Raw genomic sequence first — 72,089 nt, 5'->3', positions numbered from 1 at the left:
TGCTAATGGGTTTGAGTCCAAGATTCACCCTCATAGTCCTGTGTCAGTGAGCTATTCACTTGTCGGTTTTGTACAACCACTGTCACTTTAAGCTTTTCTCCCACCTCATGTCATGATACACTGAAATACTGTCCCAGTAACAGATGTTTCCTTGTGTCTTAAATTTGTTGGAAGTACGGTTGAAAAGCACAGCGGCATAGCTTAAAGTCATTGAACAGATACATCGGCACCCATTGAGCCAACCTTACCGGCGACGATGTCTACAGTCACTACATTCTATGAATTGTTACATGTTTGTTTGTTTGTTTTGATGACAAATATGCAACATTCAAGGACGGACTAGTATCATATTGTTCTAACTATTCCAGTTACATTTCAGGACGAGTAACCAGATGATCCCTATGTTAATGTATGTTATTTCCTCTACATAGCAGTTGTCAGCTTCTTCATAACCTAGCTGTTTATTCTAAGTCATGTAGGTTTTCATATCAGGCTGTTCACACCCTTGGTAATAATCGTTGCTCAGTGGTTTCAAAACTGATTTCTAGCAAGACTCCAAGTTGTCAAATTTGAAAATGTATGCTGTAGTATAAATATTTCCAGTCAGTCAAGATTTCGTTAAGGTTACTATAACCTGTGAACCATACTAAGCTGTTCCCCTAATATCTTGTAGTGCCCTTGAACCAAGACTAATATGTCTTCCCCTAATATCTTGTAGTGCCCTTGAACCAAAACTAATGTCTTCCCGTAATATGCTGTAGTGTCTTTGAACTGAGAATAATGTCTTCCCCGATATGTTGTAGTTTCCTTGAACCAAGAATAGTATCTTCCCCAATATGTTATAGTGTCCTTGAGCCAAGATTGATGTCTTCCCCTAATATATTGTAGTGTCCTTGACTGAAGACTAATGTCTTCCCCTAATATGTTGTAATTTCCTTGAACCAAGACTAATATGTCTTCCCGTAATGTGTTGTAGTGTCCTTGAACCAAGAATATCGTCCTCCCCAATATGTTGTTGTGTCCTTGAATCAAGACTAATGTGTTCTCCTAATATGCTGTAGAGTCCTTGAACCAAGAACAGTTTCTTTTCCTACTATGTTGAAGTTTCCTTGAGTGTCTTCCCCTAATATGTTGTAATGTCCATGAACCAAGACTAATGTCTTCCCCTTATATGTTGTGGTATCCTTGAACCAAGAATAGTGTCTTCCCTAATCTGTTTTAGTTTCCTTGGGCCATTAAAGCCTAATGTCATCCCCTAAAGTGCTGGGGTGTCTTTGACCCAAGACTTATGTCTTCCCCTGATATGTTGTAGTTTCCTTGAACCAAGACTAATGTCTTCCCCTAATATGTTGTAGTGCATCTCCGCCATATAACTTGAATATTGCTGAGTGCTTTGGAAAACTAACTGCGCTTGTAGTGCATCTGAACCAAGACAAAGCTGTTCCCTGGTGTCCAGTGGTGCCTTTGAGCCAAGGCTTAGCTGTTGCCCCTGTCTGTTGCAGTTCCTCTAAACCAAACTAACTCAGCTCAACTCAGCTATTTTTTTTAATATGTTATAGCATCCAAAACCCTCAGCTGTTCTAATTTCCTCTGAGCCAAGACTAAGCTGTTCCCCAAATATCCAGGGCCTTGATTTTGAAGCTAAAATAGTTGTACTGTAGTTTCCTGTTAACCAAGACTTAGCTGTTCCTCAATATACTGTAGTTCCCGCTGAACCAAGACTTAGCTGTTCCTCAATATACTGTAGTTTCCTCTGAACCAAGACTTAGCTGTTCATCAATATACTGTAGTGTCCTCTGAACCAAGACTTAGCTGTTTCCAATATACTGTAGTTTCCTCTGAAGTAAGGCTAAGCTGTTCCCCAGTATACTGTAGTTCCCCAATATACTGTAGTTTCCTCTGAACCAAGACTATGCTGTTCCCAATATACTGTAGTTTCCTCTGAAGCATGGCTGTGCTGTTCCCCAGTGTACTGTAGTTCCTGTTAACCAAGACTATGCTGTTCCCAATATACTGTAGTTTCCTCTGAAGAATGGCTGTGCTGTTCCCCAGTGTACTGTAGTTTCCTGTTAACCAAGACTTAGCTGTTCCCAATATACAGTAGTTCCCTTTGAACCAAGACTTAGCTGTTCCCAATATACTGTAAAGCCTTCGAAACAAGACCAACATGTTTCCAGATGTGATTAGCCAAATATGCTGTTTCATCTGACATTTTCTTACTGCAAGGGTTTTTATCATACCAAAAACTCATGTGTCCAGTTCGTCGTTAACACTGAGTAACTTAAATAGCTTGGTGGACTCTGTTACATATGTCAGTTGAGTAGGGTAATACAGTGAGAGTAGTAGTAGTTTCACATTCTGTTTCGTCACCGATATATTAAACAATTTTCTCCAAGATTCTGTTTAACAAGTAATGCTGTATTTGTGTACTGTATTGCTGAGCTGCGCTGCTTAACAATTCCCTTAGGGTTTATTTCATGTATAAATGACTTCCATGACTGGAACGACCAAATGGTGGAATGATTGATGGCTAATTTAAAACTTGAATCATTTACATTATTTTATTTTACTTTCATTAATTCAAGTTCTAACACAGTCATCATTGTTTTATAGTAACATCTGACCATGCATCTTATTTCTTGCATGTGCATGTAATCTTTTAACAATAACAGCTTTCAATATGTATTTATGCTTTTCATTGGTTCTGTGTTTAGTTTTACACCTTGGAAATGTCTCACAGGATCTACAAAATAATTTGTTTGTGGTCAGTTATGGATTTTATGCCTACAAAAGTGTACTTAAATACTGGTGTGAATCCTTTCAGTGTAGTATTCTAAAATAAAATATAGCTTAGTATAGATATATCCTATGATATATGGTATTTCAACATGTGTCATTGTGTGAAATTGTTTGATTATGTTTAGCATTGCAGTTTAAGAATTGTTGATCTGTGTGAAATTGCTTTAGAGTTGGAAATAGAATGTAATACAATAAGTATATATTTATTTCTGCTTCAGATATGTGATATCTATTAACAGTTAATCACCCAAATGGCTGGGTTGTAGTCTTAAAAAGAGTACTAGTCTTTATCAGGTATTTTAGAAAACCTGTTATGTAGATCGAAACTTTTAAAACTGTAAGCCATGATAAAAACAAGCGAAACTGTCATCCTGTTTTCAGAAAAGTTGTTTTTCACTTGTTCACAAATATTTGCCCCCAAATCTGCAGGTCTGTCTGTCCTACCAATATGGCTTGTAATCACCTAATCACTTTGCCCCAAACAGATATTTTTAATCACAGTCTTAGGATGTTGCTTTAGTAATACTTTAAGGCAAACTGACAAGATGGAAGGATCCAGAAGGTCCTCTGTATATCATGCGATTCATTGGACATTTGTAAATGATTGTATGTCACAGTTTACTAGATTTATTTTGTTTCTAACTTCTGTATTGAAATAACAGTTTTACAATGTATCTTTACAATGTGAAATTCAAGCAATTCATTACAATAAAAGAGAAAATATAGTGACTCTCTTTGTTGGGGTTGTTTTTGAGAAACATAAAGGTTAGAGTGTATACTTAGAAGCAAATAGATCAGTGATGAACATGATAAAAAGCCTTGAGTACACATTTATTTGGCAGTTATCAGTTTTTATTCCCCATTTAAAAAACACACCCGAAAACAAATAAACTTAATGTGAATATAGCTTATAATGAATGACCAACATTCTTTTAAAACTTAATTTCACTTCTATCAAAGATTTCTACAGGCTGTTTTTTTATAATGAGGAAATAAATTGAACTTATGAAAACAAATTTCTAGGAACATTTGGCAACATTGCTATAAATATACACTCAACCTATCCTGAATGTTATTCAACATTTATTCATTCTCATGTACATGACTGTACGCAATCTCATGTGTATTTTACTTGTATCACCCACACTATATGAATAAATATATTTTGTCATCAGGCAGTTTTGCTTGTATATGCGCATTATAAGTGAATGGTATAGTGATTCACTTTTCATTTCATGTCCAATCTAGTTTTAGAAATCTGCATAATTTTCCTGATGTTTTCCCATGTACTGTTTCCCTGCACCTTCCGAGTGTTGCGTGACTAGACATGCGCATGCATGCTGCTTGAATGCACTAACACACACAACTAACTCTGATTGAACTACCTATGTGTTGCTGGTGTCTGTGCGCGCACTTGCTTTTTGCTTATGTGGTGTTCTTAGTCCAGCTGTCATATTTATATAAATGTTCTACATACATATACAGTTTCAGGATTGGCTCAAATAGTCAAAGACTAGTTGAGTTAGTGTAACGGCAGTAGTCACTGACTGCAGTCTTTACATCCTTCTGTTTACACTGACCCCATGTTAATGCAATAAAGACATCTGGATTCAGAATTAAAATAGATTTTTTATTTCATATGTACATGTTACCAATGATAATCGTTAAAACTTGGGGATGACTAAAAGGTCCAGATTAAGCAGGTTTAACTGTAGCATTTTGTCTATGGTTTCGAGCCAGTAAAGATCTGGTTAGAACTGGTCTTCAGCAACCCATGCTTGTCATAAGAGGCATCTAACTGGATGGGGTGGTCACGCTTGCTGACTTGGTTGACACATCATAGCATCCCAGTTGTGTAGATTGATGCTCATGCTGTTGATCACTGGATTGTTTGAATATTTACGATCACCATCGTAGAGCTGAAATATTGCTGGTGTGGTGTTGAACAACAAACAGTCCAACCAACCATGGTTTCAACATCTGATATGAAACCACTTTCACAAAGACATTGAAGTAGAGACATACATCATTTTATGTCACACGTTTGCACAAATTCTTCAGTCCACAATTCAGTATAGAGACATACTGAAATCCTGTTTGGTCTTTCTTGCAAAAAGCTGAGAACAGTTTACCGTGAAGATCTGAAAATATATCTTGCTAGTAATTTTTTTTAATTAAACCTTCAAATATTTGAAGAAAATAACTCCCCAAATCTAGTGATATCTAATAGGTGACCTGTCTGCGACAGAAGCTGTATTCATGGACGCTTTGGTGTGTTGTGATTTTGCAGTGGGATGTTAACATTAATTCATTTTGCTTATGATTTTTTAACAGTTTAAATTTTAAAGTGACTTCACCTCTTAAATCTTTTGATAGCACATAACCATGGATGGCACTTCTGGAGAAAAGCCACAGAGACAAAAACATCTGATGAACTGATGTCTGATGGCGATATTTAGTTATTGTAGATGACCTAGATGACCAAGATATTGATATGGATTAAGTATCTCGATTCTTTTCGTGGAAGGAACAAAGAAGCCTAATCCATAAACTATCTTGATCATCTATTGAACTGTTGAACTGTTACCTAGTTTAGTATCGGGAGCATTCACTGCTAACAAAGTTAGACCTGTGTCAGATATCTCATTGCCCACAGCTGTGTGGCTGTTACTGGCGCAAACAATGCAACAATAAACTGAAATGAATCCATCAAAAACAGGGAGGAAAATTGAAACAAATAATTCCTTTTAAATCGAAAAGGAGCTCCAGGCAGAACATGGGACATTAAGAACATGAGTAACTACAGACTTGCTTCATTTAATATTGGCTTTAGTATCCCAGAAAGGGCAGGGTGGAAGGGAATATAATATGTTCCAGGGACTGTGAGACAGTTTATTTAGTAAGAATGAGGACTCCACCTTAAGCATTAGGCATTCTGCCATTTTGGTTCTAGTAGCAATATGCCTGCCATGAATGTAAGCTTGTGCGCTTGGCATTGACCTTATTAGGTGTCAGCTGCTGCTGGTGAACGTTCTGGCAGTCTGTCAGTAATGCTCATTCCAGATTTTGTAATATTGCTATTTTTGAAAGATGATACAGCAAATTTTGAAGATTAAGCTATAATATTTGAAAAGATGATGATAAAGGGAAATGAAAGTACAATGAAGCATGTTTACATCAGTATGTGCATCCAGGAATCTGATTTTTTTTTTATGAAGATAGATATTTTACTGGAGATTTTGACCTAAGATTTCAGGACAAATTCAACAATGTCCGCTATACATACCTTAATCACACTATACATGCACTGACAGCCAATAGATTAACCTACAAAATTAGACCTAGATATCAAACTTGTGGAAGCTACAAACAGTCCTGCGTTATGTGATCTTGGACATTGTATATAGTGCTCCACCCCATCAGTGACAGTATATATACATCAATCACAGTTTTTTTGGCATTTCAAGCCTCAGTGGTTTGAATTGTGCTGGTTATGTTGTTCTGAATTTGTGTTCTCTTTATTTCCTATTTGGGGACATAACCTTAACACTTGATGAATTTCCGGTTAATGAACTTGAATTTTTGCTAAATTCTATATAAAAATGAAAACAAAGTAATCTTTTTAGATAATGGCATGTAATTAAGCCTTGTCCTGGGGAAAGTGTTATTGAATAAATGGTTCCATACATTGGTGTCAGGATCACTTTTAACATTCCAAACTCTGAAAAGTAAATGTTAATTCAATATTCACTACAAAAGTAGCCTTGATAGTGGTAATAATGATTTTAACGAAGGCTGCACTAATTGGTCTTAGATTTGTTCAAACAGTCTGTATTGTCATTGTACCATACTATTACACAACTTTAATTAAGATGGCTGTTGGAAACAGTTTTAGTATCAGTACTTGAATGGAGTATGGACTGAAATGATTAGACATCATAGTACTGACTGCATTGAAAATTCACTGTCATGATTAATTATACTGATCAGATGACCCATGAAGATGAGGTGTAGAATAGGTCTTCCGCAACCCATGCTATCCATAAAAGGCGGCTATGCATGGTGTAAGAGGCAACTAATGGGTTCTGGTGGTCAGGCTTGTTGACTAGGCTGACACATGTCATCAGTTCCCATTTACGCACATCGATGCTCATGCTGTTGATCACTGGATTGTCTTGTCCAGACTTGATTATTTACAGACCGACGTCATATAGCTGGAATATTGATGAGCACGACGTAAACCTAAACTCACTCACTCACTCACTGATCAGATATGTGCTTTTTTGATTTTCATGAACATAAAGAATCAGAACTATAGGTGTCTGTACATGCTTGACCAAAGTTTTTCCATTTGCTCATCCTCCCCTCCCTGCTGATATATATGCTTTATTTGCTGTGAAAAATGTGTAAATATAGCCATTGCGTGCAGTGGTGTTCCAATGATAAAAAATAACGGAAAATTGATCGAAAGAAGGAGAATGAATAATTATTGATTGTAAAACAAGTTTTTGATTCATCAGAATTTTATTGTTTTAGTATAACACACTTGAATTATGACAAACATACTCTCAAAGCTATGTGCATTGTACAATTTTGGTTCATGAATCCAATTATGACTACTCCCATTTTCACTACCCATCCAAAGTCCAATACACAGCCTGTTCCAGTCGATTGGCTCTTAATTACTAGCTCTCCCCTCTCTACCAGGTAGACTGTTCCACCAACATTTATAAACAGTTATAGTTGTACCAGGTTCATACAATATCTATTCAGCTAATTATATAGGTCATTGTTGTGGAAAGTTCAAGCATACAAATATACTGAGTTATATAATATATCATATACACTACATGGTAAGTGAATTAAGGAGTTACTGTGCTATAGAATGTTTTGAACTATGGGCAGTACAAGTGACACAGACTTTGTAAACACTGTGATTGGAATACATTGACAGCTTAATGAAACTTTGATATGGGTTTTCTGATATTACCAACCCCTTGAGAGGTCGTCTCAAGAAATGAATAACCCCCAGATATTGACCTGATAATCAACCCTCATGGTGTATAGTTAGAAATGAACAGGTGTAATGAGATGAGAATGTCACTATTTGTTGAGTTATTCAGTGCGCTGTTACAGCAAAAAGCAGTTTTAACATAGTATCCTTGAATATGAAAATACATACCTCCTCTTAAATGTTGATAGTTCTGACATGTAGAAAGGTAGTGAATAACGTCTTCATTAAAATGACCATGTGAACTTCTAGATGTTTCCTATATATGTTGATTATGTCTGTTTGTGTTCAGATCACTATAGCTGAGCTTGGAGCGACAGTGGATGATTTGACAAAATTCAGTCCCAAAATTTAAATCAAAGTAACTGTGAGTTTCTACTAGGTTTATCGTCGTTTTAAATTGATTCAGGGAAATGGTAGTAACAGCACCATAGGGCAATAAAGTCCACAACATAATCTTGCTCGGTAAAAATATGTTTGCATTCTACAGTTAATAGTTTGAATGGAAGTTGGAGGGATTATGTCCAGTTTTCAAAACAAACAACCTGTACTATAAGTTTATACAAGTTTTACTCCAAATATCAAACCAAACAATGACTGATCACTACAAGATCCCCGATTCACTTGGCTTCTAATCATAATGCTCTAGGTAGGCACTGGTTTATAGGTTTATTTCAAAGTAGGCAAACTGAGAGTCATCAGCTGTACAGGTACGGTACATTATTAAGTTTACAGGTACTCAATTATATGTTTATGTTCATGAGTAGGAAGATACCAAAATTTTAACCACTTTTATTCTTTATTTACAATTCCAGTGCATTTCATTGCATGACCAGTATCAGAATAAACATTAATTAGAAAAAAGATAGGGGAAAACCCATGAAATTGGTGATTACATTAAAAATGTTTGTTTATTATTATTTTTCACCACAAGTCCTCTAGTCATCGATAGCCAAACACTGATTTGCATGTGTCTAGTTTTTTATACATTCAACATAAACTCTTTAAAGTTGTGATTCAGTGTATCTACAGTCCGTTTGAGTCACAAATGGATTGATGAATTGCAAGTTGTGTCTTTGTACAAAAGGGCCACATGAATACAAATAGTACACATGTTTATCATTTACTTATACCCAACAGCTTTCTTATGCTTGAACATATCCTGAAATCCACCAGCAAAGTTGTTTAAGGAACTATCATCACTGAAAACACAAAAGTTGTTAGCAGTTGCGGCGGGGTGAAACCGCAGAAATGGAACAGCCACTGTCTTGTCATGCACAGGATACACACGCCTGATGAAAAACAAAGTTGGGCATTAGTAAATGTTAAACATGTGTACTATTTATATTTATGTGGTAGTTTTGTAAAATGAATAAATTTGCAATTCATTAGTCTCTTTTTGACTCAAATGGACTGTAGATGTGTTAGTTTAGTTTAGTATTATTTAGTAATTCAGTACTTATTATGTGAAATATTAAATTCACCATTCTTACAAAATACATTCCTGGAGAATTATATCCTTTGATCCCCGAGAATAACAATAACTGTAAATTTGAGTTTCCAGAAAATGTTTTGATTTTCGAATGTTAGTCATGTTCTTCACAGATTCCAAACATTGATTTGATTGTATTCTATATCTTAGTCTTTGTTCATTTGATCATGGGCTGTCTGACAAAGACTGGTTTTTCTCAATTTTCTTGAAATAGATTTCTATTTGAAAGAAAGCTACATGTCACAAGTTGGTATATGTGGTAAAAGCATTTTAAGTGGTATTAGGTCCTTATAAACTACTATCAGACAATTTCCCAACTGTGTCTTGTAAGAACAATGTCATATGAAGCCTTTTCATAATGATTGATTGATTGTTGTTTAACTGTGGACCCAGCAATTCCAGCTGTGTGGCAGTGGTCTGTGAATGATGAAGTGTGGAACAGACAATCTAGTGATCAGCAACATGTCAAAGGTCATGCTGGGTACTGACATGCTCAGCATGCTGACCCAGAATGAAAGCGGTGGCAAGGTGGCAGCAGTGGGATGTTTCAGTCACACATATAATGAAACATTTCATTTAATGAAAATTAAATTAAATGTGATTTTCTGCCATATGCATATTTGCAATTAGCAGAAGCCTCAACAACATTGTTCCAGTTTCTGTTACTAATTAAAGCAGTTAGATCTTTTCTAAAAAGTCTTGAAACCCCAAGAGTACATTGTTCAAGGCTCTAGTAAGTTGTTTGAGCCCTTCAAACCCTCCTTACACAAATAAATCCCTTAGAATGCTTCGGTAAGGGTTTCTTCTCAAGTACTAATAGACTAGAATTGCCCCAGAAAAATCCATTTCTTAGGGAACACTCCTTAGTACATGCTTTCCACAGACAGTTCTATTGCCAGGAATACTTTTGACAAGGCTAAAGATCCCTCTTCAGTAATTGCTTTACTTAAAAAGTAAGGCTTTTTTAAACTCTTCTTTACTGGCAAGGCATAATTTCCTCAGGCAAATCAGTGGCAAGAGAATACTTTGGTCAAAGCTGTAGTTCAAAAGAAGGTCATAGTTCAAACCTATCCTTCAGGTCATACACGGACAAACACATGTAGGTAAAATGCTCACTAAACCATGAATGATGAAGAGCTTCTGTTCCAGTGACTGATGACAACTATCTAAGCATTATCAAACAAACCAACTGGGCTTGAACAATATTTTCACCGCCTTCAAATGGTAAAAAGACTTCACAATGGACGATCCTTTCACATGTACGATTCAATTTCACTACTTATCTAATCACATACAACTGAGAAAAATGTTTCACCTCAAATGCTAGTCATATATGAACAGATTTTGCCATGGTGTACTATTATTTCTGCTAAAACTGTGACAAAAGTTCTCTTGCTGTGTGCATGTGTTCCTCTTCCTCACTGATATAATCTTTTAAAAGTGAATGGTATAATTCCAATCAGGTTTTGTTCAGCGAAACTGAGTAGTATTTTTCTCAGGGCTGGTCAGTTGAAGAATATTGTGAAAGTTTGTGTTTGGGGGAAAGACCAGAACAAATGTTAAGTCACCTCTTTAGTAATATGTTGATATTGTTCAGTTCTTTCTGTCACCAGTGTAGGTAATCATAAAATCATATACAAATGCTTCTACTTTAAAATTTAAATGTACTTTAAACGAAAAAATAAACAAGCTTCAGATTGACAGATTATAGAGTTCAGTGATGGTTTTGATGATTTTACACCCAAGTTTTGTCTGATTTTGTCATTATTATATTCACCTACAAATCCCTGCACAACTGGCAAATATCAACCAGTCATTCTATCTTTACTAGTGACAGGTTTCAGAAGCATATTCAGTTTATAAATGGTAGTGATAGTTTCATACTCTGAACACCTGTAAATTGTATCACTGACTCAGTGCTGCTAGTGCAACTGACTGTTTGATTGCCTCCCCCACAGAAATCTCGCAAATATTTGTTTTTCCTTATTTGATTTTCTTTTGTGTGTGTTTTGTAAACCTAATGATAAGAACTAGAAGTCCAGAACTCAAATGCTAAACAGACATGAAAGCATAGTCACATTAGTAAAAAGTGAATTTGAAATTCTTACTGTTGTGAAATCATGAAAATGAGTTAGTTAATCATAGGATACCCTAAAATGAACATGGTACCTGCCCAGAATTCCAAGACTGTCCTTTGCTTTCTAATCCTGTAAAGGTCGTAAGAAGCGACTAACGGGATTAGATGGTTATGCTCACCGACCAGGATGACATGTCATCAGTTCCCAGTTGCGGAGATTGATGCTCATGCTGTTGATAACTTGATTGTCTGGTCCAGACTTGATTATTTACAGACCACCACCATATAAATGGAATGTTGCAGGAGTGCATCATAAAACTAAACTCGCTCACTCAAGTAAGATTTGAGCAGTCAGTGGCAATGATGTAGATCATTGAATGTGACTGTACACATAAAGCATGAATGGTTGCTTGCAGTATCAATCAGTGGATCTTCTGGTCCAGATTTGATTATTCACAGGTCTCCGATAGTATTGCTGAGTCCTGTTGTAAACATCTAACAAAGGAGCTAATGACATAGCTGTGGTCCTCTCAGATATTTAGAAAGACAACATTCTAAGAAAATCAACAAATATACTAAAAGATTGTCACTTCACAGATCATAATTTTATGTGAGCTCTTTGCCTTGGTGGTAACTGAAGTGACATCTGTGAAAATCTGCTCTATAATACAAGATTATTCAAGTAAACCAGGAACATATATGTATATGACCAGCTGGTGCATGGCTCGTTGTGCTGTGTGCTCAGCTATTTGTCGCTTGTCTCGCATATAGCTTGCATGTCATTACAGTGTTATCATCACTCCATTGGGTATATGTTCTGATAATGCTTCCACGAAGCAAGTCAGTTAGACCACTATTATAACTGTGAATAATTTGGCCAATTTGTTTCATTACCAGGACTACAGTAATATGAATGGCTATGATGATGATGATGACAGGATTTCCTCTCCCCAAAGAAATGGCAGCCCTCCGAGATACGGCACCCCTCGCCACACTCCCGCCTCACGGAAACGCTCCCAGGATCGCTTCTCCCTGGTACAGTCCCCGGTCCAGTCCCCCATTGCTGGTAATCAGGAAGAGGAAGAGGCAGCTCTGAAGATACAATCACATTTCCGCGGACACCAGGTTCGGAAACAAATGAACAAGGATGAAGATTACAAGGACCCAGGTACTCATGAGGATTGGGACACTCACAAGAAATTGGAATCTCGTGGCGACGACGATATTCTTTTACAGCGTGAGAGAGAGGAAGCAGCGACAATGATCCAGGCCCATTACCGTGGTTACCAAACCCGTAAGAATCAAATGGAGAAGAGAGTTGATAGTGTTATGTCAGCAGGAAGGAAGTCAGTCGCAAGCCAGTTGTCCCAGAGACAGGATTCTGACCTTGGGCGAAAGGAGGCTGCAGCCACTACCATACAGGCAAGATACCGGGGATACAGAGACAGGAAGATGTTGAAGGAAACCCGATAATATTGTTGAGTTAACAGAGGTAGCTTCAGACTTTGATTGCCATTTCTGTATTGTACAATTGATAATGGATTGTTGTTGTGGAATGTTTGAGATTCAGACGTGTACATGAGATTGCCTTGTGTTTGTTATTCAATATGCTCGTCATATGGACCATTTAGTTATGGACCTTTTGTTATCTGGACCAATTAGATGACCTTTGTCCTGTTACCCATTTAGGAGTTGGCTTGTGTATCTTGAGTGTTGAGTGTTGTTACCTCGGACAACATCAGTAGGCATCTTTTAATGGAAAGATTCTATTAATTACTAGCTGAATTGTTTAGTTCTGTTTTCACATCTGTGCTGTATTAAGCAGATTACTTTTGTTCCATGTTGTATTAGTTTGTGGAGGTGTAGTAGTGTGTCACACAGTAGTAGGTACTTGCATGAACACCTCATTACCTTGTCATGTCATCTGTATGTTAGACTTACTCAGGAAGGATTCTGATAGAGAGCTTTCAGGCTACTTTAAGGTAAGACATGTCTGTGACACATTGTCTTCAGTTGTATTCTTTTGTACATGTTTCAGGGACAGAAATAGATACATTTGGATGACAGTGCATGCTCAGCAGTCGGAACCAGAGGAAGCTCTGCGCTCCCAGCCATCAAGTCCCACAGATTATGCTTTGAACAATATGTCAAGTTTGTGCAAATCTGTAATTATTCATTGTACATCCAAGTTTTGCCTCACTTTTAAAGAAATGAATATTTTGTTATTAAGCAGCGTTTAAGATGATTTACCTGTATTTAACCAGATGTTATAGCTTTTGTTCTGTATTAAGTTAAATATTGAACATTTTCTTAAATCAAATGGAAAAGGCATTACTGTAATTAGCATCATGTTTCTTGATTGACACATTGATTTTAGACTTCGTTGTTCTGGGCTTATATTTTTCTGTTTTGTTGACCAAAACATTAAATGGGAGGTAAAGCCATTTTGTTTCTCAATTTGTTGGTTTTATTTGATTTAAAAATAAGAACTTATGGGTTAGAGTAAGTTTAACACATTTATCATTCAGTCAGAGGTGTATAAAAGTTATCATATATTTGTCCATTGTACTTGACCAACTGTGATACCAATAGTTACAAAATGTTACTCGTACATAGCTGTGAAAATCTGCACTGTGATTGTTTTAAACTATTTTTTTCTGTAAATTTCAATTTTTGTGCAGTGAGTGACATAACCCTGTCGTGCTCTATATCCATGAAATGCTCACTACACACAGGCCTTATGTATTATGTACTTACATCATTGGACAGATGTACCACTACTATGTGATTTTATATGCAGATATGGTCAAGTATTTTCAATTGCGAAAAGAAACATATCCAATTTATTGAAATTTGTAAGGAGGATAAAATGCATGAAGGCTGTATGTGTTGGACACCTCATATGACCTTGTGGCAACGATAGCTGTTTTTAAGGAAAATGAACTTTTTTCATGTTTTATTTTTGCTTTTCTCAGGAAATCGCTTCAGATACATGTATCTTTAATGTTTCAGTTATGTAAAAATGTCTGAACTGGAAAGTTTCCCACCATAAAGAGGAGTATTTGAATAAAAAGACTAATAACACATGGCCCATCCAAGTTCTTGTTTGTAGTGATTACTGAATGTGATGATCTAATGGTTGTTTTGTTGTTAAGTTCAGTTGTCAAGTAGTACAAAGTGTATATATATGGCTTAGTGTTAATTTCACTTGTGGCTGTTTTCCTATTTCCAGAAGAAGTTGAAGTCATTGTGTGTCATAAACGATAAACCATGTACTTTTTTAAAAACTGGAATGGTTTAAAAAAACCAAAACAACCAAAGTACATAGATTTACCAACTGAATGGTTTATAAGATTTGTCAGTATTTATGTTGTGGAAATCAACCCTCCAAGGCCTCTCCGTACATTCCAAAAGAGCAGCCACAAGTACATGTACACCTAATTTGCAAAACATGCTCCTTCAGCATTTTGTATATATGGCCTATACATACTTGTGGTCAGCTGGATTATGCTGTGTTTATTGTCTGTGATACTTTTACCTATATTTCAGTATTTATTTGTGGTTGTGCAAGTATCTATATATTTGTTTTGTTTCTGTTCATACCAATTATCAAATCAAAAGTATTACTCTATCATATCCGTCCATTTCCCAGCTTTCCGTCCAAATCCAGATTTTTCCTGCCAAATATATATTCATATGCAATCTGTAAACCAATCATTAACAATCCTTATGGAGCTAATCAAAATTACTCTGATGCACCATTAACTGTTTTACTTTTTGTTAACCGATTGATTCGAAGCCAAAACAGTCTTGTCTCTTCAGTCATAATACCTTGTTTTATGACAGCAAAACACTGTTCTTATCTCAACATGGTTTTCAATTACTTTCGAGCATTTTTTGAGAAAGACATTGGTGTAATGAGCTGCTATGAGTTTTGGCAAGGTCGTCTGTCTTATCAACATTTCATGTGGCCTAAAATATAATCTAAATTCTGTCTGGCCTGCTCTTGAGTTGATATATGTTTTACTCTGTCTTTGTGTTTATTAACTTACCTGGTGTACGGGACATACTAATGTGACCAAGTAGAGACATTGACTATATAGTATACAGTGTTATTGCTCTGTCTAACATGTCATGTATTTCCACTAACATCTACAGAGTGTAGGTCACTGGTAAACACTTGTGTTGCACAACTCAGTAATATAGGGACCGTCTGTGTAAAACTTGGGTCCTTGTGCTACACATTTTGATAGTCAATAAACTGTCTTCACAAAGCCGTGTTTTGTTTTAGTTATTCAAGATGTAAGATCATCAAAGAGAGGAAATGTTCAGATGGAATGGTCTATCATGCAGGCTACCATATTGCGTATCATTAGGTGTGGAATATTTACAGACAGGCTATATTCTGTCTCATTCAAGTGCAAGGTGATAGTAGTGAAACTGCATAGTGTGGTATGTATTACCTTCGGTTCTGTATATGAGATATGATCATCATGCAAAAACCTGACGAGCTAAAGTTTTCATTGTATAATAACAGGAAAAATATAACCATAATCTTTATTATTTTCAATGAACAAAACTGTCATTTTATGACTAGACAGAAATGATGGTATGAAAACTGAAATGCACATTTTTGGATTGCATTGTAGTATACTGAACAGAAGTCAAATACCATGGTTCTACTAATATTGTGGTATACCGTTTCACTCCTAAACATGTTACAGATGTTTGCTAAGAGGAGCAGCCTAACACAAAGGATGTCAAGAGCATCCATGGCACAAATATATGACCTGGCAACAGCGTTATACAAGCATCGCAGTGGCTTGTCATTCTGTTGCTGAAAGTGGACATTTGCTACCATACTGTCAGAAAGTACCTCCAACTACTAAAAGAGGTGGACACAGTTCAAGAAGAGAAGAGAAATGCTTGATGATGATTCAGTATCTGCTACTGACCACAAATCACTTAGCCAGTACAGGAGGCCTGATTTAGGAGAGAGTTCTCAGGAATCAGTGCTTCTGATAACCTGCGCACAAACACACAATTTCTCAATCACCAAAGAGAATTTATTATTTTCATGAAGCCTCAGCGGGTTTTCTTTGAAATATTAACCATGAATGTGTCTTGTGTTCACCATTACCAGTCCTAGACTAAACAACATGAAAAGCAGGAAAAGGTGGAATCTGTTCAAATGGCAAGGTTTCAGTTTTCTGTCATTTCAAAGAAATCCTGATGAGAGCTGGGTCAGACAATGGCCATGAGAATATTAAGGCCAAACACTGTTGAAAACTGGAGCATGTCATACCAGGACAAGCCATACATGCCAAACATCTGTTGTCACCACCATTTCTGCATTACATGACAGCTCTTGATGCTATTAATCTGTATCTGATCCGACACCATCAGAATCTGATACCTATGTATCTAGAACTGAGACATGAGTAGCAAACATCAAGCAAATGATGATTTCATGGTGGAGGACATTCTACACAACAAGGAGGAAATCTGGAGTAGTGGAATACAGGCACTCCAGGATCATTGGCACCCTCACCCTGGGCTAATTGTTGACAAGAATACCTCTGACATGAATCATCTCCTACATCACATGGATACCTTGTACAACATGGAATGCCTCATACAATATCAAGATACAACATGGGATACCCTCATACAACATGAGATGCCTCACTCCAGTTGGGATACTTCATACAACATGGGGTACCTCATATAACGTGAGATACCTCATTCAGCCTGAGATACTTCATACAACATCAGGTACCTCATACAACATGGGCCACCTAATACCTCGTACAACATGGGATACCTGTTACCTCATACAGCATGGGATACCTGATACCTCGTACAGCATGGGATACCTCACACAACATGGGATACCTCACACAACATGGGCTGTCTAATAAATAGTACAACATGGGATACCTGATACCTCGTACAGCATGGGATACCTCACACAACATGGGATACCTCACACAACATGGGCTGTCTAATAAATAGTACAACATGGGATACCTAATACCTCATACAACATGGGATACCTGATACCTCGTACAGCATTGGATACCTCACACAACATGGGATACCTCACACAACATGGGCTGTCTAATAAATAGTACAACATGGGATAACTCGTATGGCATGAAAAAAGTAATACAACATGGGATACCTCCGAACAGAATCTGTACACCTAATACAACATGGGAAACCTCAAACAAAATTAGAATACTAGTACCGAATACAAAGTTGAATATGTCATAGAACATGTGATATCACGTCTGGAATTGAATACTTGCTCTTAGGTATGTAGTTCCTCATTATACAAACAAACACACACATTGACTTCCCTAACACGTTCAAACGACCAACATTCCACTGACCTGGCAAATGCTGTAACATGTCTTATAGAGGGGAGACACTCATTCCAGGGTTTGATTGTAAAGAAAAACTTTGAGGTAACTCTGGGGTTACAAGGACTTATATACTGAACAGCAAAAGAAACGTAAGTCTCACTTTTGCTGAGGCTAATTAAATATATAAACCCCAACCCCAAAAAATAACAACAAAAATAAATAAATAAAAAATTATGTCTATTCATTTATTATATAGAGAACACTGCCAATTAAACAGCTGAATGTTGCTGTTGACAGTGCTATTGACATCGAATTGCAGTAAGTTCAATTTCATCACAGTCTGTCACAGAGAGATTCCGCTAAATGCGAAACGTGACTCTTTAGCGACGTGAATTGCTCCACTGAACGTGTACACAGCCGTGCAAAGTTGTCTCATTGAGTTCACTTGAGTCTGAGAGAATTCTCAGGCAAGTGGTTCCACTGAAAAACAAATCTCTGTTCCAACTGTGCAAGTGTGAGTGGCTGTCTACCTGCAGCCATACTAGGTCCAGTTTCGTCTCAGAGTATTCAATGGGAGCCACAATGGGAAAGAGACGGCCATGGAAGAAAGTTATTGTTGTTCTGAACCAGATAATCCATCGACACCAGTACTGTGTGAGGGCTGTAAACGTCGCTGGCGGTGTTGACGTGTTAAAACTGGCTCCACATATGGTCATCGCAAGTGGATTCCAGTAGCCTGAAGACGATGTCTAATGATATCACTGGACACGGCTGCCCTTGACCCTTCAACTAAGGCTACTGTGACTGTTGCTGATTGAGTTCGGGTCCTTAGATGGGTCACCCGGATGAACCGGTCTTGTGTATGAGTTGTCATTAGTGGCCGTCCGGTATGGGGACGATCAACAGCTTCCCGGTTTGCAGATAACGTTGAGTAACGGTGGTAAGATGATAGCCCACTGGTCTAACTACAGCGGTTGCAGAGCTACCTCCGTACAACTTTCCAATCCCCATTTCCCTCTGCTCAGTCGGTAGCCTATTCATTGTGTGGCTTATACACTTCCTAGCGTCAATACTGGACTGTTTTTTTTTACACTCATTTACAAAAGGATTCCTCAGAGTGAAACGCATGCTTTCCATTTAGAAACGTCGATGCACATGCTAAATTATGCGTTTCTTTTTCTCTTCAGTACATTTTCAATCAAATGTGGGAAGGTTTCTCTAACATATGTTCCATCGGATGAAAAATCATTCATATTTGATTACCATTAAGTATTAAGATGTGTTCCTACATTCTAAAGAAATGCTCGTGAAATATATATGTTGAACATGCTACCTTGAAACGAATCACGTATTTCACTTATCTTCAGCCAGGTCTGCGGTCTAATGGCTAAAGTGTCTGATTAATGATTGGATAGTTGAGGGTTTGATTCCTGTCATCCCAAACTTTTGTCTTTGATTCTAGTGTGTGGACATAGTTTTACGACGGTTTTAGTACCATATCAGCAATATTATGGTGAAGGAGATCAGAAATGAGTTTCGCACACAATAGTCCACGAACCAAAGCAAATCTGACAACCAAACAGAAGGACAAATAACCAATATGGTTTTCAGCAAGCCTTATCTCTGAACTGTAGGATTTATTGTGATGCAACGACTTTTGTTGCCATTCCCATGATGACCATTCATGTCTGTAAATAATAGACATTTATGAGATGATATGATCTTATTACGTGTCCAGATGTGTAATGTGTACAGTAGTCAAATTCAGTCATTCCCATCTTTTGAATCTCCTGCATCTTGATGTATCTCTTCGTCGTCATCGCCATGAAAGTCCTTGTTAGAATTGGTCTTCCGCAACCCATGCGTATCGTAAGAGGCGTCTAATGGAATCGGTGGTCATTCTTGCTGGCTTGGTTGAAACATGTCATCTTATCCCAATTGCACAGATCGATGCTAATGCTATTGATCTCTGAATTGTCTAGTCCCGACTCAATTTGTTTTCAGATTGCCGTCATATAGATGGAATATTGCTGAGTGTGGCGTGAACCAACCAACCAACCAACCAACCAACCACCCGATCATTCTCACCATCCGTACTGGAGCAGTGTGGCAACTTACAGGCAGAGGTACATTTAAAACCATTTAACATACAACTTCGTGAACATGTGCATGACACGGTGGACCACTCCTGGGGCTGGCGAGTCCACCATCATTTTGATTGCAAGATGCCCTTGTCATTCATTTCCCATTCGCGGCCTGCAGAGGGGTGAGTTAGCCTGGGGGGCGCTCCAAACTGCTGATTGGTTATAAGCGCAAAGGGTGTGCTTGAAGAACCCAAATCAACACCTTAACCAAAACACCCTTGCCCCTCTCTGTCTCGCGTTGCTGCAAAATAGTTGACAGGTAAAGGCAAATCATTACCAAGATCTGAGAAACTTTTCCTGAAATAATAATCTCTCAGAAGCAGCCATAGCTATGAGTTTGCCGTAAATAGCTTACTCCAGTGTTGCTCTGCGAGCTTCTTTCATTTCCTTCCTGCCCTCAAGTCTAAAGCGAACTAACCATGATACGACCGGGTTTCTTTGTATAGAAAGCAAAACACATTACACTTACGTCTGTGTCATCTGTGAATATAGTACATATCTTTATATATAGTATCTGGATCGATTTTAGACAACTGAATGTTTGAAACACAACAATTCCATCTTATGATGAAAACTGACAGCAAGGAAGAGATCCCATTTGAAATACAAGCATTATCCCAGGTTTTACTGTAAAAAGAAGGAATAGCTAGGTTCAGTCACAAGTACCACAATCAGGTATGTAAATGGCCGATAAAAATCTGATGTGATTAAACTCACCAGCACATATTCCATCATTCGGGTGGGCATTTCTCAATGAGAAATGTTGAAAGAAGTAGTGCAAGGTCAATTTGAAAATTATGTAGATGGAATGGAATGTCGATGGTTTGTATGCAAATGGCAATGTTAGGACGATACAGGGGAAAAGGTAGATTACTCTACTCTACTAAATGTCATTGTGTTGAGTCCCAATATTTTCCAAGGTCACTGAGGACAAATGGCAACACCAAATTCAAATGTTCTTAGGTTCCCGACTGCACAGGCTAAAGAAACCACCTAGGTATATAACCGAACATAACCGATCTGGTGTAACCTTAGCTAACTGCAATAACATTCCTACCATTTTCCTCACTGAGAAGTTGGGCAATGTGTTGAGCATCCAGTCTTAATGGAGCGCTTGTTCCGGTATATCAAGCGGATCTCTCTTGCGTATTTGTGACCCCAGCATGCCCAATGGAATTGACATCTGAACTTCTGACGAGTCAAGGTAGAAATGTTACCGCTTCTTGACGTAAGAAATCATCAGTGGCACGTGCACGATGTGGTCTTGCATGGCCGTTCATGAAAACGGACCATGTGTTGAGAAGGTGGTCACTGGAATGTGGTACAACAACAATCTGTCAAGGATGTCAGTGATGTACTGAAGTTCACTGAGATTTTGTCTGATCGCCACAAGGCCAAGGTAGCAGTCATGTGAGATTCACCCCCAACACCTTCAATGACTCCCCGCCAAGCGGCACATTCCCTAAGAAATACCATTGTGTGCAGGGAGTGTTTCTGCGGCACAAAAACATGAGCTTGGCCATCAGTTACGAGCAAAAGCAATCGACTATCGCCTGACCAGTGCACGCTTCCCCAACACGTCAAATTCCAGTGATGGACTGCCAGACATTAATATAGTCGTGCGTGTTCTGTGAGTTAGTTTGGTTTTACGTCGCTTTAAGCAATGTTCCAGCAATATCACGACGAGGGACACCAAAACTGGGGTTCACACATTGTACCTAAGGGGGAATCGAACCTGGGTCTTCGGTCTGATGAGCAAACGCTTTAACCACTGGGCTACCCCTACCGCCCCGTGCTTTGTGAATAACCACGGTGTCTGGTACGTCTTCCAAGCAAAGTCCCTTAGTTTTTAATACGCCACTTGACATAAACGGATGAAGTCTCTTGTGGTCAACCTGAAGGATGACGATATTTACAGTCATTAGTTGACGTTTTCCATTCAATCTGCACAGGTCCTCGTGTCACTGCGAGGGTTAAAGATTTCATAAAAAGTAATGTAAAAATTTTGAGATGATTCCCCGACTTCAAGCGTTTCACAATACAATATATCTAGACCTTGTCTACTTGTAACGCTTCACGATACAATATATCAGGACCTTGTCTAGATATATAGTACTGTGAAGCGTTTCAAATCGGTGGTCATCTCAAAAAATTATATTTAGCAAAAATCTTTAGTCCTTGCAATGACAGGAAGGCCTGTGCCTTCTATTCCGCACACAGTTAACTTGCTATCATTGAGCAGGTGTCAGTTGAAAAAGCCCCATATTTGCTTTTTCAACATCAAAATCTATCGAGATGTAAGAATTCTATCCTGAAACTTGTTGTTTACATGATAGAAAGTGCCTTTGACAGTAACATTTGCATTTCTAAAATCATTATATGCATCATAATGAAATTAAGAACTTGTTATCCATAGGTAGTTTACTTTTCTTATGGTATGAATGGTCAATATAATTAGTATATGAATACAAATAAATAATGTGGGTTAGCAGGATAGCTGTTGCAATACTGTTTTCTGTGTATATATACTGCCATGTCGAATGGGAGCAAGTTGTTTCATGACCTTAATCTTTGAACTCACTGTGCCATGTAAAATTGACAGATGAAAAAGCAGTGTCACTGAGGTGACATAGTCAGCCACCGCATATTACCAAATTAAACTTAAAAAGTAATGAAAATGAGGGTCGTAGTTTAAGATGAAGTTAAATGCCAAGAAAAACATGGCCAGTCAACCTTTCTTGATATCTGGCTGGTGTAGTTGCTTAAACACAAAAAGATCACCACACCTGACTGACACCTGTCTTTTACTATGATGAACTTACATACCAAATATGAAAAGAATCTGGTGAATAGTTCTTAAGATATTCCGATTCATAGGTTTGTACTTATGTACATGCGGATTCTAATACTATGTAAAAATGGAAATACGTTTCTCAAGGAGGACATAGTTGATTTCCATTAGCCCCATCAAACCCATTTGACTGACCAACTGAGTGAGTTTGGTTTTAAGCTGCTCTCAGCAACATTCAATCAAGATCAATGCAGGGTAACACCAGAAATGGTCTTCACACTTCGTACCCATGTGGGGATTTGAACTTGTCTTAAGCACAAGGCTACCCCACCCGCTCCATGTGAAATGTTGTCAGAATTATTGCTGTTATTTTTGTGTGCATGTGTATGCGTGTGTGGGTGAGGACTGGAACGACTTCACTTGCACACACTGTAGTGGTATACAATGACAAATATCAAGCCCTTCACCACGCCTGACACATCACTGAGAGTAAATGTGTGGACTCCCAGCTGGAGGTAAAACTATGCTGGTGTAATGCGTCAACTAAATGGTAGATGGCTGCATAAATCTCACTTTTCTAGTGTTGGGCACATATTTCAAAGTCTGCTCCACACTCAAGAACAAATGTCATGTGACTGGAGGCAAATGAAACATACCGACAGAAAATGCACTTAATCTTCTTTTTCCACAGAAACACCTTGAAGTAACATTCGAAGAGAACACATCAGGCCCTAGTATTTCTAGCTGCTCTGCCAACCCAAAAAAAACAACAGAGGAGGTTTCAGAATTTTATTCACCTCATCAGTAACACACTGACTTTCACCATACATGTCACTCAACTGAAGAAATACAGTCGTGCGCTAGCACTTTAAACACAGCACTTTGTGGTTCACTGGACTTGTAAACGTAACAGTCCAGCATTATAAGTAAAGAAGCTCTCAATAAAAATTATACTATGTTCATTTTGACAAAAGAAATACTTATTTGTGAGATGTTTAAAACAGAATCTTAAGTTACAAGCCCCGGTCGGAATGCCATATATATGTCATCATACTGCAAATAATTTTCAGGTTTTCTAACAAATTCTTGGGTACCTCACAAATGTGATTCCAGCCCTTATGAACAGCATTTTTTTCCCTAATTTGATCACATGGTCAAAGATGTAAAATATAAAATACACAGGACAATTTCTCAGACTCTCATCAAGCATTTGCAGCTGTGTTAAATAACAGTCTCACACTCAGTCATGAAAGTCAATTCATTGCTTGGGGCAGCTGACATCCTCTCAAAATCAGATCCCTGGAATTTTTAAAAATGCTTATGAAAATCTGGAAACGTACATCTTTCAGATGAGTTTGACCAGATCCTGAGAATTTGACAGCTACCTCAATCTTGACTATGAATTGGCCGATTTCTAAATGTACATAATGTCAGAAACCTATAGACTACATTATTCTTCATAAGTTTCACGCAGTTTAGATAGAAGAGCATCACAGGTCTTCTTAGCGTCGCCTAGCAACATGCCTGAGTTTTCCTTGAAGAAGATTGGGTTATCTACGGCAGCATATCCTACACCCAGGGTTCTCTTCATCACGATGACCTGGAAAGAAACATCACGTCATGAGTGGCAAATACATTACTGAAGGCAAACAATAAAGTTCAGCGGAAATATATTCAGAACTGCACTTTCAGAAGGCTGACATGGGGCTAAACATCCCTTGACTGGTTATTTTACTTCTGTTGCAAAATACATGACTGTAAAGCCAACAGAGGCATCATGCAGCAGAACACAGATACCTCATTAGAAAAATCCTTATATATTGGGCAGATGGGGTAACTAGTGCCATCTTTCAACACTAAACAACTTGGGGACTGAACTCCTGACCATCTGTTCGGATACTACGATTTGGATCAGAGAGTACACTTTGTTGTTTAAAGTTGCACAAAGCATTAGTCTGTCTGTAGGATAGTAGCCCATAAAATACACTGGCACCATGATATCAACCAAGGCCTTTTGGATACAACATGCATCGATCAGTTGGTTGTTTCTTTAACATCACACTCATCAATATTCAAGCTGTAAATAATCAAGTCTGGACCAGACAATCTACATAACTGGGATACGACGATAAGTGTCATCTAAGTTAGCAAGTCTGACCACCCTGTCTCATTAGTCACCTCTCATGACAAACATAGCCTACTTAAGAGGGTTTTCTAAGCTGGATCTTCCTGAGTAATGACATGCATCAACTAATTAAGAAAGCATGACCACTTGATCCAGTTAGCGACTTCATCCAACAAACACAACTTGTTAAAGGCAAATTCGGACCTGGAACTTAATGGGAACACGACGATTCCAGTGAGTACTGTTTCAAGCAATAGATATGGACAGATATTATGAATGTCATTACAGTTGGTTAAATAGTGAACTCAAAATGCTTGTGGTTTGTCGCTTATCCGTTCAATGACAGTTTTGTCTGATCAAGTAGTTCCTTTTGCAGTTTGTGATAAATATTTTGCAGAAATGTTCACTTGCTGCTACAGAATTTATCAGAAACACTGAATAATTCTAATATTATTCAAAGGCCATTACTACAGCAGGGTGTGACTTTGAAATGTTTAAAGGCTGGTGTCAAGTAGCTGGAACATGATGTACAATCCAAAAGTAACATATCCATAATAGGCTTGGCACAATAATCCTGCAGCATGTGATGATCAGACTTCTTGGCCAAAATCAATGAGCTAGATCTGACGAATCCACTTATTACTTCCCTAACACAAAAACATGTATGGGGGCCCATTGCATAACTGCATTGGAATAGCCACTGGGTCAAACTGAACAAAAGCTACAAACCTGTTTTGAAAGCCACACCCTCAACACTGGCATGCCTGCAATGATAGAGTTGGGGTCCTCCTCAGCTGCTGAGTTGACAGTGTCGTTTGCACCGATTACCATGACAAGATCGGTGTCTTTGAAGTCTTCGTTGATTTCATCCATCTCCAGAACAATGTCATAGGGCACACCTGCTTCTGCCAGCAGCACGTTCAGCTGACCAGGCATTCGTCCTGAACAGTCAGAAAAATAATTACAGTGAAATCATTCTCTTATCTTAAAACATTTTTTTCTTTCTGAACTTTAGTTCTGCTCTTGGGGTAACTGACTCAAGTGATTTTAATGCTGTGCCACTTTTAGCAATATTCTGGCAATAATACAGCAGGGGACACCAGAACTGGGCTTCGCATATAGTTGCCAATCTAACCAAATTTACACAAGCAAACCATTTGACTACCCCACTGCCCGTAATTGTCACACTGAGCTTAACCATCTGATCGCTAAAATTATTTGTTATTACCTGTAAGGATGAAACAGATTTTAGAATACCATTGTGAAACAGACATTGGCCTCCAGCCAGAAATTTGGAACCAGAACCAATGACAAAGTCCTTCTGGGAGGCACCTCAGCTGCAATATCTGCGGTGAGATGGCCTTCCATGACCTCTCAAAACTTTATCTTTGTCAACAAGGATGTGCAATATCTCACCATGAACGATGTTGTTTACACAAAATTGAGCCCATCTTGGTAACACTAGATGATCGTCTTAACAACGTACCAGCAACAGGATGAATGCCGAAGCGTACATTATGTCCCTTCTTTCTGAGCAATGAGACCATCTCAGCTATGGGGTACTGGGCCTTGGCCACACACAAGCCATAACCAGGTGTGATGATGATGTTCTTGGAGTCTCGGATCATCTCAATGGTCTGGTCAACATTCACCTCTGTGTGAGTTCCAGTGATCTCCATGGGTTTGCCTGTGCCGGTTGAGCTGGTTCCGTAGCCACCCAGGATGACATTGGGCAGTGACCTGTTCATAGCCTGAAACACCACAAATCAACAACATGAGATGGTGAGACATATATCGAGCATCCCTGAGTTACTGAATAATGATAGCACCTAAATGACCTATAACCCTCATGGAGGATTTGCTTATTTCAAACTCTAAATGCATAGTGAGCTTAAGTTTCAAGCAGCTTTTTAGCAAAATTCCAGCAATATCCCGGCAGAGGACACCAGAAATAGGCTTCACACATTGTACACAGCATGGCTGAGAGAGAGACAAAAATAGAAAATGAGCAATACAACAAGTTCCTTTTAATCCTAATGGCTGCAATCCCTCCTACAAAACCACAATCTATGAGTCAGTGAGTTTAGTTTCACATCTTTCTTAGCAATATTCCAGCAATATCACAGCATGGGACTTCAGACATTGTACCCATAAGGTTAACGGTACCCTTGTGATGAATGAGCGCTTTAATCACGAGGCTACCTAAGAGCCCTAACAACCCATGAAGCTACAGACTACAGACAGCTGTTATCCTCAATTTCTGTTGGCTAACAAGCTTCTCACTTAGGGTGAGTCTTGGTTTTTAGGCCTAAGATACATATCACCCTAGTTTCCACACATTTGAAAGAACAAATAATCTGACAGTTACTTAAGTCCAGCTTGATGTTTTTTTGTTTTTTTTTATACTAAGCCTGAATCGTTTCTATGCCATGGAAATGCATAAATTATTTTATTCAGAAGTCCAAAGCTACCAGAAGGCACCAGTATATGTCCATCAGATTGACTTGAAAACTGCTGAAGAAACATGGCAGATAGGTCTGGTGGTGTACTGGTGCCTTTTGGCAGTTTTGGATTTCTAAAGTACTTTTTTTTGATTTCCATGGCAGCGAATTCGACTGAATATGATGGCAGTGTTCTTTACTGGAGCAGAACTGTAAAACCTTACAATACTCTCCTTCCACTCTGCCATTCACACACCAAAACATTTGACATACTGTAATTATACCTAGTAGACAAATTCATGAAGAGTATTTTGCCACTGTGGGGGATACTGATGACTGTCTTGTTTATTTGGGCTCACCTTGCACATGATGTAGGAGAGGATGGCGCCAGATGAACCGATCAAAGCACCAACGATTGTCATGAGATTGTTGTCCATCATGAAGCCCTCGGCACACAATGCCCAGCCAGAGTAGCTGTTCAACACCGTGATCACCACTGGCATGTCAGCTCCTGGTAATAACAAACATTGCACATGTTTCAAAGGAACAGCAACCCAGGAAGTGTTCGTAATCAATTTTGTCATAAACACAGCAGTCCTCTTCTATGCTGGTTATCGACCTAACTCAAGATTTTTGTTTCATATTTACATCCACAGAACAAAAAATGTTTGTGGTACAGAGATGACATGTATGTATTCAGATCTGTTAAGGAGGATGTGGCTTTACTAACAATGAGTGAATGAGTTTAGTTTTATGCTGCACTCAGCAATATACCAACTATATGGCGGTGGTCTGTAAATAACTGAGTCTGGACCAGACAATCAAGTGTGACCAACAACATGATCATCGATATGCGCAACTGGGAACCAATGACATGTCTGCACACCTAACCACCCAATCCCGTTAGTCGCCTCTTACGACAAGCAAAGTTGCCTTTTATGGCTAGGATGGGTTGCTGAAGGCCTATTCTATCGCGGGACCTTCACGGGTCTTACTAACACTATCTGCCTGTAGAGCGAGTTCATTTTATGCCACACAATTCAATATTCCAGTCATATGGCAGTGCTCTGTAAATAATCAAGTCTGGACCAGACAATTCAGTAGTTGACATCATGAGTATTGATCTTCGCAACTGGGACATGAAAAGTATAGGTTACTGAAGATCAATTCTAAATGGGATCTTCATGGGTAAGAAGAGGTATGGCACCAGTCTGTAAGTGGTGGTCTGTAGTATTACCTCCAATGGCAGCAGTGAGAGTGATGCCCATCAAGCTGGAGAGTGCTGTGGTGGCACCCAGCATGCTGAGTCCGACAGTGCTGCTGGGGCTGGCCATGTAATAGGCCATTGCACCGATGTTGCCCACCAGCATACTTGAGTTCAGCACGTTGCGACCCGGCAAGAGCAGGGGATCTGACTTGAGAAGTCCTGTGATGCAAGATAAAAAGTAACATGAAGCATATATATGACATATTGTAGAGCCAAATAATTATTACCACTGTCTATGAAAACAGTCCTTCTGATGATTTTTGGTCAACTGGTACAACGACAAAAAAATGTCAAATGCATAAAAAGTGGTTGCCCCAGTATGGCAATGACCAGCACAACTAAAGAAAAATGAAGCAATTCAAATTGATTGAGGTCTGTGATGCCCAAATGTGGGCCAAGAAATTGGGTGCAACAGTTAACGAGATATCATGTTAACAAGATTCAGGTATGTATGGATGCTGCTGAATACATAGTCCCCGATTGAGTGTTGCAACTGTGGACAATAATAAACGTCAATAATATGGGGCAGTTCAGGGCTTTGCAATGACAAATTACTGGATCCGTGTGATTTAAGAAAGAGTTAACATCTGTGAGATGAGGTCCTGTGGTTCATGCTCACCCTGCAGCTTTCCGAAAGCTATGAGAGACCCGGTGAAGGTCACCCCACCAATGAAGGTCCCCAGAAAGAGGAATGTCTTGATGACATTAGCAGCTGGGTCTGTGGCAAAGTGGGGGTACTCTTGCAGGTACTCTGCGAAGCAGGTGAGGACGGCAGCAGCGCCAACCAGGCTGTGGAACAAAGCCACCATCTGGGGTAGGTCCGTCACCTCGATACGCTTTGCTGCAACAGCACCTATCAAAACACCTGCAAACGCAAAAGAAGAACCATTTCATTAATCCTCCTTAAAATGGAAACAACATGTGGTAAAGACAGCACGGAAAACTGCAAAATCCTAATTAAAACTACAACACATTCAGTCAGTGGGGCATGAATACTGAATCAGATATTTCCATCACAGATTTGTCAGACATTATGTTCATAAAGTCATTAAACATGGCTTATATCAAGATAAAAATGTATCATGTATATTTAATCATTAGAAGTATTCCAGCATATCTGCAGCAAACAAAACTACCTTAATTCAGAAAAAACGGCTAGTCCGTAAGTGAGTGTCGGTCAATATGGTTTTACGCCGCTTTTAGGACCATTCATGTACTATCAAGATACAGGTTTCACCTACTGTACTCATATTCAGAATCGAACTAAGGTCTTCAGCATGACAAGCTAACGCTATTACCACTAAGCAAGCCAGCCAACTTTGACAAGTTGTGTTGTTATCCATGGAGAGGTGTGACTCACCGAGGCCCATACAGCCTCCCATCTGTGCTACAGTTTCTGGGGTAGGCTTCAACATTCCCAGGGTGGCGGCAATGCCCGATGTCACACCAATCATGCCAAGGGCATTACCTGTAGACAGGTAACAATGATAAAACATGAACATACAATTTAGACTACTTCATTTCTTGTTTGTATAACAGTACTGGTGTGATACTGCATTGTCAACATTGAAAGAAATCTAATGCACTTGCATTTTGAATTTGAATGAACGTAAACCTAACTGAAACAAACTTTTGGAAGGTTATTATTAGGCAATGACAAAGAAAATATATCAGTTCTGACGCTAAATGATGTATACCTACTGAAGTTAAATGAAATGATTGAGTTATCCAGTAAAAGTCGACATTTAAAAATAACAGTTTTTGAGTATAAGATATAAATACTACATACTTGTAATTGGCAAACAATCTGTTTTCATCTGCACAATAAACCAGTGTAGTGTCTTGTGCACTAGAAAACTTTTTTTTCATACTGTATTCAGTAATGTTACAACAGTCTAAACTCTTGTGAGGACCACAAAAGCACATTAGCAATAATCAACAAACCACCTTTAAAACAACAAATATGATGAGCAAATATGAATTTATGCCACTTTCAGCAATACTCCAGCACTATCATGGCATTGGACTCCAGAAATGGGCATCACACACTGTACCCATGTTGACAATCGAAGGTGGATATTCGGCGTGATGAGTTGACTCTTTTACCATTATTCTAGCCCTCCGCCCCTGATGACATAGTGATATTACAACACTGACCGATGCGGGCAGTTTTCTGGGAAGCCAGCCCAGTGAGTGCGCCCACACAGCAGAGTCCAGCTGCCAAGTACGCCATCTGGTGGATGTCCGGGTACGCCCCAGCTGAGGCAGTGTAACCATACCCCCCCAGGAAAGCTGCGGCAGGGATCCCATACAGGTAGTTGTATTCTGGGGGATCATCTGAAACAGACCATTATGTGATGACATTTTGAAGTAGAGAAATCATTCAGTGTCAGACTAAATCACAAATCACAGTGAGGGTATTTATTTTCCTGATTCACATTAGTTCCAAAAGAGTAACATATAACAAATGTTTGGGATACTTATCAACTTTGTTCACAAAGATTTTGTTAATGGCAACACATCTAAGATGTGTATGACCAGCACTACCTGTATTTGTGTTGCCGCTGAATGTAAAGGTGAATTTAAGAGATTTTCCAAAAGCATTTGCACATGACAAAAGTCTTGACCAAATATAATATTTTATGTGTTTTAAACCAAGAATATATTTACTTGCATATATAACGTCTCATGTTATAAGAAAATACAAACTAACAAATGAAAAGGAGTGAGTGAGTTTAGTTTCATGTCGCACCAAATGAAACGGAATAATTGTGAGATGACTATAACATTTTACGAAACTTTACAAATCTATCACAGCCAAAGGCCTGATCCTACCATGTCCTTTACAATTTCGAGTTACCACACACTACATGAATTTAACAAGCATAACATACACATACATGTGATATGTCTCAGACCTTGGACTGGAATTGTGGGACAAAGGGCCGATTTGATCATGTAAATTAATGCTTGATCCTTAACCCAGATATTCCTTTCCAAATTGTCACAACCAGTCCACTGTTGTTGATTAACAATGTGCTGGGATGATGCCATGAATAACTACTCACAATACAAGGGAAGTAACTCTTGTTAGATTAGGACATCCATAATATGAAGGCTTTTATCACCGACTCAAATATCAAAAATAAAGCAGAGTTATAAATGAATATGGAATAGTACAGAATAATTAATAAGTCATCACTAATTTATTTTAATACGAGTAAGCGATTCTTGGTTTATGTCATGTTTCACAATGATCGAGTTCTTCAGGGTGATGAGTGACGCTTCAACCACAAAGCTATCCAATGGCCTCTGAATGTCAAACATTGACACTAAGAACACTGACAATGCACCATCATGAATTTATATAGAACCTCAGTACCTGGCCTCTTGAACATGTCCAACATCCTCTGAGTGACCACGAATCCGCCACCAATGTTTACGGAGGAGATAAAGGCTGCCAGTGCTGCCAGAGACTGGACTGTGTTGGAAGGCATGTAGCCACCCCCCATGAGCAGCAGGCCCCCAACAGCTGTCGTTCCCGAGACAGCATTAGTGACTGACATCAGAGGTGAGTGCAGAGCTGGTGTCACGCCCCATACAGTATGGTAACCTATCAAGGAATAAACATTGAAACAAATGTTAATAAAGAAATTGAATGTTCTTCAAAGTAAATTGATGTATGAAAGTTGATACAGCACACTTTGATGATAAAGGCTTTTTTGTTTGTTGTTGAATGCTGCTTTCAACAATATTCCAGCTACATGGAGGTAGTTGTGAACAGAGTCTGGACCAGGTAATCCAGTGATCAACATTATGCTCATTGACTGGGATAGAAGGAAACGCATCAACAAAGTCAGCAAGTCTGACCACCTGATCCCATTTGTCGCCTCTTATGACACGTTGGGTTCCTGAAGATCAATCCTGACACTGATCTTTAAGGGTCCAATGAGCCTCTGTCAACAAGCACAGCATCCTACATATACCTCTTAATCTTCCTATTTGCAAATCTTCTGCACAGTTTACTGAGTACACATCTGAGGCATCAATTAAATGATTATCAGAAAATACATTAGTTACATTTTAAAGATAAAAGTTATTTTTCATTAAACAATTACTTTGGAAAAGCTACATAAGTGTTACAGATACAGAGATATTCCACCTGAAGCCAGGACTTACAAGATTTACTACACTTAGATCCACGTGTTCTATGGTACTGTTTCATGCTGAAGATCTGCCATCTTCCATCAGGTAGTTGAGGCATACACATCAAATATGAAACGGAGTTAACTTTCTACATACCAACAATTCCTGCAAGTCCGAATGTGGTCACCATCTGAGTGAAAGCTGAGTTGGGAGAGGCCATACCGAGACCTGCAAGACAATTGTACGAGGTCAAGCTGTAGGACAGTCAGTCCATCATAGTACTGATACATCACATTATAAGTGAGTGAGCGAGTTTAGTTTTTTTTTACGCCGCACTCAGCAATATTCCAGCTGTATGGCGGCAGTCTAAATAATCGAGTCTGGACCAGACAATCAAGTGATCAACAACATGAGCATCGATCTGTGCAATTGGGAACTGATAACATGTCAACTAAGTCAGCGAGCCTGGCCACCCGATCCCATTAGTCGTCTCTTACGACAAGCATAGTCACCTTTTATGGCAAGCATGGGTTGCTGAAGGCCTATTTTACCCCGGCGCCTTCACGAGTTGCATGACAAGACAGTTTTCAATGCGACAGTTTCATACCATATCAGTTTTACAGCTCTATAGCAATACTCCAGCAATATCATGGTGAGGGACGCTAGACATGGACTTCACACGTACCCATGTGGGGAATCTAAACTAGGTCATAGGCGTGGCACGTGAACGATTAAAGAGGAAGCTAGTGAGTTTAGTTTTATGCCACACTCAGTAATAGTCCAGGTATATGGCTGCGGTCTGTAAATTATTGTGTCAGAAACAGACAATCTAGTGATGCAACCAACTGGGATGCAACTACACGAGTCAACCAAGTTGGCGAGTCTGAGCAGCCAATCCTGCAAGATGCCTTTTACGACAAGCATGGGCTCTTGAAGATCAATTCTAAATTGGATCTTCACGGGCCCATCATGACCTTAAATCATTACTACATCCTTTTGATCCTCATGTCACCGAATGGCCGCCCATCCTCCACAAAACACTCACCAACCATACTTCCTAGTCCTGTGGTGTACATAAGAGATTCTTTGAGAGTGTTGTTGAAGTAGTTTGGTGGTGGGGGTGGTTCCTTTTCCACTGCCGGGGCTGCTGCTGCTGCTGCTGCTGCTACCTCTGCTGGAGAAGGTGGGGGTGGGGGCGGTGGAGGCCACATCAACTTACCCTTCAACACCAGATCCATTTTGTGTATGGAATATCAGAGCAAAGTGCTGAATACCATCAATGCTATATTTGAAATAATTCACATAGGAATACTAACCTTCTCAACGACTTGGTGAGCGTATAATGCCACTTTTAGCAATATTCTAGCAGCATCATAGTGTGGTACACCAGAAATAAATTTCACAAATAGAGCTCATGTGGGAAATAGTTATGAAATAAGGTCTTCAGCAAGACCAGTGAATGCTGTAACACCCAAGCAACCCCACATCCCCTAGAACATGATGAAAGAAGGAAACAGACTGATGATAATGCAAGTTTAAATAGAGTCCTGGTTGGGCTTAAGAAAAAACTATAACCCTAGAATATCTTCAACGGGGATTTACTAAGGCACGAACAGGCCAAGATGTCTGATTACATGTTTTAAGAATGGGAAGGGCAGTTAGAGATGTGTAAGGTACAGAAGTAGTGAGCTATAAGTGAGAAAGGAGCTACAAACTTGTAGGTCAGCTACGGATGGAAAGGGTGAGGCAGGTGTGAATTTGAGCTATGGTGTGTGGAGGAGCTAAAGGAAAGACAGTAATGTGCAAGTGCAATGGTTATCTACATGTATGAAGGTGAAGCATGAATGTGAAGGGGTTCTATGGGTGTGAAGGTGAACTACAGGTGTGAGGATAAATCAATGTGAATGTGAGCCACAGGCATCACATCAAGTTCTGGCGAGGCAAGGTGAGCTTCAGCATGATGAAGGGCTACAAGGACGATGCTGAACTGAAGAAGCGTGACGGAGAACTACATCATAGTCCATGTATGAATGTCAGCTACACACTTGACAGTGCACAAGTTACTGTGAATTACCTCCTGCAGGATGATGGAGCCTCTGACAACCTCATCCTCCAAGTTGATGTTGTAGTGATCCTTCTCTCCTGTAACCAGTAGGAGAATCATGTCAATGTCTGACAATACACAGATAATACATGTCATGCTCTCTCATTAATGTTGATAAATACAAAGTGCAAAGGTACCGGGTTTGTTTATTTTGATTTTACAGCTATCCACCCCTGCTTAACTGTTTAACTATTCACTTGATTTGGATTTCAAGTTTCAAGGGTTTTTTTATTTCGTATAAACTATAGATTCATTTGAGAAATGACCTCAAATGAGGCAATTCACAGAGAAAAAGTGTTTGCCATTAATATATCTATGTCCACCTCTGCCGAAGAAGAACAAAAACTTTATAACATATTCACTACATTTTTGGATGACATACAAGATGCCTGAAATAACGTCTGCAGAATCACCTAATATAGGCTGTCAAAATACTGGAGACATTGGGTGCTATGTTTTTTGAGATGTTGCATTAACAAAAGTATGAAAGATAAAGTCAAGAGCACCAAAACTGACAGGTGTCTGCATAATCCCTTAGTGTAGGCTGTCACCAAATTTGAGGACACTGGGTAAAACACAGTATAGTATTACAATAGTTGGTCGTGAAGGACTGTTGCAAAAATATGCTGCAATAGTTGCTTCACTCTCAGTAGTCATCCCTAGTACCTACCAATCGACAGAAGAAACTTGGTGATGTTGTTGGCATACAGGGTGCTAGACTGTGTGGGAAGACGACTTGGCAGGTCAGTGTAGCCAATGTGCACCACATCGTTGTACTTGGTGACTTCACCTGGTACTGTTGTTTCAATGTTACCTCCTGCCTCAGCAGCAAGGTCAACAACAACGGACCCCGGCTTCATGGACTCAACCATGTACTGCAACAAACATTCTAGTGCAGGAACTGTCTTCAGTGTGATCATTTTTCTTAAACTAAAGTTAAAGTTAACACTAGCTGTGTAATGAGTACAGCTATACAGCACTGTGTCTGACATTTGCAAACGAGTAATTAGGGTTTGTCATTCACCTGCAGAAAGGGAGGTAAAACAGACTTCAGAAATTCAAATGCATCGCTTCTTTGACTGGGATATTAGCAGTTGAAAAGTAAACAGACAAATTTGAAGGAAAACAACTTCTATTATTTCATATGAAATTTTATCGACACACAAAAAGTTTGTCAATAATGGTATAAGGATAATAACACCAAAACTCGACAAATATCACTGAGTTATATTGTATATAGTTACACCACTGGACACCTGTTTACCATTAACACTAGCAATGCAAATCGGTGCACTCATGATAACTGAATATGGTAATGCACTGTGCTGGAGGTGTAAATCTATCACATGATTTTCATTACCACAAATACTGCATTGTTTAGACTTAGATTCTCTATGAATGACAAGCATATGATGGGGCTTGGTATCATCACGTTGAAATAATTTGCACTGGATGCCACTCTTGCATCTGGGTTAAAAAGGTACATGTCACAGTTTAACTTCATGAAATATGCGAGTGAGCAAGTGAGTTAGTTTAACATCACACTCAGCAAGTATATGGCAGTGACCTGCAATATGACATGTCAAGACACCAAGCCTGACCATCTGATCTTGTAAGTCCCCTCTTAGGACAAGCATGGGTTACCGAAGATCGATTCTAATGTGGACCTTTGTCGGTAAACCATGGAATGAAGAATTACTCAGCAAATCTATCTAAATGTCAGCAGCAATTATAGGAAAAAACAGCATCAAGTCAGGATATACAAGAGGTAGAGATGGCACGCACCTTCTTGATGAGAACTGGAGCCTTCTTTCCTGGGATGAGAGCAGTGGAGATGATGATATCAACCTCCTTAGCCTGTTTGGCAAACAGTGCCATCTCGGCTTCAATGAACTCTTTCGACATTTCTTTGGCATAACCACCTCCACCCTCACCCGATTCCTGAAGAAAATGTCAGACTTGAGTCATGTCACCGTAGCACACCTGGATGTTTTATTAGCTCACCTGGGCACAGATTTCTGATGAATTTTGAGGGCTAAGATATTCGTAAGTGCCATAGATTAACATTTTCTTACAACTATCTTAGGGCTGAACTTAAAAAATCTAGGCCCTGGATCTGTAATCAACATTTAAAGGTGTGAGTCTAGTTTTACATCATATTCTGCAATATTCCAGCTATATGGCGGAGTTAAAGGAGTAAAGTTAAAGCTCGTACCTTCACACTGACTTCCAAGAACTCTGCACCGAAGGACTCGACTTGTTCCTTCACTGCAGCTCTGGTATCAAATGCTCTTACAATGGCTCCCATATTTTTGGCAGTTCCAATAGCTGACAGACCAGCAACACCCCCTCCTATAACCAGAACCTTTGCAGGGGGCACCTTTCCAGCTGCTGTAATTTGACCTGAAACAAAAACATTAGTTTTACAACCTGTATTAATCAAAACCGATACACTAAATGTTCCGTAAGCCACTGTTTCTTCAAAAGTGAAATATTTAAATGAAATCAAAATCAACATACTTATACGAAAATGTTAAGTTTTATTCTGACATATTTAAGGAGTTTTGAAATGTAAACATGATAAAGGATGTTTTTGATAGAATTGATCAATTACTCAAATTAATGAGACCACACTGAACATGTTAATCATACCTGTAAATAATATATTTTTTTACCTGTGAAGAATCTACCGAAGTTGTTGGCAGCTTCCACTACAGCCTTGTAGCCAGCAATATTAGCCATGGAACTGAGTGCGTCAAAGACCTGAGCACGACTAATGCGTGGCACACAGTCCATCGCAAACACTGTCAGTTTCTTTTGTGATAGTTCATCCAGAAGAGCTTTATTTTGTGCAGGGTACAAGAAACTGATCAACGTTCCATTATCTCTGAATAAACCTATTTCTGAAGCCTCTGGTCCCCGAACCTTCAAGACAATGTCTGACTCATATGCACCCTTAGCTGCGCTTATATTGGCACCGGCTGCAGCATAGTCTTCATTGAGAAACTTTGCCTCCACTCCTGCATTCTCCTCTATATTGACAGTGAACCCTTTCTTGATCAGGGTCTGCACTGCTGCAGGTGACAGGGCAACCCGGCGTTCATTAGGGAAAACCTCCCGTGGAACGCCGATGGTTAGATTTTTGTATGGAGTGCCAGGGATTTGTACTGCCTCCTTCTCCGCCTTCTGGCAGTAGAAGCGAGCTGCAGATTTGAATCCACGACTGCATCGTGTGGAGATCTTGTGCATGTTGGATCCAACACTGTCTACCAGGTGAATTGCTTGTTGAAGCCGGAGTAACATTGTGATGGTCGGGTGTGGAAATATTTAGGCACAACCAGCACCTGTGAATATAAATTTCACATCCTAAATTATGGCGCAGATGACAGCAATAACTGATCACTTGATAAATATTCATTACAAATGTTCAAAAAGGAATTATATTTCAGAAATAAAGCGTAAGAAGTGAACCAAATCATTTGTTTACGCATGCTCACCAATATTTTCATCATAATGTAATCAAGAGATGCAATTTGTACTTTACATTTTGAGGGTGAAAGAATATGTTTAGAAATCCACCAACAAGCAAAATATAAAATCAAAATCTTACTGCTGTTCTATTGTGCTGATCACTGTAAAATCATGTCTAACTGGATGTTTGTCATTGATGACTTTCAAACATGTTATTGTTAAAATCATCATATGATCATGATAATTAGAACATAGCTGATCAAAAACCACTTTCAAACTGAACCCTCAAAAGTGAAGGTCATGATAACTGAATCAAGTAAATGCTTTGTAGAATGCTTTATCTAGACCTAGTCAGCAACCTCAACACTAAGCAAATATAGGTTTTATTTAATGCTTGATTATAAATATGAATATTTCTTTTCATACTGATATCAGGATAAATTATTGCATATTTGGACATCTTCACTGTTACTAGAGGGGAAGAGACATGATGTAGAGTTGAGAGTTTAACATTATTACCTTCAATGCTGTGTGTGTGTGTGTGTGCGTGCGTGCGAGAGAGACACATTGAAAACACTCCAATTTTGTGCACAATAATCACTGGTAAATCTCTTTTAGTCAAGGAGTAAGCAATTTCACTTAACCCAGAGATCAGCTCTCAGGAATTAGTTTCCTACACATCATTAATGAACATACTATTGATGATGTCCTGATTTGATTTTTTTGTGAACCACTAGCCTCATCACTGATCCATAACTCATGGACACTAGCTAATAATTGACCATATTGGCCATAACATGGGATATAGATAACTTTACTAATATTCAGTGTCACACTTCAAGGTGTGTGCAACTTGTCTATAACTGTACATGTTGCATTGCTTTCTAAGAGTCAGGCATAGTTTTAGTCATGTTTGACATTAACCTGACAAAACTCGTGTTTCTCCTATGCCAAGAATGTGTATTATTGCACTTTTTGAAATATTTCTCTTACATCAAATGGACACAATCAAACAAGTTCCTCCGTTATTATGTTTATTAAAACAATACTGCACTCAATAAATAAAACCCGCTAACTCGTTAGTTTGGACACAAACAAGGTGGGCGAGACTTAATACCTGCCATAAAATATATTTGCTTCGAGCATGCCAGTTTCATTCTGACGGGAGTCCTTGCTTGACCTCCAGATGATTCTTTTCCTCCATAAAGATCAAATGCAAATTTCTAACAGCCATTTCTGTTGTGGAGCATTTATGAAAAGTGGTCTTTTGTACCAAATACTATTCAATGACAAGCTGTCAATTTCAATGGACAAATGTCAAGAACCACGCGCACCTGCCCATGTGTTGATTTCAAACACCGGGCATATGTGATTGTACTAACGTCATCAATCTCTATTTAAGTTACTGCATACGGATTCAGCTGACGATTATTTCGGTGCAAATTATATTCAATTTGAAGAACATACAATAATCTTTAACCCTGATCATGCTTGAAAACTTACTTTAATACTTAGTGCCGCATTTGGCCAAAATATTCCACCAATTCCGACAGAACTCGCCCCACACCACGGCAATGATGGCTGCCGCCGGATAGACTTCTTGTCTAATCCAATAAAAAGAACGCATCGAGGTCACGTGCCTTGGTTTCTCAGGCGAAGTTATTCTTTGAGCGGGTGATAAAGGTTTACTAGATGTGAACATTGATAAATAAATATCAATACTCTGTGTTTGATTATGGCAATTAACATGTCATTTACATGATTAATTGGTCAGGAAGAAGTGTCAGACATAAAGTACAACATTTGAAATTTTAACAATAAGAAAAGCACAGAGGGGGTTGATTAACACCCCTATCTTTGTTTCATTGCAGTTATTCGTTCACTTATAGGAGCAGTCTAAACTTTTAAGGGGTGTTGACCCATTAATGAAACAGAAAATGTTTCATTCATTGAATAAATGACCATACGTATAATATTTACATAATAAGATATAGAAGTAAACATTTAATGAGTAGCATATAATGTGATAATTTATCTGCATTACGCGTCACTCATACATTCGCGACATGAGTTACCCCTTCACCCCTTTCTGACGTCAAACTCTCACGTGTACGACATTACCGGTGTCTCTGGAAGCAAGTACGAACGAAAATGGCGAGTCCTGTAGCTTCGGTCGGGAAACTGCTGGCCCGTTTGGGTGGGAATGTCCAAAATTATCTCACACCAGTAGCAGTGAACGCTACACAGAAAAGAAATTGTAAGTTAATTGTCGAAGTACATGCAGTGTTGATATGTGGAAAACGGGCACTCTCGTTTTGTCAGTTATTGCAAGTGCCCTTGGATTGGCATTGTCTTTATTTGTGATTATTTATGACTTTCATACTTGAAATTAAGACTGATTATTGTAAGTCTGTCTTTTATCGTACCGAACTGCAGCTGTCGTTTAGCTTCGCAGCATTCGAAACATATGACGAGTGCTAATTAACTTGCAGCCATTTAGAAATATGTTACTTTTCAAATTGACAGTGACAGCTATGGCATTTGATTTTTTCTTTAAAATTTTGGAGATTTTTCGTGTGTTCCAATGTCAGCCCTTTTCGCAGCATATGTATTTGAGATACGATTGCAACTGTTTGAATTCATGTCGGAAGACCAGGCACATGATTTTAGAGGTCATTGGCTTTACAAGATGAAACATAGCTTTTAGAACACCAACTTCACCTTGATTTATATCGGACTTCAGTATCGAAATACCTTTAAATGCACAACAGAAAATGATATGGAATTAAAGTATTATGATTTCAACACTTCCATGATCATGAAATTGTTATTTATGCCAGCGGACTTGATTTTATGATGGGTTGTTCAGAGTTGTTCCCCTTGACTTACCATAAACCCATGATAGTGTGTTTGAATCCAGATTAAGTTTGGAAATATGTTTCACCAAAGTGCTGGCTTTCTTCCAACATAAAGCTGACACAAAGTACAATACTGTCAAAATCCAACTTTGTCACTGTGCACTTTACATTGTCGTGTAAGTTTGAAAGTGATGAGGTTGGGTGGACAGGTTGGTTGACTTGGTTGACACATCATACCCTAATTGCTTAGACTGATGGTCATGTTGTTGATCACTGGGCTTTCTGGCTCAGACTCTGCAATTTACAGATTGCTGCAATGTCGCTGGAATGTTGCAGAGTGTGACATTAAATACAAAGAAACCTAAACATTGAAAAGTTCTTTTCAGATTACAAAACTAGGTTACTGATTTCTATTTCAAAGTGATCCTTGCAGTGAGAATTGCTGAGTTGGCACCCCAACAACCCGGGTCCCATACCCTATAGGTACAATGATATCTGGTTTTCAGCACTCTGATATCATTGAAATGTAGTGTAGACATGTATCAAGGCCAAGTGAGGATGATAAAGTCACATTGATAAAATATGTGGGTGTGTGAACAATAGCTAACATGGTCACTATGTGTGACAGGCTAAAGATAAACTGTCACATAATCGACAGCTTTTCACAAAGATAACCTTTATCTATTGCACTCTCCATTAATAGTGTAAGGCCTTTATGTTTGTGTCAGGGTGGTGGAGTAGCCTAGTTTTTAAGCAATGTCTTGTCACATCGAAGACTCGGGTTCAGTGGGTACAATGTGTGAAGCCCATTTCTGTTGTCCCCTGCTGTGATGTTGGAAAATTAATCTATTGTGTTAAGTTCAATATGTCAAACTGTGGTTTTATTTACTTTTTTTCTAATATGTAGCAAGTGCTGAAGTTCAGCTTTTTGTTGTGAAGACAAAATCGTTCTTGAGCCTTTTTTGAGATCATGTCTGTTTTTAAATGTTATGGTTGTGACTTGATTTCTTTCTTTGTCAGTATAACATCTTTCAGTTTTTAATGCTCCTGCGACTGCTTGTCATTAAGAGGCAACTAATTGGATCGGGTGGTTAGACTCTCTGACTTGGTTGACATGTCATCGGTTCCCATTTGCTCAAATCGATGCCCATGCTGTTGATCACTGGATTGTCTGGTCCAGGCTCAATTATTTACAGACACTGCCATATAGCTGGAATGTTGCCGAGTGCATTATAAACATGATAAAACTAAACTCACTCACTCATTTTTAAAGCTCCAGGCTTCAGTGTGATTGACACCTGGAGCCAAACATCCCCATTCATAAACACTCACTTCTAGTGAGTCAGTGTCACTGACCTCTTCTTTTACAAGGAAACAAACCCTCCTACATAGTGTTTTCACACACTTGCTAAATACTTCTAGCCTTTACACAGTGTAGGCAGTGACGTCACAGTGTCCATGTTGCGGAGGTTTAGCCTAGTGGTTAAAATAACCATTGTATGAAGCCCATTTCTGGTGTCCCTTGCTGTTGTATGGCAGGGGTATTGCCAAAGAGGTGCTAACTCTCTCCCTCATATGTGAAAGTTGTCTTTTTACTGTGGTAGATACTTATGTTTGAATTTGAAATACAACCTTTAAGATTCACCTTGTTCAAATACCTAAGACAAGTAAATTTTCCTGAGGACATGTTGATATTTTATCTTTGTTGGGTCATGCACAAACTACTATTCTTAACACGTTCTCAAACTGCTGCAGATGTAAACAGAATTTAACGAACAGAAACTATCCTTACAGTAAACATGGTAAACATTTTTTGTTGTGTTTAAACAAGACTATAAACAGACTTTTCTGAACTGCTCCTCAGAACTAGTCTAAAATAATTTATAAAAGCTGATGGAAGTCAAATGAATATATGCAAGGTCCCAATAATTATAAACTTTACACAGCTGTAGGTTCAGTTTCAAAATGAAGATTGTGAAGTTCATGTTGTAATGAAAATAGATATATGTCATCAGGTGTTTACAACAATGAATAACAACCATGTTAGTGGTGTTACACTGTACATATCTCACAACATAGGGATGTTATGACATTCATGTCCAAGGGTTGGCACCCCTTGCTTCCAGTCCTGAACTATACCCCTCAGCTGTCCTACTGAGGTTATGTGTCTTTGATGAATGTGTGCCTGCCCATGTTCAGTAGTTGTTTTGATGGTAGTGTGTTTTGACAAGGGTTGATTGTATTATGAAACAAATACATATTCAGTACCTGTAACAGGTTTAGACCAGATTTCATTGGCTTCACCAAATTAAGTGATGGTGCAGATTTGTATATCTATTCAAACAAAAATAGGTTTTTAACCATGAGAAACAAGAGATCCCCCACATCTGAAGGCACAAGGATTTATAGCTGCTCTACAAAACTACCGGTCCAGAAAACGCCCAGTTATACATTTTCAGGGTCCTTAATGGAGATAAAGTATTGTACTATAACAAGGCTTGATTTAAGAGTTGTATACCTACTTGCACCAGGTGCAACTTAAGATAAGAGCCTAGTTGCACAAGACAAATTCCAGATGCAGTGCCTTTATTGCCATGTGTAATGAAAGAAATATGCTTTCGAATTATTTAGATGTTTTATTCAGATGTTGACCCATTCACAAATTGACTTGCACCTGGTACAAGTCAGACTAGTAACTAGGTTGCACTTTGTAATATTGGGTTGCACTAGTGCAAGCAACAAAGCACTAAATCGAGCCCTGTGTAAGACACCTTACACCAAGGACTACGCTTTTTTTGTTGAATTCGGTACAATGAAGATTTCTGTTTCGACCACCTCTTGGGATAGAATGTTGTTTTTTTCCTGCTTCCTTTCTATCTGCTTGTGAATTTTGGATACACACAGTGAAAACCCTGATAGCCATTTTGTATCATGCTGGTCAGATAAACCACTCCAGGCTGTATTGTTGTCATGGTCTATGCTGGCAGAGGAAATTCTCAACAATTTTAGACCTGGTCAGAGGATAGTCTACAGCACATGACAGTAAAATTCTCAATTTGAATGAACAACGTTTTTATTACTTTTTTTCAAAGAATACAAGAAAATATAAATGACAACAAGATCTGGTTAAGCCCTATGCAAAAATATTCTTGTTCTCATTACTGCCCAACCAATAAAATTCGACCCAACCCTGATTCAAGGCATTCAAGTTCTTCTTTAAAAGCCACTTGCCAATTATCCTCACTAATTTTCCACTTTTTATTTTTCATGATTTTTATGACAATCATGATAATGTAATTATGAAAGAATAGATTGACATGGTATTTGATTTCAACAGCATTGCCATTAACAACCGCCAAGTTTTAAATCAGTTAAAGGAATATCATTGTCAATAAAGTCAGCTTTGCAAATAACAGCTTGTTGCATAGTAAGCACCGATAAGATTATAAAATATTTTTTGTACACAAGGGAAAATGCATTTTTGACTCTCAGACTTTGTATGAATTTTTTCACTCTTCTTAGTTTTGATATTCTGTTTCAGAAAAAGTGCAAATTTTCATGAAAATCAATTGATTTAGGGACATGAAATGAAATTTAAAGGTCAAAAGGTAGCTCACCTTGAAACATGCTTTGGAAAATGTAATGAGAAACAAGATATTTTTCATGTTGCCTTATGAACAAATGCAGTCTGTTTCCGAGTTTTGCCTACCCTTAGGTGCTTTGTTTTGAATACAGGACAAATCCCTGGTTCTGTGTTATGTGTTAATGTGTTGTGCTTGTTCACTGTTGTGCAGATGGCAGTGGCAGTCGGATCAAAGTGGCCAACCCTGTGGTGGAGCTTGATGGAGATGAGATGACCAGAATCATTTGGGAGAAAATCAAGGAGAGGGTAGGTGGTCACACACATGTTGTTTGAACAACTGACCCCAAACAGTCCAACCCTCCTTCAGTAGTGCCTTCGCACCACTGTTTGAACAATTGACCCTAAACAGTCCAGCCCTTTCTCAGTAGTGCCCTCACACTGTTTGAACAATTGACGCCAAACAGTCCAGCCCTCTCTCAGTAGTGCCCACACACCGTTTGAACAATTGACGCCAAACAGTCCAACCCTCCTTCAGTAGTGCCTTCGCACCACTGTTTGAACAATTGACCCCAAACAGTCCAGCCCTCTCTCAGTAGTGCCTTCACACCGTTTGAACAATTGACGCCAAACAGTCCAACCCTCCCTCAATAGTGCCTTCACACCACTGTTTGAACAATGATGCCAAACAGTCCAGCCCTCCCTCAGTAGTAGCCTCAAACTACTGTTTGAACAATTCATTCCAAACAGTCCAACCAGTAGTGCCCTCACAACATTGTTTCAGCATTTAAAAAATGCTCCATACGATAATTCAGTTGTTGTGTGTTTCATGCAATAGTAACCAGATATCAGTCAGCAAAAGAACTTAAAATGAAACCAACAAACATTAAAGACTTGTGATGTAATTAACAATTGCATTTTGAAATGAAACAGTCAAAGTAAACTTAGTCCTTGCGTATTTCGTTACACTCCACCACTGAGTGACAATGAGTCTAACAAAACCTAGTAGAAGGTTGCGTCAGGTAACTTTTGAGCAACCAATGACCGTCCAATCAAACGCGAGACGGTTAAACAGATTTAAAAAATCAGACAACGGCTACTATTTAGGGATCTCAGTAGGGACTTTCAAAATATTCAGGTCACTGACACAGATTTCTCCACAAACAAAATCTGCATCTAACACAATTATTTGACCTGTAGTATATACGCTTTTGGGTTTCTGTTGACATGGTTACTGTTAGCTAATATTCCTGCAACATGACATCCTTGAATGTTGCCAAAAACACCATTTTCAGCGACTGTTTACTCGCCGTTGTCATGATTGTATGCACGCTGTGTGCATCACCCAGAAGCGAGGGTATGCTAGATTGCATTCGGAATCATTCATGTAGGAACCTCTACGAGATAAAAAGTTTAAAATGTATGTGTGAATGTCCACTTTCGTGATTTGGAAAGCTGTGTTCTGATTGGTCAATCTCAAAGATTACCTGACGCAACCTCCCATAACGTTTTGACTCAGTAGTGGAGTGTAACAAAAAGTACTGAGGTTAGGTTTATTAATGCAAATCACTGCAAAAGTGTTACAAGTAGAAAAACAAAAAATGGCATTGAAACACAAAAACACTGATTATACATAAGCCACTTATGGTAATATTCACCTCACTGCAGCAATGTTAAAATTTCAAGAAAGATAAGAATGATTTTAACTTAAATGTTGGTCCTTACAGTAACTTGAAATGTGAGATGAGAGATGAAGTTAGCTCCCCTTGAAAAACAAATATGGTGGAAAGACCCATTGGGTACCCTGTAATACCTGCCAGAATTTCGTGTGAATATAGCACAAGTCTACTTAAAGGTACCATGTATGTATTATTGCTACAATAGGAAGGATGCCATTACCAGTTCAAATCTTTGGATGGTACAGAATTTATTTAAAGAATTTGGAACTTATTTGGTTAAATCTTGTGCATTGTGAAATTATCTGTGTACTTATTGTGTTACGTTACACAGACAAGGGATATTCATGACTCTAAGCTTGTTAACAATAGTCTCTTCAGCTGGAGACAACGACAACTGCTGTTACTGTACTACTATCCAGTGTGGCCACAAATGATAATTTGAGATTGTAATCACCATATGTTATGTCTAAGTGAACACCTGTTACATTTACACCTCTTGATAGTGCAGAGGAGTTACCATGGTTACAATGAGTAAATGAAAGAAAAAACCCAGTGTTTAGATCAATGTTCAAAGTGCTCTGGTAGTATTAGAAGTTAAACTTTTATATTATTTCATTGGTTTACTTGTTGTGCAGTAGCATTCAGTTGATGTGTGTAACATGATATATTGTGTTGCAATTTGTCATTAGGAACAGATGTATAATTGGATGTACGTGCTATGCAGGGTTTCCTGAAGAAGTATTCTAACCCTGATCTTAGTGCACTAGGCAGTAGGCAGATTAATGCTGTTAAGAGACTCTGAGATGTATTACACATTGTAAGTCAGTATTTTCTGAAGGTATGCCCACAAGTTCAGGATTGAAACCTTTTCTAATTGGTTTTCTGGACATGCTGAATTTGCCTATGTGAATAAACTTGTACGCCAAGTCTAATTAGGTTTCATGAAGCGTGTAATGTATGATAACAGTAATGATCGTGATGTCATGTTTCACATTTAATCATCACATACCTCATAATCATGATGCATGTGATTAAAATACTGAAATGTGATATAGCACCAGTCCTGGTCACAAATATTCCGATATTAAAATTTTTTAGTATTTCACTATTTGTCACAATTAAGGCCAGACAGTTTAAGGGTTAGAGATTCCTTTTTGTCCATTAAAAATATCCTGCAACGTAGTTGATGTATTTCTCATTCTACACAAGGAAATGCTGCAAAACCTTCCTGAATTGTGCTAGTATTTAACAGACTTAATATTGCACTCTATGGCCAGCATGCTGCAACATGTCTGTAATGAGATATTTCACCAGGTTAGTCATGAACCTTTTGAAGTCAGCTTGCATGCAAGCCTGTGCTGCCTCCGACTGACCAACGCCTTCTGTAATACATGTACATGGTAATGCTATAAGGGAATGAATGTCATAATAGAAACATGTAACTCCTGTTTAGGTGATACTTTCATGGGACATATTATGTACATATGTGCATGCTGTTTTTTCACAGCTGCTATATTTTGCTTGTTGGAGTGGCAGTTTAGAACTTTACGTGTACAAATAGGACAAATTGTTATGGATAACAACTTCTTTATTGCGTGATTTCGACGTTTTGATACAGATTCTTGTACCGTTGTCAAGCAGGAATGCTATATTTTGCTAAAGCTGTATCATTATTATTTAAGCATTGGCTTGTCAAAGTCGTAGGCCCGGGTTCAATTCCTGTCGTGGGTACAATATGTGAAGCACATTACTGGTGTCCTCTGGTATAATATTGCTGGAATATTGCTAAAAAAAACCAACCTCCCTCACTTGCCCACTCCAGTCTGTGTCAGATTAGACGTTATCTCATCAGCAATTGATTGCCTGCTATTAAGTGTGATGCATTTAACAAGTGTGCAATGATTAGTCAGATTGTAGCTGCATTGCTCTTGTCCTTAACTATGAAAACTCGGTTCATTAGCTGATATGACCCGTGAAGGTCCCGAGGTAGAATAGGCCTTCAGCAACCCATGCTGTACCATAAAAGGCGACTGAGCTTGTCGTAAGAGGCGACTAATGGGATCGGGAGGTCAGGCTCGCTGACTTGGTTGACACGTCATCAGTTCACAATTGCATGTATCGATGCTCATGCTGTTGATCACTGGCTTGTCTGGTCCAGACTCGATTATTTACAGAGGTGGAGTCATAGGTGGAATATTGCTGAGTGTAGCGTAAAACTCAACTCAACTCACTCATTAGCTCCTATCAATGTTAGGCCTAAGTTAAGACAGGTGGTTGTTACGAGGGAAGAAAAGTTATGGATAATGACTTGTCACACGTTTTCAACAATTAAAAGAGGCATGTTCATGACTTTGCATAAAATATGTACCAGGTTTTCCTAGTCACCTGATGAATCAATGAAATGACATATGATAGAACACCATTATTAGGTCCAAAAATGTTCTGTTGATAAACAGTGGTTAGGCATATGTTCCCTTGAACCATTTTGATCCTTTATCAGTGCTGTCATTACGATCGCATGTGAGTTCTGTCCAAGGTTACTCCAGTGTTATCTCAGTGTTATTTCAGTGTTGTTTCAATGTTATCTCAGTATTGTCTGAATTCTGTGCAGGATTTGAGTTTCTGGATAGATAGAAGACCTTAAGTTTGCCTTGGTGGATGACTGGGATATTGTGTGGACTACTTTGTTCATTACGAAGATTTATACACCAGACCTGTTTGAACACTACCAAGGATGCTAAACTGCTGTAAAGGGTTCATTTTATGAGCGGACTCTACTCCAACACTTTGAAGTTGTAACACAATCTTCTCAGCTTCATGAATGTCAAGTTGAGTCTGATTGTCGTCTCTCATATTTGAATAATGAATCTCAATTTCTAGCATTGGGTCGCTTCAGAGGAATACTGCAGCTTCATGTTTGCAGGGCTTGTGTTTCCAGTAATCCATACTTCAGACAATAGCCATTTAATTGGCTTTTTTCTCCCTGACCTACACAAGTGCAGAAATGTTTATGGAGTCCTGGGGTTTCAGGCTCTGCGCTGTATGGCCGCCCACTGTATGAAGTGTCCATTAGTGTTTCTACAGTACCGTCTGATCAGAAACGTCAAATGTGGACAAAAATCTTCATTGCCAAAGATTTGAAATTAATGTCAGTATTGTCTGTTTAAACTTTAATCATTTGCAAATGCAGTAAGATTACATCGTGTGAGTTGTGATCTAAGATCACTTATGTACTTTGAACCAATGCCAAGCAACCATAATTCTGTGATTTAATGAAAATGAAATTTCTTCTCACAAGTGGATTTCAAAGAAATCCTCAATGCGGTAGCCTTATGGTTAAATATTTTGCTCGTCACGCTGAATTCACGGGTTTAAGTCCACCCATTTCTGGTGCAGTGACTAGCTCACTCAGTTATAATACAGAATGTGAGAATAATTATCATCTAAGATAAGGTTGGCGATTTCTTCCCGCTTCACTCACTCGTTCTGTCCAGGCATGTGCTGTTGCCCACTGCATAATCAACTGATATGGGTGCATGGAAATACCACTGGCTGCCCCATACAGAAGCATGCCTAGTGTGGATGACTTGTGTGGGAGGTACATTCAGCTGATATGTGGCTCTTCAGCAGAGCCGATAGCTTCTGAGTTACTTTGACCCAGTCTCAGGCGGTATGACTTCTGATCAGCCCTTGCGGAGGACAATATGCAACAAACTGCTAACTGCAGGAGCTGTGTTTATTTCAAGTGATATTCCTTTGACTGATAGTAAAACTTAGTGATTGTTCATGGTGTTTCACTGCAGCTGAAATTTACATAGTGTGACTCGATTGATAATGCCCTCACTGACAGTACAGTTACCACTAGCTTCATGTTCACATAGAAATATCCCTGGGTATTATATTTTGGGTTTTAGCAGGCACACAGGGTTTTTGTCATTTTGACCTTACTAATGCTGTGTGTCATACTGTGCAATTTATACACTGCTAATAGGTCTGTTGCATTCCCCTGTCGGGCGGAAGACCCGGGTTCGATTCCCCACATGGATACAATATGTGAAGCCCATTTCTGGTGTATCCCTGCTATGATATTGTTGGAACATTGCTGACAGTGGCCTAAAACCAAACTCACTCAGTCACTCACTCACTCACTCATGCTCTGCTTTAAGAAATTTCAATGCTTGAATGTCCTTGCAGTAAATTATACCATGTACCAAATGTGAAAAAATCAACGTAATTTAAGAAGGCACTTCTAATGCAGATAAACTCAATATCTTCTGTATGCAGAAGCCTCTTAACTCCCAGGAAAGTATGCAAGTCTTCCCATAGGAAGTGGTTACGTGTTTCACGTGTCAACTTTGGCCTCTATTAATAAATCCGCGATAATACACAGCCGGTTTGACCTTGTTTGTCATTCACATAGTGGTAGATAAGCCAGCATGTCTAGCTGAAGGTTTTATTTGTTTTGTAGTATTACCTGACCACAATTCACATTGTCCGTGTCTCATTTTCTGCCTTGTCACAAGATCCTTTGACATTGACCTACTATCAAGGTTAAAACTGTAAATGTGTCCGGCGTAACATTATCCAAGGCCTTTATCTGTGTGAAAGACCTGTTTGTGTCAATACCTGTATTTACCCATCTCACTTAACCCTGAATATGCAGGGTTAGCATTTTCTCAAGGTCTTTCAAGTTAAAGGGTGAAACCTGTAATATTATGGACTTCGTTGCGTAAATAATTCATATTTAAAAACTACATGGTCCTGAGATCAGTGTCTTGTTTTATCATCCATTCATTGAAAATATGTCTTCCTTGAAAGGCCTTCAGTGTGGTTGAAAGCCTTAAGAAATGTCTCAGAAAGACCATTACTCTATTTTGACAGTCAGTGTCTCTCTGAAGTAGTTAAATATATTTTTTTGGCTCTTTAATAGTTTTTACACGGATTTGTTTTGAATCTGGGCTTCACGGTTCATTCTTGCTTTGTTTCCTTTTTTTCTTTCTCTCTGTAGGTTGGTTTGATGGTTTTGCTTCTTTTGTTTTGCTTCTTTTGTTTTGCTTCTTTTGTTTTGCTTCTTTCGTTTTGCTTCTTTCGTTTTGCGTCTTTTGTTATGCCATGGTGTGGGTGTAGGTCTATTTGGTAGAAGTATTATAGGTTATTTTTAAAGAATTACAAGGTAATATGTTAAATATTTTTGTTATTGGTATATGAAAATATCTACGCGGTATGTAAATAGAAACATGTTCCTATTTATTTTACATGTTTTTATGTTATGTTGGTGAAAAACATTTGTAGATCTTTTGTGTTTATAAGAAGACAACTGGAACATTTTAACCAATATCATACGTACGTACATACGTAGGCTGCATGATTGAGCTTTTTAGGCTAACAACATTGAAGGTTTCATATGCTCCATGACCATTTCACTCAATTCGTAAAGTGTCTGCATCGGACATATTACACAATGAATACATACTTCATTAGTTTATACATTGACTGTGGGTTAGAATAGATCTTCACTAAACCCAAGCTTAGAGGTCGTTAGCGGTTCCAGTGGTTGACAATGGAATAATGCTGAGTGAAACACAAAACTATATTTACCCACTCAAAAATAAACTGACTTTGACATGTACATGGTATAAGTTGGAAGCAAGTGATACTTATCAGCATGTTTGTTGAATATGTTCATGCAAACTGAGCTAGGCCAAAGTACACCTTGGTGTTCACAGTAGGTTTTGTATCAGTGCATGCAGAAATAAAATTATACAGTCCAAATCATATGCACGTGATATTTTCATTAAAATCCTCAATCATGTTAAAATGTATCGTCTAAATGTTGCAGTTTTAAGGTACTTTTTAAACTTACATAGATCAGAATCAATGTATCCAAAACTCGCATGCAAAATATTTTTTTGGGTGTGGTTCTGTTATATTTTTGTGTGAAAAACGAAGGTTTCTGCATTAATGCAAACACTGCACCTGCACCCATGCAGTCAAGTGGGAAATAGTACTGGTAACCTGCATTAAGGACAGCTGTTTTGTTGCAGCTCATCTTCCCTTACCTGGAGGTTGATTGCAAATACTATGATCTGGGTCTGCCATACCGGGACCAGACCAACGACCAGGTTACCATTGACTCCGCCGAGGCCATCAAGAAGTACAATGTGGGCATCAAGTGTGCCACCATTACACCCGACGAGGCTCGTGTTGAAGGTTAGTTGTTTTACTTGATAAGGCTTCAAATCTGTGAAAATTTGATGCAAATTTAAAATGTAACTCTTTTAAATTGCAATATGTAGTTTTAAATATCTTCCCTTTATTTTAAATACATATGAAGATCCTGGGTAGACTTGATCTTTAGTAAGACATGCTTGTTGTAAGAGGCGACTAACAGGATAGGTCATCATATCCTGATTGCATAGATCGATGTTCATGCTATTGATCAGTGGATTGTGTGGTCCAGGCTCAGTTATTTACAGACCATTCACATACAGCTTCAATATTGCTGTGTGTACTGTAGAACTAAACACACTGTAAATATCTTTTCAATGTGAGTATGCACATATACGTATAATACAAGTTTATGTACATTCAAATGTAGAGTTCAAGTTGAAGAAAATGTGGCTCAGTCCGAATGGAACCATCAGGAACATCCTTGGAGGTACAGTGTTCAGGGAGCCAATTATCTGCAAGAACATTCCGCGTCTCGTGCCGGGCTGGACCCGCCCCATTGTGATTGGCCGTCATGCTCACGGTGATCAGGTATATATCATTTGACTTCATGTCTCCTTCAAATGAGTAATGACTCCACCATCATGTACCCCTGCAGCATGGACGGTTGCTCATAATATCAACCCTTGTATTTTTCTGTAGGCAGCCATGATTTGGTTAAAGAAGTGTAAGCAAAGAACATGCTTTCAATATGTGTCCTGTAAAGTGTTATCAATCAGATAGAGAATATTTTGAGTCCACTTGCATGTTACCGCCCAAGACTTCATGTCTCCTAAAAACCCCTTAAACTTGTGAATGGATAACTATGAAGGTGAAGGTAACAGAATGAATGAGCGAGTTGTCTTTTTTTAAATCAAAAACAAATTTTGTAGTCAGATATGAATTCAAAGGATGTTACTTTAACTCTGATATGTCAAATGTCTAGGTACTTTTGAAGGTCAGTGTTATGAGTGACTTGTTTCTAGTTAGAGAAGTATTGTTATTTGCAAAAAATAGGGGCCATTTTCATGCAGGTGTTAGGAGCTATTGGAGGTCAGTCCCTCAATGGGATTATAACATCCTTAAGAGTGGGTGTATACATAGTTTGGCAGCTTTCAGAAAATACTGGGTGGGAGGCTGCTTCTCTTGAGTCGGTATCTTCCCATTATGACCACTACCAGTTTGATAGTGGAATTCAGTGCCTGCTGTAGCTGGCAACACTATTTCCCTGAATCAGTTTAGTATTATATACGCTAGGCAAAACCAACACCTAAACTGACCTATTTATCATTTATCTGTCTATCTGTTATTTTGTCTTGGTATTATTCTTTGTTGTCATATTATTACATTTATGTTTCCGGCTATTGGAACAATGTTCTGGAGTAGTGTTTATATAAGCCACTAGGCCTGTTTGCCTGTCCAGGCAATAATATTACAGTCCCAGAGTTTCATTGAGCCGTCAATGCCGAACCCATCATGTTTACTAAGTCTGTGTCGCTTGTGCTGCCCATAGTTCAAAGTATTACATAGTATAATAACTTTTTAGTTTACTTACCATGTGACCCGTGATGGTCTGGGGTAGAGTTGGCCTTCAGCAACCCATGCTTGCTATAAAAGGCCGCTATGCTTGTCATAAGAGGCTACTAACAGGATTAGGTGATCAGGCTCGCTGACTTGGTTGACACGTCATCGGTTCCCAATTGCACAGATCAATGCTTATGTTGTTCATCAATGGTTTGTCTGATCCAGACTCGATTATTTAAAAATGTATATGATATATCTTGTAACTCGGTATATGTGTATTCTTGAACTCTCCACAACAATGACCTATATAATTAGCTGAATAGATATTGTATGAACCTGATACAGCTGTAACTGTTTATAAATGTTGATGGAACAGTCTACCTGATGGAGGGGGGAGAGCTAGTAATTAAAAAAACACTACTTGAACAGGTTGTGTATTGGACAGGTAGTCAAACTGGGAGTAGTCATGATGGGAATGAACCCTTCAGGCTACTGATGTGAAGGGGCGCTGGGTGTAGCCTAAAGGTTAAACTGTCCACTCAATTATTGCTGAAGATCCAGATTCGATTCCCCACATGGGTGCAATTATCCTCGATATCTCCAGGGTCTATGTTCCGAAAAGTCTCCACTATACCCTGGACGCATCTACGGGTCGGCCCGATAATTTTATTACCTCCCTTTGCTGACTCCGCTTTCTCACAGTAGCCAATCAGAGTGGTCGCTGTTATAACCGAATTTGCCAGTGTCAACAAAGGTAGCAGTTGCAACTGCGAAGGTTTGCTCGCCGTGCGACTCTCAATTTGGGGAAATCATACATGCAACTTTATAGGTCTGAAACCTTTTTCAAAAACATATGCAAGAAATCCATCTAATACTTTCAGAGAACCCACGCATGGTTTGTTTGCCAAGTTTAATCGGTTAGAGAATTTAAAAAGAGAAAGTGAGTTGTGATTGGTTCGCTCAAATTTCCAGCGTAGACACCTGATTGGATAAAAAGCCAGCCAAGGGAGGTAATAAATTTATCGGGCTGAGCCGTAGATGCATCCAGGGTATAGTGGAGACTTTTCGGAACGTATACCCTGGAGATATCGAGGATGGGGTGCAATGTGTGAAGCCCATTTCTGATGTAATATTACTGGAATATCATTGGAATATTGCAAAAAGAGCAGTAGGACCATGCTCACTTAGAAGTGTACATGGAAAACATCACTTTGTTAATGCGCCCAATTTTCAAGGTACCGGTACATGTTGGTAGCACTATTCAAGTTTTCTGAAACCTGTTCCTTTACAGTACAAAGCAACAGACTATGTGGTTGAGAAGCCCAGCAAGTTTGAGTTGGTTGTGACTACCGATGGAAAGGAAACCAGACTGCCAGCCTTTGAGTTCAAGAATGGAGGTGGTGTGATCATGGGCATGTACAACACTGATGAGGTGAGCAGGTGCTGGGAGACGACTTTCACATTGTATTTTCTTATAGACATTGGTTACAATAAGGCGTCAACTTGGGCACATAAACACAACTGGTACAGCAATGCATTATATTGAGGAAGTAACGTACATGTGTTCATCCTGGGCATCATTGGTATTTAAATATGTGGGTAGGACGAATTTTCCCATTGTCTTGGTCCAAGGGGAGATAATTTGTGAAAATGCATTTTACATCTCCTAATAAGCTATGCTTCTTATCTTCTATTGACATTATTGCCAGACCATTTTTCTTTGTTTTTCAGTCAATCGTAGGATTCGCCCACGCTTGCTTCCAGTATGCCATAATGAAGAAATGGCCTCTGTACATGAGCACCAAAAATACTATCCTGAAGAGATATGATGGCAGATTTAAGGACATCTTTGAGGAGATCTATGAAGCGTATGTTATACATTCTAGGTTCTATCAACAACCTTTTGCATCCAACAAATTTCAGTGTTGATGAGGCTGTGGGTTTTCTTGCTTTATGTACGCATGACTCAGACAGACTATTTTTATTTAAATTGTTCTTTGCCTTGACCTTATATTTGTCTTTTTGCAGTAAATACAAACCAGAGTTTGAGAAGCTTGGAATTTGGTACGAGCATCGTCTGATTGATGATATGGTTGCTCAGGCACTCAAGTCGGATGGAGGCTTTGTATGGGCTTGCAAAAACTATGATGGTGATGTGCAATCTGATGTTGTAGCTCAGGGTAGGTCTGAATGGCTTCACATTTCTCCTCGTGAGCTCCAGATAATGATATATATTTGCTGTAGGTGACAGGGCCGCTACGATTGTATCTCAGTGCGTTTTTATGAATATAAAACAGTTGATCCAGTCGTCCAGGTTGCTGGTAGTTGCCAAGCAGAGTTACCTCCCTTAGTGAAGTTGCCATCCATTCATGCCCAAGTCGTGTTATTCCAGGACAAGCAGAACAGCCTCTCGTGCCCCTCTAGAAGGATTACATATTGGCGTAGGAACATCAGAACTACTTCAGACAGGAACAATAACACTATTCCTGTTTGATTCCAATAGTATATAACATCACTTACGTACTCATACATTGTGTTGCTGTTTTCTTGTGCTCTGTGGTGCCGTGCGGGCATTGCATACTTAATGACCTTAAAAGCTGATACTTACTGTTACCCTGCCTAGCACTCAACATTAATTGGGTGGAACACTTATGAAAGCTGCTTTGAGCCTGACTTGCTCCTTAGAGTGAGTGGGAGTAGTTTTACGCCAGACTTGGCAATATTCCAGTTACAGCAGTCTGGACCAGGCAGTCCATTAATCAGCAGCATGAGCATTGATCTGCCCAATTGGGAAATGTGTCAACCAAGTCAGCGAGCCTAACCACCCAATCCCATTAGTTGCCTCTTATGACAGAGTCACCTTTTGTGGCAAGCATGGGTTGCTGAAGACATTCTACTTCTGATTTTCGTGGGTCCTCCTTGACTTGGTTCACACAAGCGGGGAAGTGGCATACTGTAGTATTTTGCCCTCAATTCAGCATACTGTAATGCATCCAATAACACGACAGTTTTGGTTTTTGTACCTTCATTTATTATCGTTTGAAAACCTTTCCAAAATGTCTAGAATATGGTACATATGGTACTGTGATAAGAGCATACTGTTTCACCCCTAGCTTACACATGTCATTGTATCCAAACTGCATAGATCCGTTTTCATGATGTGTGCCACTGGATTTTTTTTGGGTCCAGACTTGATTATTTGCAGACTGCATGAATATGAATATTGCTTTCTGTAACACTCACACACTCAGGGGAAACTGACATGTTGGAAATATTGTTGGTGGACAGGTTACGGATCCCTGGGACTGATGACTAGTGTGTTGGTGTGCCCAGATGGAAAGACAATTGAGGCCGAGGCTGCTCATGGCACAGTCACCAGGCATTACAGAGAGCACCAGAAGGTACCACGCTTCTCTTCTCTTTGATGTACAGACTTCATGTGGTTGCATTTGTTGGTTTGCAATTTATGTCAGAGAAAATCATGTATGCTTTTATTTGTTTCATTGTACAGATACTGAATGTGTTTTTGTTACTAGGGTAACCCCACAAGCACCAACCCTGTAGCCAGTATCTTTGCCTGGACACGAGGATTGGAACACAGAGGAAAATTGGACGGAAATGCTGACCTTCAGAGGTGAGGGATTTGACCTCATTTTACAGCTAATATCTACAGTATTTCGTCATGTGAATCAACAGATGAAGTCATAGCAGTGAACAAAGGGTATTCTGGGTAGACTGGGGAATTCTGGGTCCACTTGGGAGTTCTTGGTACAGTGGGTGGGATTTGGGGCTCTGGGGGATTCAAGTTACACTTGAAGTTGTTATTGACAGTGGGGTGATTTGGGGCATACAAGAGGTTTCTGGGTGAGAGTAAGTTCCAAGCAGCATATGTTGGTGGTAAGAAATGGATGTGGTTTTGTTTTGGTTGATTGCTTGTCAGTGTACCCTCAATGTTGTAGATGTGTGCTACCCGTGAAAACCCGGGGTGGAATAGGTCTTCAGCAACCCATGCTTGCCATAAAAGGCGACTGTGCTTGTCGTAAGTGGCGACTAACAGGATCGGTTGGTCAGACTCACTGACTTGGTTGACACGCCATCAGTTCACAATTGCACAGATTGATGCTCATACTGTTGATCACTGGATTGTCTGGTCCAGACTCGATTGTTTACAGAGGTGGAGTCATAGGTGGAATGTTGCTGAATGTAGCATAAAACTCAACTCACTCACTCACCCACTCACTCACTCATTAGCTCATATCGGTTCCCAACTGCGCAGATCAGTGCTTATGTTGTTGATCACTGGATTGTCTGGTCCAGACTTGATTATTTACAGACCGCTGCCATATAGCCGGAATATTGCTGAGTGCGGTGGAAAACTAAACTCACTTACTCACTCACTAACTGATGATGTATGCTGACAACATCTATCACCAGATTGTCAGGTTCAGTCTTAGTTATTCAAGGCTACCATTACATCATTGTATTATTGAAAGTTGTTATGAAGTAAGAAAGTGACTCAAAAACTTTCATCTTGTTATGTTCTGTACCAAACATTCATGGATGAGACATATTTTGAGGATGTATTTATGGAAATTCGTGTTTGGCCTTAACTTAAATCACATTCCTCAAGCACACATGATATTGTAAATATGTCAAACAAATTAATCAGATCGTTCGACAGACATGGATATTTACAGTTGTTATGCATTGCTTATTTCACCCAACTTTTTGTCTTGTCAGGAATGCCCAAGACAAGGGCCCTGTTCCTCAAAACGATAATTATCCTAAGACAATCGCAACTCCCGTACTTAAACATGCCCCGGTATACTTAAGACGACTATGATGGCTTTGAGGAACGACACCCTGATTTACAGATCAATCAATGCCTTTTCAACAATGATGATATGTCTGTAAGTAGGTAAGTATAGTACATGGGTTGATAAGTTACCGGAGAGTGTAACCTGTGGGTGTCTGTGTTGCAGGTTCTGTCAGCAGATGGAGGAAGCATGTGTCCAGTGTATCGACAGCGGCAAGATGACCAAAGATTTGGCTGGATGCATCCATGGACTGAAGAAGTGAGTACATCGAAATCACTTCCTGTCTAGACCAGTTGCCATAGAAACTGGAGGATCTGTTGTGATAGAAATTAGGTCAGACCAAGTTTTGCATTACCATATTTGAATATACAGAAATCAAAAGTATACCAGCAAAAACGTAAGAAATCACCAATGAATATGCGACTTCTAAGGCTTGCTCCGACTTGTTTTAATCTTATGTTCAGCCATTTATCTTGAAATGTTCCCTGGTAGTCTTACAATCTTTCAAAAGTGAAGTTTTTGTCTTTTTAAACATTCTGAAATTGCAAACTGAGAAGGCTCATTTTCACCATGAATGGTTCTGATCATTGGGTCATATTTGTTAAAATTGTGAATGGTGTGATTTGTGGAACAGTTGGAACATTTGATTTACATTAGAAAAATATACACTTAAACTGCTGCAACAATGTTTAAAAACATTATGGACAGTTTCTTGTTTCAATTTTGTTCAAGATGAGAACAAAAGTGTTTAAATGGTATTTGATATTTGAAACTGTGAAATATATCCAGGAGCACTGAGAAGTTAAAAAATTGAATTTTATGGATATATTACCACTTAGGATGTGGTGCTAGAAATATGTATATCTTATAGCTATAGGTAATCAATGATAATTTAAGTATTGTATCAGGTAGGGATCACAGGGTCCTTTATATCTTTTGAGTGTCTTTGATACACATGTTCTTCAAAGTTGATCTATGATAAAGAGGGCACAGTATATGGATGACAGCTGTACTGTAATAGATATATAGTAACCAGGAAGACACATTGAACATCCTTTAGGTCGGGTATGGCTGGTACACGATGGTGTGGTAGTACAAGTTGTACACCATTTAGGAACATGTGCAGCGTATGTTATGTGTGATGTGGTACTGAAGGTTGTACACTATTTAAGAACACGTGCAGTGTATGTTATGTGTGATATGGTACTGAAGGTTATACACCATTTAAGAACATGTGCAGTGTATGTTACATGTGGTATGATACTGAAGGTTGTACATTATTTAAGAACATGTGCAATGAATGTTGCTGATTTTGTCTTTCAGCGTCAAGCCAGAGCATTATCTGAACACCATGGACTTCCTTGAGGCGATCAGCGAACAGTTTGAACGTACTCGCAAGAATTGATTCACATAGCACATAGGCAGTTTCATTATCTTGTGTACTGTAGGCAGGAGCCTGATTTGAATCTCTCATCCTGGGGCCTCCCCATGTTTGTACAATAGAATCATGAAGCTTTGTTATTTGTAAATCAAATGTACTCCAGTGCAAGTTCTTTAAACAGATTTGGGGCTGGACTCCATGAACAATATTTCACATTGCCATTTTGGGTCAACTATGATTTATTAATGAAGATTATCATTGACGAATACATGGGCCCCAAACTAAATTTCGGGGAACTTTTTTCCCATTTTTTTCAAACTGGACTGTCAGTAGGTTTCAGATTATGTGGGTGAATTCTGCCGTAATTGTCACCAAAGAATGTTGGTTTTGCAAGAAATCAGTCAACGAAGCAAAGTCCTATTTGCATGAGAGAGTACTACCTATGTTTGAAGTATATATTTGAGATGCTGTGTAGTGCTATTTGGAGAACCACATCATGAAAATAGTGACCTGAGACTTTCACTTTCATGCAACTTGTACATCCGTCAGCTCAGCAATAAAGCCACTGAGTGTCTCTTGTGTTCCTGTGTTCATTGGGATGGCTGTGGAGATATGTCTGCAATAGGGTACATTACGATACTAAACTTTTAGTTAAGACCATGTATTGCCAAAGTATTGTGCACTGAAGCTGATACGATATGAATCCCGATATAAGGGTGGCGATAAAGTACGTATACAATTTTTTCGGAAATGAGAAAATTAAGTTTAAGCACAGACTAAGAAGATGCAAGTGCCATGTTTGACACAGTTCCTGACACAAGAATTTCCAAAAAGAATTCTCAAATAACTATGCATATATATTAATCAACAAATAAAAGTAAGTCTTTCTTGACAGATATCGTACCGGGATATACGACAATGTAAACCCTTGCATTATTAGTTCTCTGTATCATGGGTCCAAAGCCGAGAGCCGCGATGCAAAGGCGATGGGTCGCCCTGTTTCACTGCAAGGACAGTTTTTCATTCGAGGAATGCTTGTGAGAAAACGACGTGATTCCGAGCAAACAAGAACGTGACCGCTCGAAGAAACAGCTGTCCGAAACAAAACATGCCAAACTCCTGTTGAAAATTGACCAGCATGTAGCGTATGAAGTCACCAAAGAAAAAGTCAAGCAAACTTCAAGCAAAATTGCTTGATGATAACAAACACAACACCAAGGGAGAGAGACCGGTGACACTCGTGGTGGCAACAAGGTTAAACAATACTCTGGGAAGCAGCGACCACACTCCCAAGTTCACTAATTGCCTGCCAAAGAAACCGACAGGGTGTGTGCGAGATACGAAGGCAGACTAGGCGCTGAAATGAAAACCATAAGGTCGGTCCTGACCAAGGTGTGTGACAGTCTTGCTTAGTACTTCCCATTCCGGTAGAACGTCGACTTTACCCGTGGGAAGATCTAAACACAGATCCGTTCACCAATCACTTTGAGCACCGTCAGCTGCATGCTGTAGCACAGATATGGCTCTGGTGACCACGGCGATTATCACAAACAATCATTGAAAATTTAAAGAAAAAGGAGATGTTGGAGGTTGAGGAGAACGTTGTCCCCTCCAACATAGAAATGTTGATGACCGATGGTTAAAAAAGCTCGTAACAACGCATATCACGCCGCCATGGTCAGCTTGCTGAGCGTAGGCTTTGCGCGCTTGAGCAAAATGATCACCAAACAACTAGCACCCAAGCTCGAGTTCAGCTTTTGATTAGTACGGTCACCAAAGACATGCTCGTTAAGACACCCACAATGAAATCTATCAAGAAAACCGATGACGAAGAAATCAGAAAGGCAAAAGACGGGATACATACTTGAAACAGGCTCGTGTGAACATTTGACCCAGCTTGCTTGTAGTAGTATACCAACGGGGAAAGGGTGGCTTTTCATGTTTTGACACCCAGTCGAACATGATTAGCCGAGCACTCTCACACACACAGTATCTTAAATAACATTGGTTTAACCGACAAATTTGGAATAATCCATCTGGGTACTTCACCTCATGGTTAGTCTCGAACGCTGAGAGAATTCTAAAAACCAGGTCTTTCAAAAATGGAAAGGCAATATTTCCGCAAGGCCTAATGGTTTATATTATTGCCATTTCAAACAGCCCTTTGGATTTGTATCACGCCTTTTCCTGAACTGATGAAATTGCCATTGGAGAGGAGTGCCTCGAGTTGAAAGACACTGTCATCACTGTAGCTCACCTGCTATTGCAAATAGTTCCATTATCTTTTCAAGTGCGAAACCTTCACCCAAGAGAGATCTATGTACATTCCCAAAAGATTCTGCCAATTCCCAAATTTATCTAAAGTGGCCATTCTTCAGTCAAAAGAAACAATAATCCCACGTAACCTTCCCACATACTTCAAATTAGTGTCCTCAAAACTAAGGACACTTTTCCTACACTGCATAGAAACCACCAAAACAAACAAACGAAAAACTTCCATCCATCACATGCCTGGTTTATTCGTGTGACATTTGTGTTTATATCTGACTTGTTTGGCTTATCCATGGAGATGAAGCGCATGTAAACACAAATTAATCAAGGTTTTTCAATGAAGTCATTTTCTACAAACTTGAATAAAATAGACAGTATTTGGCGATGTCAACTGATCAATGACATCTACACTCCAATATTTGAGGTTTACATTTTTGCAAGGGAGACTAAGCAATGAATATACCAAAGAAAGGGTTGATAGGTACACGTTTTTTGTGTGGTATGGGTTAATAGACTGTGAACCATTTGAAAACGTGTAATGTATAGTACTGATTTTGCCTTTCAGCGTAAAACCTGAGCATTATCACGACACCATGGGCTTCTTGAGGCGATCAGCGTATATTTGGAACATACAAGCAAAATTTGATCCATACAGGACATAGGCAGTTTCATTGTCGTGTGTACAGCAATCCTTCAGCCCCCTAGCACCGCCCCCCCAACACACACACACACACACACACACACACACACACACACACACACACGTTTGTACATTAGAATTATGAAGATTTGTCATTCTTCAAATAGGTTAGTGGCTGCACTCTATGGAATGCAGTATCTTTGTCATTTTGGTCAACTCAGATTTACTTTGGGAGATTATTAAAATATGTATGGGCCGAACAAACCCTAAAATTCGGTAAACTTTTGTTCCTTTTCCTGTAGCAGGACGGGGTAATTAGGTAACCTAGAGGTTAGATATTGCCTTAATGAATTGATTGCAGCGTTGTTTTACTCAAGGTACTTCGATTCTCGTAAAGATCCTGGGTTAGATCTGATCTTCAGCAAACCATGCTTATCGCAAGAGGTCAGACTCGCTGTCTTGGTTGAGACATGTCATCACATCCCTATTGTGTAGACTGATGCTCATGATGTCGATCACTGGACTGTCTGGTCCAGACTAGACTGGAAAATTGCTGAGTGCGGTGTAAAACACCAAACAAAACCTGACTGCTCTGTGGTATTCAGCGTACAAAAATGGGCCTCCTGGCCGGATTACGGAAAAAACATGAATGGTGATGAATGCCTTTGTTTGATACGAGGAATGCTCCTAGTTTGGTTCCGATCATAGACACAGTACTTGAAGTCTGTTTGGGGTTCCCAGTCATGGTGTGTATGAATGTTATGCTGAAAGTGCGTAAGACTTTACTCAGCTTGAAGACATAAATAATATAACAGGGAGGTTGTACATAGGCAAATGTAAACGTGGACAGACTAAAGTGGGCTTTTCTTCCACTTTAAGCTGTCCAGACAAGTAAAATGTTGTTCATAGCTCCATGACATTTGTCTTTCTTTTCTGTCTGCCGTCAAATCTCTCGGGTTAGTCAGAGCAACACTCCTGAAGTGCTCCTTGATTTGTTGAAGAGGCGTGGTAACCGCATTGCTAAAGACGTGCACAGCATCCGGGTTTGTCAGATCTGTGCTTTGTGGCCTAGACCTTGTCTTGGTTTTGTCAGTTCCGTACTTGTGGCTCAGATTGTGTCTTGGTTTTGTTTGGTCAGTGTCGTGTGGCCTAGTCTTGCTTTGTCTGATCTGTTTTGTTTTGTCAGATCTGTGCTTTGTGGCTTTGGTTATGTCTTTGTTTGTCAGATCGAGGTTTTGTAGTTTAGACTGTGTTTTTGGATCTCAGCTCCGTGAGAACAGCTTGCTTGGACTCGGTTTGTCAACTCTGTGCATTGTGGCCTAGACTGTGTTTTGGGTTGTCTGGTCTGCGTTTTGTTGCCTAGACTGTGTCTAGGTTGGCTAGATCTGTGGTTTGTGACCTTGGTTATTTAGATCTGTGGTTTGTGACCTTAGTTATGTCCTTTTCAGTTCCATGTTTTGTAGTCTAGATTGTGTTTTTGATTCTCATCTCCGTGATATCTGGCGTAGACTGTGTCTTGATTTGTCAGGCTTGTGTTGTGTAGGTTTAGCTGTGTTTTGGGTTGTCAGCTCCGTGTTTTTGGCCAAGGCTGTGTCTAGGTTTGCCAGCTCTGTGTTTTCTGACCTACATAGACTGTATCTTGCTTTGTCTGGTTTGTGTTTTGTGACCTAGGCTGTGTCTTGCTGTCTCCTAGGTTTTGTCTGGTGTGTGGTGGGGTCCAGACTGTGTCCAGGCTTGTCAGTTCCGTGTTTTGGCGAGTGGTAAATGCCATGACCTGCATCTACTCAGTCCTTCCTCCAACACCAAGTCGACATGCCTTGATGTGAATGAACATCTGTGTTTGGTGGGGTTATACTTGGGCATGCTGAGACTTTCTAGTTCGCCGAGTTGCCCATGCATGGCGCCGTAATACAGGATTCTACTTTTGGTAGATATGAAGCAAGAAAAGAGCATGCAAACGCTACTGCAAACACAGACACACGATATAAGGTGCACAGTATTTAATGAACTGCATATTCCTGACTTCAAGGAAAGACCACTGTCCCATCAAAACATCAACGAGAAGTCCTGAAAGGTCAGGTAGTTTCAGTCGTCTCGTTGTGTGCACACCCAGAAGCAGTCCCCTGGTGAGCCATCTCCATCCATGGTCATCACTTTGTTGTCAACTCTACATCTCGTAAACAAAGCGAGTCGCTCGTTGTAGCTAGCGTAGCAGCTGACTTCTGATAGCATCTCCATCCTGGCGTCACTCACCAAGCACGTCGTAGCCACAATGACTAGTGCAACGAAAGCAAATCCCCTCATCTTTGCCTGTTGAAAAAGAAAATACACACACAAATTATTCCTTCAAATGGATTTGTTGTTTGATCATGTGACAAATAAATGCATCACTACTGGGTCATCTGCAGCAAGGAAGGTTCATACCTTCAAACTGATGCCACGTTAACATGGGAATGCATTCTGTTTTGTGCCACAGTCTGCACAAACCATTCAAATATATGGCAGTGACAATTCCGCTTTCCCTGAACAACCGGAATGCAAACACCAGGCCTGTCGACTTTCATTGCACAATTTACTCTTCAGCCCGCACTCCCTTTTAGTAACCGTCCACAGTTAATTTGTATTATTAAAATATAACCATCAATTCCGCACACCTTCAAAGACATGGTGGTTATTCCTAACATTTCCAAATAATCTGCAACCACGAATTCGATGCCCTTTGTCGTTGAGCCACAGAACGCCATGATTTACGCGTGTAAAGTCACCCTGACACCTGCATGAATTCTGTCCCCGAACTGGTACGCAATTTTGCGTGCCAGTGAGTAAACTCTGCCTAAGATAGTGTGAAGTGTGCATAAACTGTGAGGGGCTGGGTACCAGTGCGCAAAGAAAATTGCTGAAAATTTCTGCCACGGATTTTCTTCGTGCCACGTGTTTAAAGTAGTCGTGAACATTGCGCAACCTACTCGCAGACCGGTGCATGTCATTTTCCAGCCCTGCGTGCATTGACACGCAGTGTCATGCATTGGCCTGCTTTGACCACGAACTGTGTGCGACAGATTGCGCAAAGTTGACGCCTTCTAACTTGTAGAATGGGCTGGCGGGACTTGTGCATTGTCCCGACATGTTCACGTGGTAATGGCACGACGAGTTCCAGCATAGTTTGGGCACGACACGAATCTTTTGCGTATGTCATGAACTTGATATGCATTGGGTGAACTAGTCTGCCTCACAGTCCCTGAACCACATTATTTTGCCTACTGCCAAGCCTTCCCGGCAGTGCTAAAGCCTTAAATGAAGCAGGTCTAGATTTCCTCAGTTTCTGAATCTTTGGTCTACCTGGGGCTCCTTTTCAATTAAAATGGGTTTGTTTTTTCTATAAAAATTATAATACTAGAGCCTAAGCCGTAGTCTATGGGTAAGCCTTCGCGTATTGTTTGCGCACAAATCAGCGATAGCCGCACATGTACATAAAAGCGAGCCCATCGCCAGTCTCCACATTCCTCAACTCGACAGCGATCAGTCAACAAGAAGCATGCCAAGAAGAGGACAACCAGAAGAAGAGCAGAACCCACAGTGAATAGAAGTCTTGAAGAAAAGTCCCGACGAGAACCAGAAAAACAGAGAAGGCTGGACATCGAGGTCGCTGAGAGGGAGAATGATGTTAATCCAGGTTCAGTGGACAGTAGCATTGGGCTGTAACCTTACTCTAAGGATATGGACACCCCACTCATGAACCCAGGGACTGAGGGTGTTCATCAAAAATAGAAGAAATAAATGCATAAAAGCACTTTCTTTAATACCTTTCTTTACACAACGAATCTAACACACACATACACACACACACACACACACACACACACACACACACACAAACACGCACACACACACACTACAGATTTTCCATATTCCATCTGAAGCACCACCCTGTACCCAAAATCAACATACAAGAACCCGTATCCAGCATCTACATGAGTCATCAGTACAATGCCATAGAGGCCCTTATAATTGTAGTAGATGCAGCTTTGGGTGTCTTCTTCATAGCATCCACTGCCCCTAGACAGTTGTGAAAGTCCCATCTGCAACGTAAACCTTCAGAAATCTCCTTCAACTCCTCAGTTTTGGGGGCCCCAGAGTACTCCGTGCTTGTGGATCATAATGATGACTTTGAAGTTTTCTAGTAAGAGCTTGTATATTATATTAACTTCAACTCTGAACCTGTACTGTATACATGCAAAATAATTACCAGTGGCTTGGAAGGGAAGAGTCGTTGCCAGTTCTCTCATCAATGTGGTCTTCTTATGATGAGGGGTTAGCTTCTCGACCATCTCTTGGAATACGTCGGGGGAAATTCTCAAGTAAAGTCTGTATAGCCTCTTGGATTTTCCTCGTGGACAGGTGTTCTTTTCAGCAAGAACAGCTTGTTCTCTGGTGTTAAACATCTTGTAGGTCCACAGCTATACATTAAGCTGGGGGTGATGTCTGCTATTTTCATACCGTAGCGTCAAGCGGGACAATGCGGAACCATAAAATACCACGACTGCGTTACGCATGCGTGAAGTGGCTGCTGCAATTTATGTCCATGCTGGAACTATGCGCGTCGTGTGTACCGTGCCATACATTATACATAAAAAAATGCGCCAGCATTACTTTGACCTAGACGCAAAATAAGTCCTGCGATAGCTTGCCATTGCGTGACAATGTGCACCATGTCCATTCTCCGTCACGCATTGCATGTCAAGTGCGTAACTGAAACAGGACGAAGCAGTGCGCAAACTAGGCAGAATAGGCCTTAAGCAATCACATGCTTGCCATAAGAGGCGACTATTGAAAAAAAGACGGGGAGGTATGCTCTGCTGAGGTGTTGAAATCTTGGTCAAAATCAAGGTTGTAGACTTCTACCGCTTTAATTTAACTGCCGAGCAAGTATGGTCCGGACGTTTCGAGGACACGAACCTGCGATCTCAGATCGTGGTACGAGCAAGGGAAGCAACTCTGCATAGCGCCTCTAAAGACAAGTGTAAATCGTCGTGCCACTCTGACATTTGCCCGAATTTCGCCTCTTCACTGATGCACAATTAGTCGTGGCAATTTAGATGAGAGGGTGACTTTTAGCTTTACGATGCACTCAGCAATATTCCAGCTATTTGGCAACAGTCTGTAAATAATCTAGTCTGGAAAAGACAGTTCAGTGATCAACACCATGAGCATCGATCTGCCCATGCACCCATGCTTGTTGTAAAAAGCGAATAACGGGATCGGGTGGTCAGGTTCACTGACTTGGTCGACATTATGTCCTTTTTTCTCAGTGTTCATGTTGTGGATCACTGTATTGCCTGGTACAGACTGGTATGTTATAAGATATATGTGCATTATTGAAAGCCGGATAAAAAGACAAAGTAGAAACTTTAAAACGTTACTACCCACGATTGTGGATGTGTGAATACTTCAGGCAAATAATTTTGTTTAAGCTAGGGAAAAGTCTCGCATTAAATAGCAAAGAATCTCTCATCCTTCCGATAAGGACTTCTGCATCATCACATTTACATCCACAAATCAGAAATTGCCGTTCATTTTTCTCGCACTGAATAATGAGCGGTGCCTGTTTGTCAGCATTATGCCACACATGCCCGTACTACCGGCCACGCGGTTTGTGTGACGTGGACCACATCGTCTCCTCACTGACGACACCGTCCTGCTGCACATTTGACATATGGGTCTTTAAAAATGTCAAATGTACAGATGCATATCTGCTTGGCATGAATGGAAGTACAATCGTACAATGAAGTTCCGATTCCAAACATCGACATACAGTTGGGCTGGTCACAACAGGATAACAGACAGTGGGGCAGGTGACTTTGCATGTTGAGTGAAAGATAAACAACATAATACTTACGTTATTACGAAGAACGCTATTGATCCGGTTCGGGGGTGTTTTTCTCCACGTCGAAATGCTGAAGCTTTTATATGGTGGACGCAGTGGGTGTTCATCGTGACGTCATGGCGATGGGTCCCGGGAAAAGTCGGAGACTGCCGACTGATTCTGAGGCCCACCACAACGTTTTCCCAGTTGTTGACATTTCACAGACGGACGTCTTGTGATCTTCAGCTGTCACGCTGCTTGGAGCACAGATAAATGTGCAATTAATGATACCAGCAAGAAACTTTGCACTTTCACAAAACAATGCATAGTGAACATTTTAGGATTTGGAGGCACTCAAAAATAATTTCATTTGGCGCTATATAAGGAAGAGGGAGTATTTATTGTTTCGAAATGTTTTGTGTCACTTTAAAAATACGTACATTTTGTCTTTGCGTGTACATGTAAATCTCTATTTATGAAATATACAGGTATTTATTGATTGCCTAATATACTAAGGATTTAAGGGGAATCGTTGAAAATCATATACTATAATTGTCATATGAAATCTTTCAGCAAAATACAACTATTGGTTTAGTGTTTTTCAGTTTAAAAACAAAACCATTATAATGATCTTTTACTTTAAACAGGGTTATGCGCTCTTGCAAAAAACAGGCATTTTGTTTTCCTCAAACAAGTTACCTTCTTTGAAATTACTGTTTTCTGGTCCTTGTCATCGTTGGACCAGTGAAACGTATCTTTAATAGTTCTGTGTAAGCGGGATAAGAATAACTATTTTGCTATACAAAAAAGAAAGAAAAAAAGAAAAACCAGCACCATACTATGTTACTATTTTTAACAATATTTCCATTAAGTGTAAATACAAATACTAATGATATCCCTAAATCATATATCACTGACCAGATGAACCTTCTCTGAATATGGATTGGTCTGCCAATTTATTTTAGCATTAAATGGCGCTTAACATTTATTCTGGGTACATTTCAGACATGTTTTATTCATATGAATTCCTATTTTGGTGATTATGTCAACAAATGCGCAATTCGTATGGAAACTTGATCTTAGCCGCTCCACTCTACATGGCTTTATGTGCAGAACAAATCACCCGACTGGACTCGCTTACTTACGGGAAAACGTGGAAGCTGTAGCATTGTTCTGTCGGGGAAAAGTTTTATATGTAATTCCCCTAATGTTCGATATGTTCCTATTAAAAGGAGGGCAATCCTCCATTCCTATCTGCCTTATGTTTACAATTACCACATCGGTGATCAGGACAAAACATTTGTTTCTGAATTTATATTCTTGGGTGTAATCTTTGATCAAAAACTGACTTGTTCCAGCCATATCAATTTCATTCATCAAAATGTCCTGAATCTCTCAATTTACTGAACCCGTGAAGGTCCGGGATAGAATAGGTCTTCAGCAACCCATGCTTCCCGTGTAATCTGTCGGGTTAGTCAGAGCAACAATCCTGAAGTGCTCTTTGATTTGTTGAAGAGGCATGGTAACCGCATTGCTAAAGACATGCACAGCATCCGGGTTTGTCAGATCTGTGCTTTGTGGCCTAGACTTTTGTCTTGGTTTTGTCAGTTCCGTGCTTATGGCACAGACTGTGTCTTAGTTTTGTCAGGTCTGCGTCGTGCGGCCAAGTCTTGCTTTGTCTGATCTGTTTTGTTTTTTCAGATCTGTGCTTTGTGGCCTAGACTTTGTCTTGGTTTTGTCAGTTCCGTGCTTGTGGCTTAGACTGTGTCTTGCTTTGTCTGATTTGTTTTGTTTTGTCAGATCTGTGCTTTGTGGCCTTGGTTATGTCTTTGTTTATCAGCCCCATGTTTTGTAGTCTAGACTGTGTTTTTGGTTCTCAGTTCCGTGATATCTGGTGTAGACTGTGTCTTGGTTTCTCAGGCTTGTGTTGTGTAGGTTTAGCTGTGTTTTGGGTTGTCAGCTCCGTGTCTTTTAGCCCAGGCTGTGTCTAGGTTTGCCAGCTTTGTGTTTTCCGACCTACATAGACTGTATCTTACTTTGTCTGGTTTGTTTTTTGTGGCCTAAGTTGTGTCTTGGTTTGTCAGTTCTGTGTTTTTGTGGTGTATATAGACTGTGTCCTCGTTTGTTACTTCTGTGGTTTGTGGCCTTACTGTCTCCTAGTTTTGTCTGATGTGTGGTGGGGTCCAGTCTGTGTCTTGGTTTGTCAGTTCCGTGTTTTGGTGAGTGGTAAATGTCATGACCTGCATCTACTCAGTCTTTCCCCCAACACCAAGTCGACATGTGTTTTGGGTTGTCAGCTCCGTGTCTTTTAGCTCAGGCTGTGTCTAGGTTTGCCAGCTCTGTGTTTTCCGACCTACATAGACTGTATCTTACTTTGTCTGGTTTGTGTTTTGTGGCCTAAGTTGTGTCTTGGTTTGTCAGTTCTGTGTTTTTGTGGTGTATATAGACTGTGTCCTCGTTTGTTACTTCTGTGGTTTGTGGCCTTACTGTCTCCTAGTTTTGTCTGATGTGTGGTGGGGTCCAGTCTGTGTCTTGGTTTGTCAGTTCCGTGTTTTGGCGAGTGGTAAATGTCATGACCTGCATCTACTCAGTCTTTCAACCCAACACCAAGTCGACATGCATTGATATGAATGAAAATCTGTGTTTGGTGGGATTATACTTGGGCATGCTGAGACTGTCTGGTTCGCCGAGTTGCCCATGGCGCCACAATACAGGATTCTACTTTTGATTGATATGAAGCAAGAAAAAGAGCATGCAAACTGCAAGCACAGACACACGATATAAGGTGCACAGTATTTAATGAGCTCCATATTCTGAATAATCCTGACTTCAAGGAAAGACCACTGTCCCATCAAAACATCAACGAGAAGTCCTGAAAGGTCCGGGAATTGGTCTGCACACCCAGAAGCAGTCCCCTGGTGAGCCATCTCCATCCATGGCCATCATTTTGCCTTGAGTTCTACACCTCCCATACAAAGCCAATCGCTGGTGGTAGCTAGCGTAGCAACTGACTTCTGATAGCGCCTCCATCCT

General features: G+C 39.5%; 3 protein-coding genes and 1 long non-coding RNA gene across 8 annotated transcripts in view; 2 read left to right on the top strand and 2 right to left on the bottom strand.

Annotated features, from left to right (window-relative positions):
- Positions 1-15,653, top strand: part of LOC137277684 (doublecortin domain-containing protein 2C-like) — a 115,109-nt gene extending 99,456 nt beyond the window's left edge. For all 5 annotated transcript variants that reach the window (XM_067809559.1, XM_067809557.1, XM_067809555.1 and 2 more), the window contains 2 exons: positions 12,277-12,871; positions 13,418-15,653. In XM_067809559.1, the coding sequence (XP_067665660.1) occupies positions 12,277-12,852 (576 nt within the window). In that variant the 3' untranslated portion in view covers positions 12,853-12,871; positions 13,418-15,653. The remainder of the gene's footprint in view (positions 1-12,276; positions 12,872-13,417) is intronic.
- Positions 15,654-23,457: 7,804 nt separating this feature from the next.
- On the bottom strand, positions 23,458-39,870 carry LOC137277683 (NAD(P) transhydrogenase, mitochondrial-like). The gene is made up of 17 exons (XM_067809554.1): positions 39,740-39,870; positions 37,441-38,109; positions 36,981-37,168; positions 36,551-36,706; positions 35,436-35,640; positions 34,736-34,803; positions 33,707-33,881; positions 32,818-32,889; positions 31,898-32,128; positions 30,673-30,852; positions 29,876-29,983; positions 29,135-29,380; positions 28,486-28,674; positions 27,608-27,759; positions 26,294-26,558; positions 25,537-25,748; positions 23,458-24,282 (listed from the first exon to the last, which is right to left on the bottom strand). The coding sequence occupies exons 2-17, from the start codon at positions 38,066-38,068 to the stop codon at positions 24,133-24,135; spliced, it is 3,225 nt and encodes a 1,074-aa protein (XP_067665655.1). The 5' UTR covers positions 38,069-38,109; positions 39,740-39,870; the 3' UTR covers positions 23,458-24,132.
- Positions 39,871-40,252: 382 nt separating this feature from the next.
- LOC137277687 (isocitrate dehydrogenase [NADP], mitochondrial-like) lies at positions 40,253-60,856 on the top strand. Its single transcript, XM_067809562.1, has 11 exons — positions 40,253-40,493; positions 44,889-44,983; positions 52,398-52,563; positions 52,952-53,112; positions 55,376-55,516; positions 55,816-55,952; positions 56,113-56,264; positions 57,373-57,485; positions 57,621-57,718; positions 59,067-59,159; positions 60,225-60,856. Exons 1-11 carry the CDS (start codon positions 40,388-40,390, stop codon positions 60,304-60,306), a joined length of 1,344 nt encoding a protein of 447 aa, XP_067665663.1. The 5' UTR covers positions 40,253-40,387; the 3' UTR covers positions 60,307-60,856.
- Positions 60,857-71,837: 10,981 nt separating this feature from the next.
- Positions 71,838-72,089, bottom strand: part of LOC137277688 (uncharacterized) — a 4,814-nt gene continuing 4,562 nt past the window's right edge. The window contains exon 2 of the long non-coding RNA XR_010956627.1: positions 71,838-72,089. This exon is cut by the window's right edge and continues 69 nt beyond it. This is a non-coding gene — a long non-coding RNA (uncharacterized lncRNA).

This window comes from Haliotis asinina, chromosome 3 (genome assembly GCF_037392515.1).
Source record: "Haliotis asinina isolate JCU_RB_2024 chromosome 3, JCU_Hal_asi_v2, whole genome shotgun sequence".
Classification (NCBI taxonomy): Eukaryota; Metazoa; Mollusca; class Gastropoda; order Lepetellida; family Haliotidae; genus Haliotis; species Haliotis asinina.
Note: the sequence above shows the minus strand (reverse complement) of the source record. Positions and strands in the feature narration are given on the sequence as shown.

Excerpts from the sequence above, each read along its gene's own strand:
- LOC137277683 (XM_067809554.1), bottom strand. The coding sequence starts at position 38,068 with ATGTTACTCCGGCTTCAACAAGCAATTCACCTGGTAGACAGTGTTGGA. Across the intron at positions 32,890-33,706 it reads AGGACTAGGAAGTATGGTTG|GTCTCGGTATGGCCTCTCCC; the intron begins GTGAGTGTTTTG and ends ATTGTCTTGCAG. Across the intron at positions 32,129-32,817 it reads CGGACTTGCAGGAATTGTTG|GTTACCATACTGTATGGGGC; the intron begins GTATGTAGAAAG and ends ATTCCTTGATAG.
- LOC137277687 (XM_067809562.1), top strand. The coding sequence starts at position 40,388 with ATGGCGAGTCCTGTAGCTTCGGTCGGGAAACTGCTGGCCCGTTTGGGT. Across the intron at positions 40,494-44,888 it reads CGCTACACAGAAAAGAAATT|ATGGCAGTGGCAGTCGGATC; the intron begins GTAAGTTAATTG and ends ACTGTTGTGCAG. Across the intron at positions 57,719-59,066 it reads GGAAATGCTGACCTTCAGAG|GTTCTGTCAGCAGATGGAGG; the intron begins GTGAGGGATTTG and ends TCTGTGTTGCAG.